This window comes from Caretta caretta, chromosome 20 (assembly GCF_965140235.1).
Source record: "Caretta caretta isolate rCarCar2 chromosome 20, rCarCar1.hap1, whole genome shotgun sequence".
In the NCBI taxonomy this organism is placed as follows: Eukaryota; Metazoa; Chordata; order Testudines; family Cheloniidae; genus Caretta; species Caretta caretta.
The window spans coordinates 7796011-7866633 of NC_134225.1; the positions used below are offsets into that span (position 1 = coordinate 7796011).

The following is a 70623-nucleotide window of genomic DNA, read 5'->3' on the forward strand; positions in this document are numbered from 1 at the left end:
AAGACCCCCTAAATATCCATTTGGGGCACCTACAGGAAGTGCTGGCACTTACCACCGCAAAAGGCTTGTCTCATCCTGCTGTCCTTGACTAACGCCAACATGGAGATCATGTCCTTCAGGATCATTCCCACAAAAGGGATACACTTAAGTGCTGCAGAGAAAGGCCAGAAGAGAAGGAAGACAGACAATCAGCTGCTCTCTGCCTTCTTACAACACACGTAGAAACACTGTGGGGCAGGATGCTATGGGTTCCGAGGCCATTGGCGCTGCGTAAGCAGAGCAGAATGGCTTTAAAGCAGCCATTGAAAGCCAGTGGGGGATTCACCCTGAAGAGGGGAATCCTCCACAGGTGTACAGCTGTGCCCAATGCCCAACTCACTCCCAGAGCAAGGGGAGAGAGCACTGGGGCGGGATGGCAAGTGGGGTGGAGAAGAGCTCCACTAGACCTGATCTTCCACTCATTCCCATCCTTAAGGTACTTCACTCAGGGGCATAGGTTAGAGCTTGCACCTCCAGCTGGATCGCTCATGATCTGGAGGCCAGAACTAGCAACAGCAGTTAATCTTGTGTTTCTACACACACACACTCAAACAGAGCTCTGTTTAGCGGTAACATTTTTAGGTCGAGAGATAATCCCCTGTCCTTAAATGAAAAACAATCACTTTGAAAGAAAAGAGGGAAGTGACCATACCATAGGCGGATGACAGGTTGCCCAATGTCATGAAAATAAACTCTTCAGGCAGCTCCAGATGATACACCAGCTCTAACATGACATCACTGAAATAGCAGCGTGCCAGAGTCACTAAGGTGTTGCTAGCTGCCACTTTTACTTCATTTCTTGCTTCCTAAAACCAAAAACCAAAAGAGAGAGACTGAGGTGACTGAAGCCGGTTGCACTAGCCAGAGCTGTTATTTCTGTCCTTATTTCTGTGCATGAGTTGTGAATGAACCAACCCAACTTTCTGAGGGTAGAGTCATTCGTCATAAATATTCCTTGAGTCACTTGAGTCACTTGGCTAAACAGTTTTCAGCCTTTGAGTTGCTTGCAAGCTGCTTCGTCAGCACATGTGTAACTTTCAGCATGTGAGTTGTCCCATCTTATGCATGTGCACAAGTGCTGTCTAGGACCTGGGCTTTGGTCTGGAGGAAGGTGTGGACCTCTAACAGAAGAATACATTTTCATTTCAGTATATAGTTTATCCCCCCAAAAGAGAGTTTGAATGAGTTAAAGCTTTGGATCCTTTGATTGGTATCTCGGGAGAACTAACTTACCTGAGTCTCTGTCATGTGGTTTGAGGCTAGGGTTATTATTTTCTTCAGAAGCCGTCTCTCTAGGCCCTGGGTGTCCTGCTGTAAGAGTTTCTCCAGGACATAGTAAATGTCTATTCTGTTTTGCTGGGGACAAAACATAAAGGAGAAGAATTGGGAAAAGTTTTTCTTGCTGACCAGACAGTACTGTAGCTAATAAGCCCCTGCCCTAATTGGTGGCTTAATTGGCGTAAAACATGCCCTGCCCTCCACAAGCACCGCATTCAGCAGCGCTTCAGAAGCAGCCGAGCAACTGACATTGTTTAATCTTCCTGGAGAGAAAAGAGCCAGAGGAAGCGCCCTTCACTGCCCCCTTCTCTAGTTTCATTTATTCAGAACAAACAATAAAAATGAGCACCTTGCCCTTGCTCTAGCCACTCCAGGCAGAATTTGTAAATGTGGAATATAAAATACCCAACTCCTGCAGTGAGTCCTCAACTGCTCCCGGGGGCAATGAGCTCAGCCCTTAGATCTACACGGACAGTAGCACGCGTGAAGGTGTCTTTTATGTGGCCCATCAGTGTAGAACTTCACAGATGAGACTAACTATGGAGGAGTTGTAGGATCAGTTGGGACCGAGAAAAAATAAAGCGGGACACTGAGAAATTAAAAGCCTGAGGAGAGACCAAGATTCATTTCAGAAAACTGCAAACTAGCACCCCTGGAAAGGAGGTAGAAGTAACTGACAGAATGGGAGGGAGAAAAGTGGGAAGCAACAAGTGCCCTGGGGGTGACAGTGGAAAACAAAGTCAAGAGGTATATGCAAGGTGTGATGGCTACCACAAAGAGCCATGTGGGTCGGGTCTTTTACACACAGGGATCATGGCACAAAGCAGGAAGATAACAGTTCCTCTCTGTTCAGCTGAGCTGTGACTGCATCTGGATGAGTGCCTTTTCTAGCACCACATTCCCAGAGAGATCAACAAATGGAAGTCATTCCTGGGAGAGCAAAAAAGAATGCAGGGGCCTGGCAGAAGTGACTTCTGGATAGAGCCCTGCAACCTGACCCAAATCCTAGGGGACCTGACCACAGGCGTCCGGGTCAGGTTGGGTGAGAAAACAACTGGACCCTCTTGGGGTGGGGTCAGGTCGGCTCTCCTCCTTTAGCCCCTGGGATCGGCACAACCGGGACTGCGTGTTCCTGCCAGCCACCACCTCCTTCCTGCGCTGCACGCGCTGTGGAGCAAGGATGCCGAGGAGTCACAGCATCTCCCTCTCTCTGCAGCACAGACCCAGCGCAGCAGGGGCCGTGTCAGAGGATGGAGCCATTGCTGCACACAGTGGCCGCTGCACCAGCCCCATGAGCAGGATGCAGCGGCAGGATCCGGTTTGGGGGGAAAGGTTGGGACCAGGATGGAAAATGATTCAGCCCTCTCAGGGTGAGGTGAGTGGGCCGGGGGCCAGTTCAGGTCGGGCTTAAAAATTGGGCCCGAGCAGACCCCTGCTTCTGCAGACAGACGGAAAGAGCTGTCTGTGTCTGATGCGGCCAAGGGATGACTCTGAAGGAGAGAGGATAATACCATACAACTACCTGGAGGGTGTGAACACCAAGGAGGGAGAGGAATTTTTTAGGATAATACATTTTGGTAAAAGTAGGAGTAATGGGATTAAGCTAAAAAAGGACATTCAATTTAGACTTTGATAACAGGAAAAATGCCCCAACTGTAAGACAGGGCTATTAGGTTATGACATAGTCTTCCTAGGAAAGAGGCGGAAGTTCGGTCCTTAGGGGCTTTTCAAATTAGTTTGGCCAAAACAGTGGAAAATGGCTGCTGGGAATGCTCCTGCATTAGCAGGGAAATGGACTGGATGATCCAATAGGTCTTTTCCGTCTCGGTCTCCTGTGAGTCTAGACATCTGTGTGACCTGCATGCCAAGGTCATAACCCACTTTGGAAGGTTCAAAGCCAATCAGATCTCTGAATGGGAGAGCTTAGGGGTCAGACAGGGTCTGCATCAGATCTCTTGATTGGCTATACGTTCCAGTGGTTCTGCTTTAAAAGGCATGCTTCTGCAAACTGCAATCATAACAGACAGCTCCACTGGGGAGAAGCCCCTTCCATTCATTTTTAAATGTAAGGAGGATTTTTTTAATTGAAAATTGTCACTGACAACTTATCAATACATAAGCACTACATAATTCAAGTAATTCAAGTAATTAATCACATGAATTAACATAATTAATCACTCTCCTTACAGTGAGTATGATAACACCCATTTTTTCATGTTCTGTGTGTATCTAAATCTCCTCACTGTATTTTCCACTGAATGAATCCGATGAAGTGAGCTGTAGCTCATGAAAGCTTACGCTCAAATAAATCGGTTAGTCTCTAAGGTGCCACAAGTACTCCTTTTCTTTTTATAATTAATCAAGTAATTCAAATAATTAAAGGAGTCGGAGGCCAAGACAAGCGGTTCAGTTGGCCTCCTAGTACTTTAATGGAAACTAAAATGCCTTCTGTGTTGGCCCTTAATAGGGAAATGGACTTTGTTGGATGCAAGTATTAATCAATGGAAAAAAAGGGGTCTGAATATTCCTCCTGGGGCAATTCTGCACTACTGCAGACACGTGCATAATTAATGAGCCCCGCATAGTTTTATTTTTTTGCACAGTAAAAAGCTTCTGCTGAAATGCTGCTGCCGTTCCATCTCTTGCCCACCAAAGGGTGCTGTGGCAATAGAACAAAGCAGCAACTCCCTATCAGCGAAGGAAGAGAGAGAGCCTGTCTTCTTCACAGCAGGCCAGGTCAGGAGACAGGGGCTATGGGGAGACAGACAGTGTGGGATGCTGGGGTGGGGTCAATCAGGGGCTCATAAGGGCTAGTGGGGGAGGACAGACTGGGGCAGGGGCTGAATGGGAGTGGAGGCACAGAGTTAGAGGAGGAGGGAGGTTCAGGGCTCCATAGTGATGGGGGAGGAGGTGCAGAGCTACATAAGGACAGGGGCCGGTTGGCTGGGGGCACAGAGACACATGGGGACAGGGGGAGGGGGGACAGGGACACATTGTTAGGATATAGATGTTCAGGCCTGTCTGTAAAGGCCTATCATCTAAGAATTTAGGTGTATTCTTATCACTTGGCTAGTTCTAGAGGTATAAAAGAAAGAATGAAAATCACTGTCTGCCAGTGTAAGGTCCTTCTCTTACTGTGACAGTCTGAGGCCCTGTTCTTAGGCTAAGGCCTCTGGCTAAGCAGCAGAGGCAGCCATAAGCTGGGAAGCGACCAGTCACCTCTTCACATTCCCAACTAGTCACATTGAAATAAGGTGCTATTGGGCTGTTCGGAACACAATCCTGTCCTGATAATGCCTATTGCCTCCAGAGAAAGGGAAGGGCCTAGAAGATGTAAAAGGAAACTTAGTTTGATAGCATCCTGTCTGGCAAGAACTCACTTATCACTAGCAGGGATGTGAAATCCTCATTTCTGGGTTTGTTCTATCACTGTAGTCCCCATTTCCCCATTGTTTGTCTGTATAATCTCTGTCTGGTTCTGTGATTGTTTCTCTCTGCTGTATAATTAATTTTGCTGGCTGTAAACTAATTAAGGTGGTGGGATATAATTGGTTACATAATCATGTTACAATATGTTAGGATTGGTTAGTTAAATTTCAGGAAAAGGATTGGTTAAGGTACAGCTAAGCAGAAGTCAAGTTTTACTATAGAGTCTGCAGTCAATCAGGAAGTGAGGGGGTGGGTGTGTGGGTGGGGGAAATGGGAACAGGGAATGGGGGTGGGGAAATTGGAATCATGTTTTGCTAAAGGGGGAAATGGGAACAGGGAATGGGGCTGGGGAAATTGGAATCATGTTTGGCTAAGGGCAGGAATGGGAACAGGGACACAGCTGTAAGGCTCTGTGGTGTCAGAGCTGGGAAGGGGGACACTAAGGAAGGAAACTGAAATCATGCTTGCTGGAAGTTCACCCAATAAACATGGAATTGTTTGCACCTTTGGACTTCGGGTATTGTTGCTCTCTGTTCATCTGAGAAGGACCAGGGAAGTGAGTGGGTGAATGAATAAGCCCCCTAACACACATGGGGATGGGGGGAGTGGGTTTCTGAGTGGGGGTGGAGGGACACATGTGGACGGGGGTGCAAGGACCCATGGGTGTGCAGGAACACATGGAGACAGGGGCAGATGTGCCTTACTGAATGGGAGAGGTCAGGGGTCAGACAGGGTCTGCATGGGGGGAGCTGCCTAACAATTCCTCCCTGCCCCTCCCAAAAAAACTGTTCCATACTTTTCCCACCCATACCCAGCAACGCTCCAAGTTCACACCCAGGCTCCTTCCCAGCAATTTACTTCCCTCCATTACCCTTGACTCTACCAAGCCTTTGCACTGCGCCTAAGGGGTGCAAGAAATATGGTTCTGTATTGAGTTTAAATGAATTATTACTCTGAGTTCTGTATTAACATGCAGAGTAAGGAATTGGTTTGTCAAAAAACATTTCCTGAATCCTTTTTGTTGTCTGTATTCATACAGACATACTTGCTGACAGGTATTTTGAAATAAATAACCAAAAATCATTTTAACGGGTGTAATTATATTGTATTATTTTGACAAACAAAATATGCAGAATTTTGCAGAACCTCTAAAATATTGTACGCATCATTTTTATTTTTTTCTTGCAGAATTCCCCCAGTAGAAAATATATAGATAAGGGTCCCTTCAATGCTATAATCTCAATAATATGTCATCATAACAAAGGAGTGTTGGCTAGGCTTTAGAGCAGGGAGTCAGTTCACTTGGGTTTTATTCACATTCTTTGACTAACTTGCTAAGTGGTGTTGAGCAAGTTACTTAATTCCCTGTGACACAAGTCATCCGTAAATGGGGATAATGCTTCCCATTCTCACAAGGGTGCTGTGAGTCTTAATTCATTAGTATTAGGGAAGTGCTTTGAGATTTTTGGACGAAGATGCTAAAGAAGGGCAAAGTATTATTAGAAGAGATTACTGCTAGTCCGATGGTGTACTTTTACTGTCTACAGCCCATGTACTCCACTGTGTGTAAAAGGGCAATGCTCTCTTTATAGAGCATTGTATCATCCTGATCTGTAAGAACAGCATTTTGCATGATGAGTTTACGCCTGAGGACAGAAGGGCGAATACTGATTCTCCTGATGGTGCACCAGGCCAAGTTCTACACTGAATTACCCCCGTGCAGTCCCTTGTACCCCCATGAAGTCAGGCAGAATTTGGTGTGGACACCTGGAAAGCGGATGCAATTTCATGAAACTGCCCTACCTCATCCTTTTGCAGTTTCTCGAGCAGAACTGTCAGAACGATAGCCAGCTTGGTCTCGGCTATAAAGGCAATCCTGAGGGCAATTTTGCCCTTATCTTGGTCATCCATATGTGCCAGGAGGGAAACAACCTCATTATAAACACCTGAAATTAAATAAAAGGATTCGGCTGGTTACCACTGACAGCAGAAATTGGTGCTGGCCTCTTTAATTCACTATCCAGTCAAGATTCTGCAGGAGCCCAAACACTGTGAGATGTAGACCTGGGAATCCTGGAAATCCTCTTCCTTCCTCCTCATGACCAGGTTTGTTTGCTGAACTCCCCAGTGTGCTTGGGGGGAAATCATAATGAAGCAAATTTGCTCCTTTCAAGTAGGTCCCCACGTAAAATAATCTTCCTTTCCCTCTTTACTGTCAATTGATGAGTTTTGATAGCATACAGAATAATAATTTAACTCTAAGCCAAGAAATAGAGCTAAAGTTAAGCACATGCTGAGGAGTTTTGCTTAGTCAGGGCCTCATTTTCAAAAATCTTGAGCACCCAGATGTACCTATTAGCTATGCTGGGAACTTTTGGGGCTCGGTATCTCTTGAAAATCAGGCCACTGTTGGAGACCTCAGTATGAATTTAGAAGCTTAACTTTAGGCCCCTTGTTTTGAAGAAAGCCTTTAATCTTCTTTTATGGTCGTTTAAATACTTGCAGAGAAGACTCATGGAACGGAGTTCATCCAGTTCATAGAATATCAGGGTTGGAAGGGACCTCAGGAGGTCATCTAGTCCGACCCCCTGCTGAAAGCAGGACCAATCCCCAACTTTTGCCCCAGATCCCTAAATGGCCCCCTCAAGGATTGAACTCACAGCTCAAACCACTGAGCTATCCCTCCCCCCTGTACAGTTGCCTGTAGAGGTCATAAAGGAATTCCCCCACCCCCCACCCCCACGCACAATTGGCGAGGTGTACGCTGTGAGTGGGGTGGGGTGGGGTGGGTCCCTCCAACCTTCATCTGAAGCATCAGGGATTGACCATAGCAGGAGATGGGACACCTGGTAGGGTGGACTAGTGCTCTAAAATGGTTCAGAGAATCTGTTTCCTTAGCTGTCCTGCTCACATGCTCAGGGTCCAACTGATCTCCAGAGTTGTGGGTGGGAAGGAATTTCCCCCTGGTCGGATTGGCAGGGACCTTTGAGTGGCAGGATGGGGCACTGATCACCTGCTAGGATAATCTGAGTATATCTGACCCAATCAATTCTCGACCATTGCAAGGGCCTCAGGCATTGGTGGAACCTCAGTCTCTCCTGTCCTCTGCCGACGGCACACAACAGTTTTGTCTCCTACAGACTGAAATGTTTTTGTCCAAGACAAGTTTTGGGGTTCAGTGTAGGGTTGCTAGGTGAAATTTAGTGGCCTGTGAAATACAGGAAGTCAGACTAGATGATCTAATGGTCCCTTCTGGCCTTAAACTCTAGGAAACAATGAAATAGCTGGTGTATGAAAAAAACCAGGATTTGATCTCCCATGTATCTCTTCCCTCAGGGCAGAAATTCTCCAGGAGACTTAATATTTCACAAGAAATCTGAAATGCCGTATTTATCTGTCTCCATTGTAACAGCATTCCAAGCATGAAGGAGGAACTAACAAGATTTCCCCTTCCCAGGAAAGACTACTTGAGGTTAGGTGATTGCCCATCCGTTATGCAAATTGCATCCTTCAGTTGTAACACCCAGATGCAAACGGAATCATGACTGTAACCTACTCTGCCCATCTGTGTGGGATGAGGAGCACTAGTGTTGCTAAGAAATGTGACCCCATGCTTTGTTCTCTTGCATTTAAGATAGTAGCAGAGCTTCATTTAGACAGCTAGAGGAGAAGTCCTTCTGCCTTTTTTGTTCTAATTTCCCCTATCGCTGATGGAGTTGGCTCTATGGATGCAGAAGACACAAAATGAGGACCCATAACAAACATAAAACAACTGGGAGAAAAGAAGGAAGACCTCCCCCATAACATTCCCTAGAAACTCAGATTCTCAGGAAAGTTTCCAGGTCCAGAGGCTGTAGGCCAACTCCTCAACTGGTGTAAATCAACACAGCTACAAGGAAGTCAAAGGAGGGACACTGGTTTACAGCAGCTGAGGTTCTGCTCACACAAATGGAGAACATTACAGCTCATCTGTATGCCTATGCTTTCTAAATGTGTGTGTGAATATAGAATGGATATAGAGAATACAATGCTGACCCTTACCTCTGTCGGTTACCTCCTGATCACTCACAAATTTATTCATGTTTTAATCTTTCCTCAACACTTCCTCCAGTCCTTTCTCCAAAGAGCTCCAGTACTGATAGGCAGCTGGCCTCTCAGGCTGTCCTGTCCGGAATAGCCAGTTAAGATTATGCAAGCACTATTATGACATCACTGTGACTGTGACATAGCACATAAACTGCTGCTGACCAGGTAGGTTCTGTGATGACATGGACAAGAGTCTCAAAGGTATTTAGGCTCCTAACTCGCACTGAAATCAATAGATGTGAGGAACCTAAATACATTTCAATATCTGGGCCCATCCATGTACGCAGTCCAATAGGTGGCTAAATTTGCTCCAGTGTAGAATTTCTCATTCGCTCGAAATCGTTTTGAATTTTGGTTCCGTCCCTCTCTCAGTTTGCCACACTTTCCAATATTGGTTTTACTGGAAAATCTGCTCCTGGTTGAATGGATAGAAAATAAAAGCACCGAACAAAGAAAGAGAAGAAACTGCCTTGGAGAATGCACAGTGACACTTGAGTGTGGGTGGTTGGTTGGAATGCACAGTGACACTTGAGTGTGGGTGGTTGGTTTCTTTTGCTTTTTAATTTGGTTGATTAAAAAGCTTGATGAAATCTTATTGGACTGTATTACAAATCTTGATTTTTATATTGTTTTAAAATGAATTGAAATTTATTCTTCATTTCCATGTCCTGCCAAACAAATCAACTAAATTATTTTTTGTTGTGTTTAATACAGTGTGGTGTCATCTGTATGGCCATATGTAGAGCCCACACTTGATTTTGGAGATGATGTTGCCTTTAAAGCATTCAGAGTGGTGACACTCTTTGCAGTAAACCATATGGAAAAAGAATTACAATGACATGTGTCCTTTGCTATGTATAACTGATTTGGTGCCTTACCCTTTCTGATTTTGCCCTTACACGGACACACTATTCTTTTGTACTCCTCCTTAGTAATTCGTCCATGTTTCCCCATTTTGTAGGATTTCTTTTTGATTTTCAGGTCATTACAAAACTTCTGATGGAGCCATTGGCCTCTTACTATTCTTCCTCTCTTTCCTTTGCATTGGCAGTTGTGCCTTTAATATTGTCTCCTGGAGAAACTGCCAGCTTTCCTGAACTCCTTTATGCCTTAGACGTTTTCCCCATGGGTCGCTACCTACCAATTCTCTGAGGATGTTAAAGTCTGCTTTTGGCAGTCCTTCTCCTGTCATTCTCATTCCTTCCTTTCCTTAGAATCATGAAATCTATCCTTCATGATCCCTTTCACCCAAATCACCTTCCACCTTCACATTCACAACCAGCTCCTCCCTGCTGGTCAGAATCAAGTCTACAGTGGCTGTCCCCCCGGTTTCTTCCTCCATTTTCTGAAACAAAGCATTGTCCCCAGTACATTCCAGAAACTTATTGGGTAATTTGGGGTTTTACCATATTCCTTTTTCAGCGGATGTCTGGGTAGGTGAAGTCCCCCAATACAATCAGGATTTGTGTTTTGCATATTTCTGTTGTTTGTTCTAGAAATGCCTCCTCTCCCTCCTCTTCCTGATTTGGTGGTCTGTAATAGACCCCTACCAGGACCTCACCCCTGTTTATTCCCTCTTTTATCTTTACTCAGAGACTTTCAACTGGTCTGCTTCTCACCTCCTTCTGGACCTCAGAACAGGTTTACAATGCAATATGTCCTCTCTTTTTTTTTCTGCCTGTCCTTCCTCAACAAGCTATAGCCCTCTATACCAATAGTCCAGTCATGAGATTTATCCCATCAAGTATCTGTGATGCAGTTAAGCTCAGTTAAGATTTATGTTCTAAAACTCCCAGTTCTTACTGTTTATTCCCCATTAGTATTCCTCCTTGCTTGTGTGTACAGACATCTAAGATGTTAAGCAGATGCCCCCATGGATTTCCCTCTTGTTTCTCCTATAATTCTACTGCAATTTTCCACATCTACTTCTCCCCACACAGCTAGTCCTCTATTAAGGCCACCTTTTTTTACCTGGTGGCTTTTTTCACCTGCCCCCTCTGAACTTAGTTTTAAGCTCTTCTCCTAAGGTTGGTGAGTCAGTGCATGAAGATGTTCTTCTCCTTCTTGGTCAGACGGACCCCATCTCTTCCCAGCAAACCTCCTTCCTGCAATAGCATCCCATGGTAGAGGAAATCAAAGCCTCCCAGAGACCCATCTTCATAACCCTATTCTGTGGGCATGCCTACCATTGAGTGTGTATTGAGCAGAAAGAACACTCAGTGCAGGAGACAAGGGGACTGAGTTAAACTGCAGATGTCAGGTTCACAAACTTCCATTTTCCGTGACTAATCTCTTAAGCTAGTGGGGATGGCCACGGTATAAAAATATTTCTGGAGATCAGCATGTGATTATTTGTATTGCAGTACTGCCTCACAGTCCCAGTCACAGAGTAGGATCCCATTGCGCTCGGACCTGTAGAAACAGAGAACAAGATGGTCCTTAACTGTCATTAATTAATTAACACATCTTAACAGCACAACAAACAGACAAGAGGATAATAAAGCAAGCAAAAAAGCCCCCTTTGACCAGGTACCAGCAGATAACTAATATAGAGCTACCTATTTCGGGAACTTTCTTCCTGATTCAGGGTTTGATGTGACTCAGCCCCTGTTCCATGCCATTGTGTAAACTGGGGACTCGTACATTTGCACAAGATGGAAAGTATCCAGTGGCACACCGTTGAGGCCTACTCCAGTTTTAGTACATAAACAGCAGGCCACTCTGCAAGAAGCTAAGGGCATGGTCAGCACAGAGAGTTTGCCTGTCTCTGTGCTGGTGTTCTGCACCCCTCACTGTCTACACCTGGCTCCATAAAGTTGGGCCTTTCAAAAATGCAGCATCAGGTAGGAGCACAGGCAATTGTAAGAATGCTTGCTCATTGCAGCTGTTACCATCCGGGCAAGGCATCCACATATAAGTCCACTACGGATGGACCAGTGATGGGAAGAGTGTTCATGCATGTGACAAGTAACACCATGAACTATGTAATGCCACAGAATAAATTAAGATCAAGAACAGAACAAGAGTATGTGTGGCAAAGCCATGACAAACACTGTGCAGGCATCAAGGAGCTCATAAATTAGCACATCATCACCCCAACACTGCCTCAGCTTGACTTAGAGCTTGGGCAACAGTAGACCCTCAAAAGGAGGAGGCCACAGCTTTACACCCGTGGTCACTGTGATGTTAACTGGCTGCATTTGACAAGAGCTGGATCAGAGGTTGACTTTGAGTGTATTTACAGGGGGCAAGGTTTTCACAACACAAGCCTTGTGCACACACACAAATAGTGTTCTGCAGCAGTGCAAGTTGAGCTGCAGCAATGAGCAGCGGGATCCTGCTTGGGCTCGTAATTCATACACTTCTCTCACTAATGAGGATCAACAGATCAACCCATACTGAATGCAGCTTGACAATATACCATCACTTAAAACACATTACAGTCAGAGAGGATGATAAATATTCCATGTATACACATTATGTACAAGGCCCAAAATGACTGAGGGTGCAAGAAAACAAAGCTGGTCAATACAGAAAATGCATTTGTCATAAATATAAAGGGAAGGGTAAACCCCTTTAAAATCCCTCCTGGCCAGAGGAAAAATCCTCTCACCCGCAAAGGGTTAAGAAGCTAAAGGTAACCTCGTTGGCACCTGACCAAAATGACCAATGAGGAGACAAGATCCTTTCAAAAGCTGGGAGGAGGGAGAAAAAACAAAGGGTCTCTCTGTCTGCCTGCCTGTGTGCTGCTGGGGACAGAACAGGACTGGAGTCTGAGAACTTTTAGTAAGTAATCTAGCTAGGTATGTGTTAGATAATGATTTCTTTAAATGGCTGAGAAGAGTTGTACTGAATAGAATGACTATTCTTGTCTGTGTGTCTTTTTTGTAACTTAAGGTTTTGCCTGGAGGGATTCTCTATGTTTTGAATCTAATTACCCTGTAAGGTATCTACCATCCTGATTTTACAGAGGTATTCCTTTACTTCTATTAAAAGTCTTCTTGTAAGAAAACTGAAAGCTTTTTCATTGTTCTAAGATCCAAGGGTGTGGGTCTGTGGTCACCTATGCAAATTGGTGAGGATTTTTACCAAACCTTCCCCAGGAAGTGGGGTGCAAGAGTTGGGAGGATTTGGGGGGGAAAGACGTATCCAAACTACGTTTCCCAGTAAACCCAGTTAAAGTTTGGTGGTGGCAGTGGAAATTCCAAGGGCAAAGGGTCAAATTAATTTGTACCTTGGGGAAGTTTTAACCTAAGCTGGTAAAAGTAAGCTTAGGAGGTTTTCATGCAGGTCCCCACATCTGTACCCTAGAGTTCAGAGTGGGGAAGGAACCTTGACAGCATTACTGAAAAAACAGCTGCAGATTGACTCCTGCTAGCAAGAAGCTTCTGTACAATGTACAGTAAGATATTGGGCTTAACCCAACGCAGGGCTAGGCTGAATTAAAGTCAGTCAAAGTTTTGTCTGAGTAGGGTATGAGGCCCAGCTCCTCAAAGGTCTTTAGACTCCTAACTTCCACTGAAATCAGTGGAAGCTAGGAGCCTAAATACCTACTGTAGAATTTGACCCAATAACAACAATAATAATAACAATTTGCATTTCTAGAGAGATTTTCTTCTTCAAAGCATTTTACACACATGTTTTCTCACTCTCTGCTTCAAATAAAAGCCATTATTGACAGACAATTATCTTTTTCCGTCACAGCACAGACAAATAGGAGAGTGAAGAGAACACAGTTCATTAATGGGATTTTAAGCAGGTTCTCGTATGGAAAAAAAATTAAAGATCCAGCACTCAGAAGATGACTCTGCTTAGCTGTGAGCCTTGTGGCTTAAAGCAGAATTCCAAGAACATGACTTCGCTTTTTGAAATGGTTTCTCAATTAATGACAACTCAAAATATCTGCTTCCACCTAGTGGTGCGAGTTTGCATAACATGTGTTGTTTGTATTCCCTGTTTTCGATATCTTTGCCTAAAAGATAAAATACATCCGAATCTACTGAGACAATTCACACTTCTGCACAAAGCCACAACAGCACTAAGAATGTATATCTTTGTTAGCAAATTAGGGAGAAGGAAAAGGATAATCTCAGAAAGAGGCTCTCTCTTTCTCCTTCACTTTATTCTATCTAGGTTTTTCTACTGTTCTCATCAATGAAGTATCTGAGCAGCTTCCTCTAGTACATTAATAATATGACTCACATCTGTCATGGTAATATCTTTTATTGGACTAACTCCTGTTGGTGAAAGGACTGCACAGAGTTCTTCCAGAGTGAAGTCCCGGATGACTGGAAAAAGGCTAATGTAGTGCCAATCTTTAAAAAAGGGAAGAAGGAGGATCCTGGGAACTAAAGGCCAGTCAGCCTCACCTCAGTCCTTGGAAAAATCATGGAGCAGGTCCTCAAAGAATCAATCCTGAAGCACTTGCATGAGAGGAAAGTGATCAGGAACAGCCAGCATGGATTCACCAAGGGAAGGTCACGCCTGACTAATCTAATCGCCTTTTATGATGAGATGACTGGTTCTGTGGATGAAGGGAAAGCAGTGTCATGTTGAGGGAGCATTGAGGGAGCTGGGATTGTTTAGCCTGCAGAAGAGAAGAATGAGGGGGGATTTGATAGCTGCTTTCAACTACCTGAAAGGGGGTTCCAAAGAGGATGGCTCTAGACTGTTCTCAATGGTAGCAGATGACAGAACGAGGAGTAATGGTCTCAAGTTGCAGTGGGGGAGGTTTAGATTGGATATTAGGAAAAACTTTTTCACTAAGAGGGTGGTGAAACACTGGAATGCGTTACCTAGGGAGGTGGTAGAATCTCCTTCCTTAGAGGTTTTTAAGGTCAGGCTTGACAAAGCCCTGGCTGGGATGATTTAACTGGGAATTGGTCCTGCTTCGAGTAGGGGGTTGGACTAGATGACCTTCTGGGGTCCCTTCCAACCCTGATATTCTATGATTCTATTATTCCTTCAGGTCCTTGAAAGGTTATTTCTTTCACCAACAGACGTTGGTCCAACAGAAGATATTACCTCAGCTAGGGTGACCAGATGTCCTAAGTTTATAGGGACAGTCCAGATATTCGGGGTTTAGGCGCCTATCAATCCCACCCCACCCCCATCATGATTTTTCATACTTACTATCTGGTCACCCTCTCCCTCACCCACCTTGTCTCTCTAATAGCCTCGGAATGACATGGGAGTTTGTTCTCCTGTCACAGACTGTCCCCTGAGAAAGCTCTATCTACTGCACAGACAAGCCTCCTCCTTCGAGTAGAAAACTTCATGGTGCCTGAGAAATAGGCCCTGTCAGCCACAACCCTAATCCCAGGGATTTACCTGATATTTTAGATATACTGGGCCCTGGCCACTGAGCCCCTGGAAGAGAAGGACTGCGACCTGGAACCTGACTTGATGTGTTCACGTTGCAGAAGTATGTACACAGCATCTGAAGGCAAGCAACAAACAACACTTCAATGGTCACTGAATGAGGGGCCTGTGGAAAAAAAAATAGTACAATTGTGCAATTAAAGACTGTGTCAAAATGCACGTGCACAGGACTCAGACTCCCTGAATCCTGGCATTTCCAAACTTTCCATTGCTCAGTTTTGCAAACTTACTAATTGTTATTTTAATGCAGATTTTTGTATATTTGTTGGGCGTCTAAAGATATAAAAATACAGACATGGATTCATATCATTGTCGTGCAAACATCCCCATTTCATTGTTTGTTTTTAAAGAAAAAAGTACAGGACTAGGTTCTGGCAATTTCTGTATTGAGCTGTAAAGAAAGGTATTTTTAAGGGGTTTGAACTATCGAAACAGAGGCACAGAGATTGTCTCACATAGGGAGGAGTGGGTGATGCAGTGCACACTTTCCCAAGCCAGCAGAGTTGCTGGACCCCAAGAGATTCCCCCTCTATTCCTGAGCCAACCTTGGCCAGAAGCAAGCAGACAGAAGGACAAAAGTAGCTCTCCATTTTAATAAAGGCTCTTGTAACTTCCTGGGTCAACTGGTCCCTTCCATTCTTTAGCTGACTATTACTCAGGCTCTTTTCTTACTGGCGAACTTGAATTTTGATTTTTCTACGTCATGGCCAGTCTTTATCATCTCTCTTGTAAACTTGAATATGCCAATCCCTGAGAGGACGTACTTTCTTGTTTTTTTCCTGATTCAGCAATCCTAGCTCTGGGGATTGAGCTCCCATTTAAGGTACTTTTAATGATGACCCCCAGTCCTTTATTTCATCTATCAGGATGTTCAAAGAGAGCAGCTACCCTTCACTGAATGCCACTGCTCTGACTTTGGATTCCCTTGTAGAATGTGTGGGGCTGGGGTAGTTGTCTCAGCTGGATTCTTAATCCAGAGGAAAGACGCTCTCCCCTGTTCAATCAAGATCAGGAATGGCACATAGATTTGGGAGAAAAAGTACATTTTACTTTTACTCTATTTTCTTATTTCTCAAAAGGAACAATCAATATAGGTATTGATGTATCTTGTCTGAAATGGGACAGCTGCTCTTCTACTCTCGGGATGGATGCTATATCAATAGATAAGATAAAAAGACAGGCCTAACTGAGAGACTGAACCCATAGGAGGGCCAAATTCTGCTGCTCGGTTACATGAGTACGTCGCTCCCCGACTAGGGCCCAAATCTGTGTAAAGAAGAGTAAATCTGGTCCCGAGAGTGTATCGAACAACTTCCAAACTGTATAAGGAGGGTGGTTGAGTCTACACTATAAAGACAGTTCCAAATATGGACCGCAGTTCAGGAAAGCAGCCTTATTCATCCAAGCATATGAATGATGTAAGAAAATTCTGAAAATGTGGATCTTAGATCATGGTCATAATTTAAAAAAATTAATGGACACAGCGGACACCATTCACATTTGAAACATAAAGTAGCTTAAAACTGTCCTAGCTTGAAGTGGTTTGAAACTGCTTCAGGAAATGTGGTCCTCTTAGAAGTGTAGATGTGAGGTTGCACATATGGTAAAGCCATGTATACAGAATACATGCTGATTTTAATCCTACAAATGTCCTAAACACTATACAGAATATCTAATTGCTTATTTTTGAATCCTAATCAGAGAAAAATTAAAATGATTTGTGCAAATAATTGAATTCTAAGGATTGTATAACAACAAACACTCTTATTTTCTAGATCTACTGAGAGCTAGCTCTGAGAGAACAAAACAGTATTTTCAGTGTTTATGGTTCTTTACTGAAGCAGGTCTATTCTTTATCTAAGAACAGGAAAACAAAAGAATTCACAATATTGTTATCCCTTTTGACCTGAGCAATTAGTGAATATTTTGGGTCTTGTGAGTTGTTTCCATTAGGGGGAGAAATGGATGATGGAGTCAGGCATTTTTTTGACACAATCCTGCTTATTTACAAAGAATGTACACGAAGTTCTATTTCCCTAACGACAGCAGGAATAGTTTCTTGGCTCACAATTCCAAGCCTCTTTCTATCTAGCAGTCTCCCATAAAGCGCGCACACTCTCTCTCTCTCTCTCTCTCTCAACTTTTTCTGAGATCACACTACAAATACTTCCCTGGGGCTCCTTTGTGCTTCTGCGGTGTCACACTCCCTCTCTTCCTCCCCCCTCTGCCCCGAACTCCATACACCTGCATTTGCATTCAGACCCCAGTGAAAGCCCCTTCCACTGTACTGCTCAACTCCTATTCCAGCTTTACTTGATGGTGACTTCTATTAAGTCAGCCATCTATTCCACAAAAGAGCTTGATTGTTTTTACATTGATCCTGAATAAAGGACAACTGGTATGCCCACCAGCTTCAATAAGGCTTCCCCTTTCCCCAGCGTAACTACCTGTTTTCATGTTGTTTTTATAAATCTGTATCTTGTACATGTCCACAAAACCCACAGCATTCTTTTATTTTTACTAACCTGAAACAGGATATTGAATGCATAATTTCAGTTACACCAATGTAAATCTGTGGTAATTCATTAGAATTATTTATCCTGGTGACAAAATATGTTAGCACGTCACTAGAGAAAACATGACACTTTTTGCCGGCATTGTTGCATTGTTGCCGGCACCGAGTGCCGAGAGGTTGGTTCGTTACCCGGTGTGCTACACCCAATAATCACAAAGGGGTGAAGAAGCAGAAAAGTTTATTTGCAGCTGCAAAAAGGTACAGGGAGAATAAAATCTCCAATCCTGCACCCAGAGCAGGAAGTTACACAGGCTTTTATACATCCTTTTTCCCAGCATACCTATCCAACAGCAAGCTGCCCTAAGTATCCATATAGCCAGCCAATCCAGTTCCCAGCTAGTTCCCTTGTTCTCTGTATCATTTGTTAAACCATACATAAAGCTGCTTTATTCAGCATTGGTCTTCCATATCTGCCCTGTTTGGCCTTGTTTAGTTTCAGGCAGTCTGACTCTGCAACATATTGTTGCAGATCCTCAGCATAACTGCTGCGAGTGCCTCCAGGCGGGGGGCCAAGGACACTTGGGCCTAGTACACAGAGCTGCTGCAAGTGCCTCCAGGCCGGAGTCGGGGGGGCAAGGACACCTGGGCGTAGTGCGAGGGGGCTTCATCGACACTCGTGGTCTTCCATCCCCTCGAGATACCTAGTGGCCGTGCCCCAGTGTCCCCACTGACCTCCCACATCTGAACTCCCAGCCAGAGCCCGTACGTGCTCCACCATTAGAGGCCCTGATGCAGCAAGCCACCCCATACAGCAAAACAAAACCACTTCCCACATGGCATTAGGATGGCAAACGCTAATAGAGAAAGATGAGAACTTGCTATAACAGGGGTTCTCAAACTTCATTGAACCACGACCCCCTTCTGACAACAAAAATTACTACGCGACCCCAGGAGGGAGAACCAAACCCTGAGCCCGCCCAAGCCCTAGCTCCCCCGGGCCAGAAGGGGCCAAAGTCAAAACCCAAGGGCTTCAGGCCCAGGCAGGGGGTGGGGGGAGCTGTAACCTGATTCCAGGGCTGAAGCCCAAGTCTCAGCCCTGCTGCCCAGGGCTCAGGCTTGGGCTTCAGCCCTGGGCCCAGCCAAGCCTAACTCCAGCCCTGGTGACCCTATTAAAAAGGGATCCCGACCCACAGTTTGAGAATCGCTGTGCAGTAACATGCACTGATTATTGGTGATACTTGGTTTCCTCACAAAGACATGCACAAGGTTACATGGAACTCATCAGATGGTTAAACCACAAACCAGACTGAGCACATGTCAGGAGACCGGGTTGTAGGTGGTCAGGCATAGTGGTCAGACTGGGAGTCATGCCTAGTGGTGAGTGTCCAAATGCCAAAAGCAGGGATTGAGACAGGGCCAAAACCAAGAAGCAGGTCCAAAGATTAGAACTAGAGTCAGAATCCAAATGCCAGAGCCAAGAATCAAGTAGGGTGACCAGACAGCAAATGTGAACAATTGGGATGGGGGTGGGGTAATAGGAACCTATATAAGAAAAAGACCCCCAGATCAGGACTGTTCCTATCAAATAGGGATACCTGGTCACTCTAGAATCAAGAGAGAGTCGGAGTCAGGAATCAGAGCCAAGAATCAGAACCGGATCACCGGGGGCAGGGAAGAAGGGAGCAGGGCTGGTTCTGAGGCAGGAGCAAGGCTGGGTGTAGGACAGGATCTGGGCTGAAGCTGTGGAAGAACAGAGCAGAAGCAGGGCTTGGCCAGAGCTGAGCCCAGGGAGGCAGAGAATCACTGAGCACCCAGCGAGCGACTGCTGCTGCTGAGTTTAAGAACCAGACAGCTAACTTCTTCAGCCAATCTGGCAGGGTGGCCCAAGCAGGACAGTGTCGGAGGATGGTGCCGTGGGGAAGGCAAGCAGAGCTTCATCATCATGGGCTTGCTTCTGGACGGCGCCGTGCCTTGTGGTGCCGGAGGTCTATCTTGCCTGGTGGGAAACTGCGGTGCCATCATGGCAATCAAGTCCCTGGCCACCTCAAATGTGTCCAGGATGGAAGGGAGCTCCTGCTCCTCCACCTGGCACTCTCTAGCAGGAGGGTCCAGTGGCACCAGACTTGACGGATCCCTCTGCAGGCCCAAAGTCGACAGTGCTGATCCCTGCGTAGGACGCATACCGCTTATGCTGTCAGACTCAGTGCTCTGACCATGGGTGAGTGCCCTCTAGTCGTCTTCTTGTGCTGCTTAGGTGGCATCGGTGAGTGCGAGCCGTAGTTTCTCTAACAGAGGCCAGAGCGCTGCACACAGAGGTGCTTAATGCCAAGTCCTGCTCACCCAGAGCTGGCAGGGGACGGAGGGCTGCCTCCATAAGGAGTTCTTTGAGCCTGAAGTCCCTTTCTTTCTTTGTTCTCGGGCGGAGAACTTTGCAGCTCTTGAAGCGAGCTGTTTGATGTGCCTCCCCCAGACACTTTAGGCAGGAGTCCTGGGGGTCACCCATTGACATGAGCTTGTAGCAGGTCCTGCACGGCTTAAACTCTTGGGATGGAGGCATGTGCCAAACCCCAAGAGGGGAGGGAATTGGGCTTGGGGGAACCCCCCACTTCTATCAAACTAATTACTGAAAACTAACCCTAACTAATTAACTATTTACAGGTTAACAGAAAGTCCAATCACTGGGGAAACTGCTTGCGGAGGCAAGAGAGACACACAGCTCCAACGACCGTCACAGGCAGTAAGAACGAATTGAAGAGGTGGCGGTAGAAGAGGTAGAAGCTGCCGTTACACAATCATGCTGAATTTACTCCATTTGCTTGTCCATGACCATAGTGTGATGCCACAAACGCAGGATAATGACACCATAGCAGGCTCAAGTTCAAGGAGAGGAAGAACTGGGTTACAGTCTATGCAGATATTTTATTCTCATGCAGAGACCCAATAACAACAATTGTATCTAACTCACTGATCCCCACTCCTTCAGCATCTGACCTCTTCCTTGCCTGCCCACCCCCAGACACCCTCGTGCAGTGGAGGAAATAGACCGCAGGAGCTGGAGGAGGGCACCTGCATGGCGCAGCAGGTAAGAGCTCTGACTATGTGCCACGAACAGACCTCTGGTATGGAACTCGAGATGGGGGTGCCCCTCCACCCTCCCTAAATGGCAGTCCTGGCCAAGGCTCCCATGGCTTCCCCACAGCTGCTTGTGTCATTCCCACATTTTTGCAGTGCGGGTGCAGCAACAGGGGCAAGAGTCGCGCACTGGCTGTATGGAGGTGGGAGATCACTCTGAAGCCCCCCGCCTCCCCTGAGACATGGACTCAGAGGTGAGGCTGCACCCGACCCTGACACAGTGCCAGGGCTGAGCCTCTCCAGAAACACGCAGGGACTCTGCCCATCTGCACTAAGCTGTAATGTATCTATAGCCTGAAAAAGAAAACTCAGAGAGAAGGGAAGAAGCAGCTGATAGGGATGGGAGAGAATGGGGATGGACGGATGGAGACAATGGTATTGGTTCCCTCTAACTAGACAGCAGGGATGGGTTTGTGTCTTGGAGAGAAGACGGTTTCCATTCTTCTCAGCAGACTGGGAAACCATCAAATTAAAGAGGCACTTTGTAGCCAAGTCTAACAGAAAAATGCATGAGTCTCAAATAACATTCAGGGACAATACCTGAGCAGGAAGCCCTTCTCCTCCATAAGTAGTGAAGTAAAGGGGGTGGGATTTGGCGTTCCCACCATAACACAGCCCTTGGACTCCACTGAGTAGGAAAGGAATTATTTGAAGCAAACTCTGGTTAGTAGGTTTAGTCCTCTGGTTATTAGATGTGTGGTTGTGACTATTGATAACACTTTATGATCCTCTGGTGCCTTTTATCCAGAAGGATTTCAGTGCTTTACACATGGTATTATTTTATCCTTTGCTGAATTGCAGCCAGCCCTTGGATGGAACATGTCCGTCAACCTTCACTACATGTGGGATGAAGCGCAGAGTAATCTATCTATTTGAGACTGCTGTGTGGGCATGAGTGTATGCTTTCCTCGATTAGGCTTGTTTCACTCTTGTGAGCAAAACCCATAATTGGTGGTGTATTCTTGTATTGGGTTTTGTCACGTTTGCGATGGAGCACACTATGAGACTGAGTACAGCAGTGATAAACTTTCTGTTATTACTAGGACCCTACCAAATTCACAGTCCATTCTGGTCAATTTCACAGCTCTAGGATTTGAAAATAAGACAATTTCACATTTTCGGAAGTTTACCCCTGAAATTTCAGGCTGTTGTAATAGTGGGGGCCCCAACCCAAAAGGGGATGGGGGAGTGTTCCAAGGCTGCTCTAGGGGCATTGCAGGATTGACACCCTCACTTCTGTGCTGCCTTCAGCAGGGATGGAGACTCCCTGCATCCAGACCTACCCCCACAGAGCCCCCCCTGCGTCTGGATCTGTGCTGAGCTCCTCCTCCCTGCATCCAGACCCGTGCCCTGACTAGCCCCCTGCACCTGGACTATCCCAAATGAGCCCCCCATCCCACTGAACCCCCCAGCACCTGGACCCCCATGCTGAGTCCTCAGCACCCAGCCTCCCCTGCTGACCCCCAACCACCTTCATCTGGACCCCCTGCACAGTCCCATTCCCCCTGCACCCGGAACCCTCACTTCTGAGTCCCGGCCTGCGACCAACACGCGCAAACTAGGGCCCGCGGGACCGGCCTGTCCGGCCCGCCTGAGCTCCCGGCCAAGGAGGCGAGCCCCGGCCCCTCCCCCGACCGCCCTCTCCCCCGTCTCCGCCCCATCCAACGCCCCCGGCTCCCTGACTCTCTCCGCAAACCCCTGCCCCTCATCCAATCCTGCCCCCCGCTCGCCGGAGCCGGTCCCGCCGCTGCAACGCTCCGCGGCAGGAGCAGCGGGCAGAGGGCGAGCGGCTGCGGGGGAGGGGCCGGGGTTCGCTCCCCGGCCGGGAGCTCAGGCGGCCGGACAGGACGTGGGCAAACGACGTCTGGCCCGCAGGACCGTCCTGTCCAATCCCCAGCCCCTCCCCCGCTGCCTCCCCTCCCCTGGGGTGTGGATAAGGGACAGGGAGTGGGGGGGGTTGGGGTCCTGGGGGCAGTTAGGGTGCGGAGGTCTCCGGAGGGGGTGGTCAGGGGACAGGGAGCAGGGGGTTGGATGGGTCGGGGATTCTGAGGGGAGAAGTTGGGGGGCGGGAAGTGGGAGGGGGTGGATGGGGTGGGAGCCATGCTATTTGGGGAGGCCCAGTCTTCCCTACCCGGCCCTCCATACCGTTTTCCAACCCCATGTGGCCCTCGGGCCAAAAAGTTTGCCCACCCTGCCTTAGTGACACAGTGGGCCTGGCTCATGGCTCTGAGAGTGAAGGCGCAGCCTGGCCAGTTGGAAACTGGTCCATGAGATCGCTGTGCTTCTCTGAGCCATGTGGCTCCTGATCATCGTCAGCTCTCAGACACGCCAGCATGACCCCCGGTCTGAGTCCTGTAGGCCGAGGAGAGCGCTAAGCCCCTGCTGTGCCCCGTGATTCTGCTGCAGAGAACGGCAACCTCTGGCCTTCTCAGTGCGGCTCTCCCCTCTCCTGCCTGGGACCTGACCCATAAAGCACACTTCCCCGGATTTGTATTAGGCGTGTTTTGCAGACTGTGAAACTGAGGCACAGAGAGGCCAAATGACTCTCCCAAAGTCAGACTTGATGGTCCAATGTCCCATTAAACTCTGCGAAATTATGTAACTGGAAAATGGCCTTTCCTGAGACCCTGCACTGGCCTCAGCCGGCATCTCGCGAAGCCCAGACCGGCTGTATGTTCGCAGGCACGTTTCTTCCAAACCAGAAGTGGGAAACGTGATAGGCTGTGAGGCCAAGGCCAAGGGAACCATCGAGAGCTCAGCAGGGCTGAGAAGAGAGGAAGGAGCAAACCCCTCCCTTATTAGGGAAAATAAGGGCCAGTGAAACATGCCCAAGGCTAGGGAATATAAACGCCAGCTCAGGAAAGGTAAGGACACCGTGAGGCGGGGTCTGATCCTGTGCAGGGAAGAGCCCTGCTCCAAGAACACAGCCTGTCTCGGGTGAGTAGAGCAGTGCCATCAGCCTGTCCCGCAGTCAGGAAGTGCCCAGCCTCCAGATATGAGCTACAGACAACTCAGAGTCCTGGCAGCAAAGTTGAGAGAGAGCATCTCTCTCAACCCCTGTCCTGCGCTGCTCTCCAGATCCCCTCACACACTGACGTTCCTCCTCTCCCATCTCAGCCAAATCCCAGGGGAATCTGTGCTCGGGGCCAGGCTGGGACAGAATCTGTCCTGCAGCTTTTGAGTCATGGGCACAAATCCACTTTCTGCTTAAAAAAGAATTCCAACTTTTCAGGGGCTGGGGCTGAGTCCCAAAGAGCTGAGCAGAAGGGCTGTGAGTTGCAGGCAGGTGGAGATGCTGAAGGGCTGCGAGGCCCAGACCCGGCGCAGACGCTGAAGGGCTGCGAGCCCTGGGCCCAGCCTAGAGGGTGAAGGGTTGCGAGCCCTAGGCCCAGCCTAGAGGGTGAAGGGCTGCGAGCCCTAGGCCCAGCCTAGAGGGTGAAGGGCTGCGTGTCCCGGGCCCAGCCTAGAGGCTGAAGGGCTGCGAGCCCTAGGCCCAGCCTAGAGGGTGAAGGGCTGCGAGCCCCGGACCTGGTGCAGCTGTTGAAGGGCTGTGATCCTCGGGCCTGTTGCAGCCAGACATCCTGGGTCCTTTCCAGTGTATCAGCTGGGGGAGAGAAGATGGGGTGCCACCTCAGTTTGGAAGGGAATTTGTTATTCAAAAGTATCTGCTCAAGATGAAGCAGTCATTGGATTAGGGTTGTTGGCTTGAGCTGCACAGCCTCAATTCTCCCTTCCTTTCTCCATCATCCCCAGGGCTACTGGCTCCGGCGTTGTCTCAAAATTAGGCAAATCATAGATTCATAGATTCCAGTGACAGAAGGGATCATCTAGTCTGGTCTTCTGGATAGCACAGGCCAGAGAGGTTCCCAAAAATAATCCCTAGAGCAGATCTTGTCGGAAAACACCCAATCTGGATTTTAAAATGGTCAGTGATGGAGAATCCTTGGTAAATTTACAATCCTTGGTAAATTATTCCAATGGTTAATTACCCTCACTGTCAATCATTTACACCTTTTTTCCAGTCTGAATTTGTTTAGCTTCAACTTCCATGTTATACCAATCGCCGGTAGATTGAAGAGCCCATTATTAAATATTTGTTCCCCATGTAGGTACTTGGAGACTGTAATCAAATCACCCCTTAACCTTCTCTTTGTTAAGATAAATAGATTGAGCTCCTTGCCTGTATCGCTATAAGTCATGTTTTCCAGTCCTTTAATCATGCTTGTGGCTCTTTTCTGAACCCTCCAATTTATAAACATCCTTTTTGAATTGTGGATACCACAACTGGACACAGTAGGGATCACACTGGTGCCACTACTGAGGTACAGTAACCTCTTTACTCCTACTCGAGATTCCCCTATTTAGGCATCCCAGGGTCACTCTAGCTATTTTGGTCACTGTATCACACTGGGAGCTCATGTTCAGCTACTTATTCACTTCTACCCCCAAATCTTTTTCAGAGTCACTGCTTCCCAGGATAGAGTCCCCCATCCTCTAACTAAGGCCTACAGGTTTTGTTCCTGGATGTATATGTTTACATTAGCCATATTAAAATTAGGGCTGTCAAGCAATTAAAACAATTAATTGCGATTAACTGCGCGATTCAAAAAATTAACCGCGCGATTCAAAAAAGAATTACGCGATTAATTGTGCTGTTAAACAACAATAGAATACCATTTCTTTTAAATATTTTTGGATGTTTACTACATTTTCAAATCTATTAATTTCAATTACAACTCAGAATAAAGAGTGTACAGTGCTCACTGTATATTTATTTTTGATTACAAATAATTGCACTGTAAAAAACAAAAAAACCCCTATTTTTCAATTCACCTCATACAAGTACTGTAGTGCAGTCTCTTTACCATGAAAGTTGAGCTTACAAATGTAGAATTATATATATATAAAAAAAAACTGCGTTCAAAAATAAAACAATGTAAAACTTTAGAGCTTACAAGTCCACTCAGTCCTACCTCTTGGTCAGCCAATCGCTCAGACAAACAAGGTTGGTTACAATTTGCAGAAAATAATGCTGCCTGCTTCTTGTTTACAATGACACCCGAAAGTGAGAACAGGTGTTCGCATGGCACTGTTGTCGCTGGCGTTGAAAGATATTTTCGTGCCAGATACGCTAAAGATTCATATGTCCCTTCATGTTGCAATCACCATTCCAGAGGACATGCTTCCATGCTGATGATGGGCTCTGCTTTTGATAACAATCCAAAGCAGCGTGGACTGATACATGTTCATTTTCATCATCTGAGTCAGATGCCACCAGGAGGTTGATTTTCTTTTTTGGTGGTTTGGGTTCTGTAGTTTCTGTATCAGAGTGTTGCTCTTTTAAGGCTTCTAAAAGCATGCTCCATACCTTGTCCCTCTCAGATTTTGGAAGGCACTTCAGAATGTTAAACCTTGGGTCGAGTGCTGTAGCTATTTTTAGAAATCTCACATCGGTACCTTCTTTGCGTTTTGTCAAATCTGCAGTGAAATCTTAAAACGAACATGTGCTGGGTCATCATCCGAGACTGCTATAACATGAAATATGTGCAGAATGTGGGTAAAACAGAGTAGGAAACATACAATTCTCCCCCCAAGGAGTCCAGTCACAAATGTAATTGATGCATTATTTTTTTAATGAGCATCATCAGCATGGAAGCATGTCCTCTGGAATGGTGGCTGAAGCATGAAGGGGAATATGAATGTTTAGCATATTTAGCATGTAAATACCTTGCAACGCTGGCTACAAAAGTTCCATGCCTTCTCACTTTCAGGTGACATTGTAAATAAGAAGCAGGCAGCAGTATCTCCTCTCAATGTAAACAAACTTGTGGGTATGAGTAAACAAACTTGTGGGTATGAGTGGGGGGGCTGGGGGTGGGAGTCAGCACTCCTGGGTTCTATTCCTGGATCTGTGAGGGAGGGTTGTCTACTGTTTAGATCAGGAGATGGAGAGTCAGGACTCCTCCTGGCTTTTCAGCTGACTCCTTGTGTGACTGAGGGCAATTCCCCGCACCCCCCCGTGCCTCAGTCATACGGGGATAATGACACCGACCCAGCTCCTGGGGGTTGGGGCTGGATTCATTCCAGTCTATACAGCACCTCTGAGGGAGGTGCTAGGAAAGGGCAGGACATAAGTAACCAACAGACACTAATGGGATGCACCATGTGATTCTCTTTCTGTCCCTAGCACGTGTGACTGTGGACCCCAACACAGCCAATGCCTACCTGCTCTTGTCCCGGGATCAGCGGAGCGTGAGGGTGGGCAACAAGAGGCGGGACGTCCCCAGTAACCCCAAGCGGTTTGACACGTGCACCTGCATCCTGGGCCGGCAGCGGTTCACAGCCGGGATGCACTACTGGGAGGTGGAAGTGGGGGACAAACCATGTTGGACACTGGGGGTCTGTGAGGAGTGTGTGAGCAGGCAGGGAATATTCACGCCCTCACCAGCGACTGGTTTCGGGACGGTGTGGCTGCACAATGGGGATGAGTATGCAGCGCTCACTTCCCCCCTGCCCGAGCTTATGCTGAGAGCGAAGCCTCGGCAGATTGGCATCCTCCTGGACTTTGAGGCCGGAGAGGTGTCCTTCTACAACGTGACTGGCAGCTGTCACATCTACACCTTCAGTGGCATCTTCTTGGAGCCCCTGCGGCCATACTTCTACCCGAGGGTGCGGGCAGGCAGCCTGAATGATGCCCCTCTGACCCTCCCACAGGGAACACAGCAGCCATGAGCCAGTCACAGCCGCCTTGGCACCTTGGGCTTTCAGGACTTACCAATGAAAGGCTTTCTTAACAACACATAATTCACCAGCGGACCTTACTGCCACAGGATATTGAGGGGGTCAAATGTCTAGTGGGATTCAAAAAAGGATGAGACATATATATGGATGATCCAAATATCACCAGCTAGAGAGGGCAGGAGACACCAGGACTATAAAACCATCTCCACAGGGCAGGAGCCAGCCACTGACTACAGGGGGGCACATTCCCCAAAGAGAAGGTTATTCCATAATTACACACTGCAGGGTCTCTGGTACCTTCCTCGAAGCCTCTGACTATGGAGACAGGATACTGGCTTTCGGGCGCTGCAGGGAGCTAGCACAGCAAATCCTGTGCTCTCTGGGTGCTGTTAGAGCAAGAAATTGGTCACTGAAGCTGATAATCAGGCACAGAGCAGGAGCACTGACCCACGATATATGCCCCCACACTGCTAGACCTTCCTGCACAGCCCCAGTAGGGGAGTCTCCATCCAGCATTGCCATTCCCCAGCACTGGAATGCAGAGTCAGCAGCATCTGCAGGGAGGCCCAGGGAGCAGGAGGGGATGGGTGAGAGGACCTGAGGGCCTTGCTCAGTTTGCAAAGAATCCAGCTGCATCATCTTTCGTAGGTGGTGTGGCTGGTGGAGACCTTGGGTCTCCGGCATGTCATGCTCCTGGCCTAGCCGCTTGGTTCAAGGTAGAGCATTGCTGCCTGTGTCCTGTAACCTCCAGCAGCCAAGCTCGTTGGGGCAGCCATGGAAACATTGCCTTTGGCTACCCTTGTTTTAAAGGGCTTGGGGAGCATGGACACGAGGATGGAGTCGCGTGTCTGTAAAGGGCGGGGCCTGCCAACACGAGCGAGCCAGCTCCAATCGGCAATTCGCCTCTGACCTATTCCCCCTTCTAGTGAAATACCGAAGCCTTCCTTCCGCTGGATGCTTCTTAGCCCAGTCCAGCCCATGGGCCAGAGCTGTCCACAGCCCTGTGCGTGTGCTGTCCCTGGTCTCACTGACGGTGTGCGTCAGCACGCAAACCCAGTGCAGACTGCAAAGCCTGTTGGCCCATAAACCTCAGCTCTCTAGGTCATTTTCTCCCACCAATAAACCATGCATTCCAATAGCCTTGTATAAGCTGGCAAAGCATCCCTTGTGATCTGAGAGCTGCGCACCCCCACCTTCTGGGGGAAGGGGGAGAGCTAGGAGATCCAGTCCAGCTGGAGCCATGGTGCTCTCAGGACTCAGCACTCTCATGGGCCCTTCGTGTTGCATGTGTGATTCAGGGACTACTATGACTGTCTGAGGGAGCTGCCCATTCCCTAGCCCTGTGTGCACCTCTCTGTGATGGGACTTCACCCCAAGAAGCCAATGTGCTGCATGCAGCTAAATAGTCCAGCCCCCCTCCAGCCCCGGTAATGAAGGCAGAGTGAGAGGAATTTCACACACAGAGAACCCCCTAGACTGTTCCGAAGCTAGGCAGAGAGGGTGGGACAAGGGGGTCTCTGAGGCCCTCAGGCTGGGCCTAGCTCACTGCCATGCCCCTCTCAAGGAGTGGTTTTGTCTTCTTGACATATATTCACCCTAACCCAAATCATGACAGGTTTCAGAGTAGCAGCCGTGTTAGTCTGTATTCGCAAAAAGAAAAGGCGTACTTATGGCACCGTAGAGACTAACCAATTTATTTGAGCATAAGCATCCGATGAAGTGAGCTTTAGCTTATGCTCAAATAAATTGGTTAGTCTCTAAGGTGCCACAAGTCCTCCTTTTCTTTTTCCTAACCCAAATGTATCCCATTGGCTACAGGGAGTTCCAAGCTAGGACAAGTTCACCTTGATGTCTTTCTCCAGCGGGCGGATGGTTGCAGAATCTCTCCTGGGTTGCAGAATTGCTCCTAGCCAGGGCTGGCTTTGATGCAGCAGCCTGGGGATGGTGCCCCATCCTAGCTGGGCAGGGCTCACGCCCTCCTTGCCTGGCCAATCCCATCGGGCTCCCCTTGAATATGTCCAGGACGTGATGGCTGCAGCCCTGCAGCCGCTGTACAGCCATGGGCACAGTAGGCCTGTGTGTGGGTGTTCGTCTGGCTCCAGGGCTAGGGAGGGAGGAGGAGACCCGGGAAAGAGCAGCAGCAAGCTGTTCGCTGAGTAGACAGGACTGGGCTGGCAGCTCCAGGTGCATTCCCAGCTCTGCGGAGAGGGACGTCAAGGCTGGCTGGACTGATCCCTAGATCTAGATCCCTAGAGGGCAGGTGCGTGCAGGGGTCTGGACACAGAGAATGGCCGACACCCTGTTTCCTGGCAACTGATGGCCTGGGCCCTTCCCCCCTGCAAGGTGAGACCTAAGGGTTGGAGAACAAGGGAATCAGGTGCCCTCCTGGCCGGGGAAAGGGACAAAGCCCAGAGGAGGAGGGGCTGGAGGGAGTTTCAGTTTGGGGCTGGCTGGGACATGGAGTGAAGGGCAGACGTGGTTGTCTGGCTCACTGCCCCCCAAAATGGACCCAGCTGAAGGGTCCGGTTCTCGACACCTACAAGCTCTGTATTAGACCATGTTCCTGTCGTCTAATAAACCTTCTGTTTTACTGCGGGAAGCAGCGCGGGGTGAGGGATGTGCTGGCCACGGCTTCCTGCAGCCCCCGTTGGCCTGCAGTGGGGAACTGCGGCCAGTGGGATCTGCGATCGGCCAAAGCTGTGGACGCGACAGGTAAACAAACTGTCATGCCAAACGTTGCCGACCCCGGTGCTACAGCAATCTCCCGCACAGCAATGGCTGTTACAAGACAGCATAAGTTAGAACATCCCAGAGTCTAAAGCTCAGGTGTATTTGAGGATCTGGGCCAGTACTTGGCTGTTTCTATAGTAATGACCCCTGAGCAAGCAGTGTAATGTACATGCTTATCACTGAGCTTGTCCAGAGGCTGCATGTCCATCAGAATGACTAGATGTCCTGATGTGTAATAAAAACACTTGGAGTCATAAAAAATCAACCCAGCCTACTTTACAGGGCCTGAGCCTTCTCTCCCTTACAGCATCTGAGCAGTAGGAGAATGGCTAATACGGGCCACTGTTCTGGTTGTTGTATTCTATTTATAAAAGCATAATACTGGCCAGTATTATAGTTGCTGTATTCTGTTATAAAACAAGAACAAAACATAGAAAAATAAAAAATACAAATTAATGTTTTGAATTAATTTGGGGAAAAGAATTTACAGCACAATACAAGAATTTAAAACATTTCAAACATTCCTTTCTTTCTCTCCAGTATTTTCGTGTCTTTTGTTCCAATTTTGGGTAGCGGGAGCGAGTAGTATAAGAGCCCTACCATCAATCAAACATTAACCCCACCCCTTGACCCCGTAAGCCCTGCACACAGGTCACTGGAAGTCCCACCTCTTGGGAGTATTACTTCCAGGGTCAAGGTGGACACATGTCCGGAAGCAAGGTGTGTCATGTGACCCCTGTAAGAACTCCTCCCACTGTCCTCTGCTGATCAGGATGGATTCTGCCCCCACAGGAACGCTTCGAGAGAAGATTTGACCAATCAGGGGGAGTTCCGGGGTTTGTGTGACCCCTCTAAGAACTCCTCCCACTGCCCTCTACCAATCAGCAGGGGTTTCAGCCGCTGGGGACCACCCCGAGAGGAGATTTGCCCAATTGGGGGGAATTCTGGGGCAGGGTGACCCGTCAGGAGGTGGCTCATGTGACCCCTCTAAGAACTCCTCCCACCACCCTCTACCAATCGCGATGGGTTTTGGCCACAGAGGACAGCCCCAAAAGGAGATTCGACCAAAATAGGGTGGGTTCTGGGACGGGCTCAACCACCCAGAAGAGGGTCATGTGACCCCTCGAAGGACTCCTTCCAATGTCCTCTGCCAATCAGAGTGCAGAACCATCACCTCATAAGTCCCAGCGCTGGGAAGAGGAGGCCATCTCTTACCAAGAAGACGTGTTTTAGAAATTGTGGAAAGGCTGAGAGGAAACGTGGACTCCTTTACCACCCCTGTGAGAACTTCAGACTTTGTTTTAGCCCCGAGGACCTTTGGAGTTGTGTGGAGAAAGCGCTACAGCAGCGACAGTTCTGAAGAGGATGAGAGAGAAGCCAAGGGGATTCCTTTGGCCCAGCCATTGATGGATATGCCAGAATCTGAACCTGAAGCCCAACTGCTCATGAGACACCCCGATGAGCATGGTGGCCTCTCATCATCCGCCACCCTGGAGGAGGAAGGCGATCATGGCTTGGGGGAGGCACTGGCAGACAAGGTGAATGGAAAAGACATAGCTCAGGTACATGAATGATTAAGAAGCGACGGTCGATGATTGGGTGTAATGAGGTTAGGAACCAGGGGTTGTGTAAATCTAAAAACAAGGAGTGGGAACTTACGCTTGTTTCTTCTCTGAAAATCTCTCGACAGCTTGACGATGCCTTTCCAGAGGACCCGGAGGCCCTGGACGGCGTTGCATCAAGCAGCGAAGGTGAACCAGGCCCGCCTTGTTTTTGCTCAACGCCGCTAGAAATTGTTGAAGATGACTCCGAGGAGGACGGCTACGAGGAGTTTAGGAGGAGGCTTGGCATGGACCTCGCTGAGCCAGTGCCACATCACGAGCGTAAAAATGTTATGCGGACTATTGTACACGTTGCTGTTTATGCTGTTCTTCATCACTGTCTTAGGGAAAAGCTTTTTGAAAATGGTGAGGGCTGTGTCATAGATGCCCCAGCCCAATGGCACCATGACTGTGTGACTTGGACTTCAATGGATAGAAACTGCAAGCTCTGGGACCTGTGTGCTGAGCTATGTTTGGAAAGCTTATTGAACACTATTATTGCCATAGGTTATGTTATGCAACGTCTGTGCCTAACCCAAGAACATTTAGCGCAAGGGGTGACCTTGAGAAATGCCGTGCAATTCAGTGGAGACCCTGACTGTGTTTTAAAGAAAATGTCCAAACTGGAAGATGCCTGCTTACAGCGTTACATTGACCGTCTGGTCCACACAAAAAGTGACAGAACCCTGCTTAAGAAAAAGTCTATTTGTAAGAAATCTAAAAGGATTAATTGAGAGAATGATGAAGGGACAAACATGCAATATAAAACTTGGTCGCTGTACATTTTAAAAAATCGAATGAAAAGGGCTTTGTGATTATCTGTGTTTCTGTTAGAAGGTCTCTGGCCCTTAAGTGAGCTAAAAGTTTGAATGGAGCATCTGGGTTTGTTTTCAAGAAGCTGTATGACTTTTAAATGAAAAAAAATGGTTTGTGAGAACCTAGGTCTTGTGTCTTTGTGTAAAAGAGACCCATTTACAGCAAAAAGCTGTGAAGTGGGAGGGGAACAAATCCTAAAAATGTGTTTACAGTGTAACCCTTCTGCCCATCAGAGTTGGCCACAACAGGGGCTGGATTCAGTATCTAGGAGTTCCCTCCCAGTAACACAATGCAAAACCGGGTCAAGCCCCCACCAGCGGGGCACTGAAGCTTCCCTATGACAAGTTGAAATCACTGAATACTGTGTTAAGTAGCAGTGGGGCCTCAGAGCTGGGACACCATGAACCCAAAGTGACGTCAGCTCTGCAGTCTGTAACCAAACTCCTAATAGAATCAAAATTACCTCTGACATTACACCATGGAGAGAAAGTGCAATTGGTGTTTGGGACCCTCAGAAGGGGGCTCACATCACCAGGCACAAACCTCCAAACTCTCTTAATTCACTGGGTTTTGGAATCCTTGTCCCTTGCCTAGCGAGTGCTACTTAGTTGATGGCGAGTCCCTCCGTCATAAAAGGCCAAGGACAGTTCCACTGTCCTTGATTCACATAATCAGGATAACAGCACTTTATTCTTCCTGCCCCAATAACAGAGAAACTGGGGATCCCACAGCCGCCAAAGTGACCATTTGGGCTCCTGTGGGCTCATGCTAGGTGGGGTGAGTGTCCTGTGCAAAGGAGATCAGCTCCTGAAGTCCTTTTCCACAACTCACCACCAGATGTCAGGGTAGAGCTCATCCTGCCTCTGCTTACAACACGAAAACAAAACAGGGATGGTTCAGACATGTGTTTGAGTACAATAGAGTTGACTCATCCTGTTGAACTGAATGGTTTTAACCACACCCCCACTGAATAGCGAAGGTAACTGTGATTACTTACCCTTGTTGCTAGAGGGATAAATTTGATGGGTGTGCACCCATAGTAAGGGAGGTGGGTGGGTGAGTTCGGATTAATATGAAATGAAATAAAACCTCAGGAATTCGCAGATGCGATTGGGCAGTTTAAATATAATCCCTGGAGTTGGTAGAGCACTATTGGACAGTGAAAATGACCCAGGAACTGGCAGAACTCTACTGGACAGTTTAAATATGACCCAGGAGTTGTTTGAATGCTATGGGTCACTCTTTCTAGCAATTCAAAGCCATTAAAAGTTTAAAATACTCTATTTACCCAAAAAACCAAAACAACCAACCAAAAAATCCCACCACACACACACACACACACACGGGTCTAACCCAAAACTGAAATGTTTGAAGGGTTCACAAATCTTCACCATGCTTTAGAACAATCATTTGCTCGAAAGACAAATTTTTAAAAGCTGTGGGTGCTTATTATGGTTGTGATACAACCATTTTATTTCAACCCCTCACCCCAAACTTTAAGCATGAAAGAAACATGTTTAAAAAACAAGCCCCAAAGACATTTACTGAGATCTGCAAAGGGTCCCCACTTGGAAATGGGTACAGTTACATTACGGATTGGTGATTTACTGTTTAATACTTTAAGAAGGCCCTACAGAAAAATGTATTTTAACTAAAAGGAAAAAAAATGTGGCCAAAAGCAGCTCGGTTGTGCAGACAGCTTAATTTGTTGGATCATACTAAAGAAGGTCTGTATTAAAATCACAAATGAGTTTGATTCCCCAAAGTTTAAATTCCAGGGTATTGCTAATTAAGAGGTCTCTTGGGTTTTGGTACTGTTTCTCTCCCTCTCCGTGTGAAAGCTGCAAGCTGCTAATTGTGTTAGTACATCCTAGACAGAGTCTGTTCTCAAAGCAACACTTTGTAACAACAGAAACAGCACACAGAGACTCCCCGCCCTTTTGTTGTATTTATCTGGCTTTGTTAACAATTGTGCTTTAAAATAGAGATAGAGGATGTATGTGGATGGATGCTTGGTGTGGATAATAACTGAATGATCAGGGAGGTGCCAGCCTAAGAATCCAGTGTCCATCGGTCAGAGGACGTCAACCAGAGGACGTCAATGTCGGCATCAACCAGAGGACCCCCGGAGGGCAGAGTGGAATCCACCCAACAGCCTCAAGGATGGGAGAACCGAAGAACAAGACGGAGCCGTCAGGAATGTGCCATCTGCTGATTGATTCAGCAACAGCATGATGAAGCAATTCCCATAGGCTGGCATAGGAATAAATTCCTATAAAAATGGACTCTAGAAATGGAAAACTTTAGGGTCTAATTCTGCAAACCAACTTCCAGGCATGTCAGATGTGCATCTGACAAGGCTCTGCTCCCTCCTCGTGTCCAGGCCACCTGGCCAGTGGCTTGGCATGAGCAACTCTAACGCTGGTAACTATGATAACAACCTTGCAGAACCTCTCTCTGTGTGTGTGTATGAATGAATGTGTGAATAAATATGAAATTGAATGGAATGTTATAGCTATAACTAACTGCTTACTATGATTCTTTCTGTATTCACAATAAATGTGGCATTTTGCCTTTTCCCTTTTAATAAGATCCTTCTGGTTTTTATTTTATTGGTATAACAAATTCCCCCACCCCAGATCACAAAAGGGAATGTTAGGGAGGGGTGCCTAATAGATAAAAGATAAAACTGTGTATAGATCCATTCTGGTACATAACACTGGCATCTGCCTGCATGGCTATGTACAGGTTTATGTTTTTGGAGCCTAACACGGTAGCTCTTCTCCCTCCAGACAATGATCACAGGCAGAAAAAGATATTCGACCCCATCTATTCAGTGGCTGTTGTATACCTCTCACCAAGAAACTATACAAATAGGGCATGCTTTACACGGTGGGGAACTACAGGTAGGCTCCTACTCTTTAGAGGGTTATGCCAGTGTTGACAGGGTACACACAGCCTTAGAGTTTAATGGGTGTTCTTTTCCACAGTTGTGCTACCTGTCATTGTGAAAAAGCACAAAACCCTATGATGGGGACAACTTTTGGATTTCCTTATTACAAGACGCAGCTCAAGACCGACTATCTGAAATAACTTGGTTTTGTAGTGAGGACTCTTTGGGAGCAAGAGTGGGAAGTGATGAAAGAAACAGACAGGGAGCTTGCAGGTATTTAAAATGAGCCCAGTTGCCCTAGCCTCTCGTGCCTAGGGATGCTCTTTTTGGGGGGAGGACAAACGCGATCTGTCTATATTACAAACTTAACTCCGGGGAAGAAATCCACTATTATGATTTTACCAGCTTCTACCCTTTTGTAAAGAAAACCAAAGAATACCCTATCGGACACCCCGATATAGTTTATGACAAATTTGGACCCCTTGCAAATTATTTTGGAATTGCAAAACTTAAAGTGTACCCCACACAAGGCTTCTTTTTCCCATTCTTACCTGTCAGAGTGGGTGGCAAGCTTATGTTCCCGCTATGCTGAACCTGTGCGGAAACCGAGCAGCGGGAGATGTGCATCCATACTGACAAGGAGAGGGCAATCCTGGGGACTTGGTGCACGGTGGAATTGAACGCGGCCATAACGAAGGGGTACGCGGTGGCAAAAATATATGAAATCTGGCTTTTTAATGAAAAATCTGATGAACTCTTTTCAGAGTACATCAAATGACACCTCCGCCAGAAACAAGAGGCTTCAGGGTATCCCAGCTGGTGCACAGACAAAGAAAAACAAAATAAGTACATGAACGATTTCCACCAGAAAGAAGGCATGCGTTTGTGCCAACATGAGATCAGGTTTAACCCCGCTAAACGCCAAATCGCTAAACTCTTTCTAAATTCCCTCACGAGCGAGATCCCGCCAGATCAACACATCACCGAGTTTGTGTCGGCAGGCCCGAAAACATACGGGTATAAGCTGTCGGGAGGAAAGGCCTGTATGAAAGTCAAAGGTATTACCCTGAACTTGGCAAACTGTCAAAAGATCAACTTTGACAGTTTGAAAGATCTCGTCCTGGACTATTGCACGGGCCTGCGAGAAAACAGCTCAAAAGAGAGAGAGGTGCAGCAGCCCTCTATCGTAAGGAGCAAAAATCAGTGGTAAATAGAGACCAAAACCCTTAAGAAAACACAGAAAGTCATTTACAACAAGAGGGTCCTAGGAGAAGGGTTTAAAACCCTGCCCCACGGATTTTAAAATGGATACGAGGTGGAAACACCCCTTTTCTGCAATTCTCGCGGGGCCTAGCAACTGTGGGAAAAGTTACTTTATAAAAAATGTGTTGGATAATGCCAAACAAAACATTGTCTGTTATGCCTGAGAATATTGGATAACATGGCTATAAAAAGCATTGCAAGATACACATGTCTGGGCTTGTTGAAACACATTTTGAGCAAGGCTAGGCAGGGAATAGTCATCGGTGCATTCCTGGTCGGGAGACAGGTCAAAGGCAAACAAGGTGTAACCCTGTGGAAACTCCTCACGGTCCATTAACAGAGAACGAACTGTCATGTGTTTACCAGTGTCTGTACCAGATTCATGTATTCTCTCACGCAGCATCCTGCCTCGAAGTCTGGTTGCAGAGGCTTGGTTGGTATCTGTTCACCATCCACATACAAGGCCACAAAATTAATATCATAATGTTTAAAATGAAAGGGATTTTTAGTGTAACTTCCACTCAAGTCATAAGACAAACCCTAGGACAAGCATTTTGGGTAACTGTCCCAAAAAACAGGTTCTCCTGGTTATTGACCCTGCTGCCCACGGGGATGCTAAACACTTTCATTCCCACACGGTCCACGGGATATTTACCATTTGTGGCAAGCAGGGACTCCGCGTGCCCCAGACGAACGCTCAGGGCCACTCTTTCTATGTACTTTCTTCATAAAATGGGATGCTGATACAATGCGCAATTTAAAGCCTTCGGCTGCACTGCCCATTAAACAGAAAGCATCTTATCTGCGCGTCAGTTTAAATTTTCACATCCACTCCGTTCAACAAATGAGATGTATCTGTTCTGATCTGTCTTTATTTCAATGGTAATGGTATCGATGTGGTGTTTTCTGACAGGAAGGTGATGAGGTTTATCGTAGGTGATGGTGACAAACTCATTGTTCCTTCCTCAGACAGGGACACAGTGTAACAGGGGAACAGAAAAGTCCCTCACAAACTACAATATCTGTGTGCAGATACAGGGAATTAACTCCCCCTGTGATGTCTGCCCAGAAGGGGAATTTTTGGACGCTGCGCTTGGGGCCCAAACCTAGAATGTTAGCTAGCTCCCTGCTGGTAGAAAACATAAAAGTAAAATCAGCGGATTTAAGGCTAACTTTTCTACCCACAGGGTCATCGTTCATGACCACCTCAGGCGGTGGGGGATGACGAGCCACGGTATTGTCCATATGATCCAATCATTTGGGTATGGACAAGTAATAACCTCGTCGTAGGATAAAACTCTATGCCGTATCTTCAAAGGTGATTTCAAAAGGGGTGTCCTCGTTGATAGCGTTCCAGCTGTGCGGGTGTTGTATTTCCACTAACCCCACCTCCCAGGCACCCGGGAGATCCAAGGGCTTAATTAGCTGTATTGTAAAGTTCGAGCTGGTGTTTTGAGGAAAAACTGCAGAGCTGGCATTGCTGGGCAAAGTCATGTAAAACCCGCTGTCGCTCATTTTTCGCTCCCTCAGTCTTTGCAGGAGGAATCTTTTTGTTTGTTTGTGTCTAAACGTCAGAATTGAGAAGCTTCCACCCAGCTGGTAAATTTATCGCCCCCCCACAAACCATTTCACCAGTAGCTGCTTTTTTCTCCCTTTTCCTTTCTCTGCTAGAACTTTTTCGATCCTGCAAATCTTGTCTTGTTTGGGGTTTACTTTTTGTAAATCTTCAGGGTAAAAATATCCAGTAACTGTCTCACTCTCGTAATCTTTTAATCGGTATACAGGTCTCGGGCTCCTGGTTCAGGCTTCATCCACTATAAATATCTCATTGGTAAACGTCTGTTCACAACCTTTTTCAAAAGCTCCTTTGGTTTTAGATAGTCTCACGTGGTCGCCTTTTCTAAAAGGGGCAACAACCGGTTTTATTTTAAAACCGTCTCTATCAACCGGTTTCCATATCTTCAGAGAATTGGAAGGGTTAACATCAGCAGGTCTGGTACGTAGAGTTCTGTAAAAGCTCTGGTTGTAACTCTTCATAAAGTCAGGTAACAGGTCAATGTGGCGAAAGGCGTTATGGGCTGTAAAATATCGCCACATCCTCCACATCTTTTTCAAGTTCTGTTAAAATCGCTCCACAACCCCTGCTTTGACTTCATTATCAGTAACAAAAAGCGTTAACACTGTGCTGTTTCAACAATCTGCTAAAAGGTTTGTTTCAAAATTCTTTCCACCGATTAGTTTGTCATTTTTGAGGCACGTGACCTTGGCTAAAAATAGCTTTCAAGGCCTTGGATTCCTCACCGCTCATCTTGTCTTTTAGGCCTAAGGCCCAGGCATATTTGGATAGAATGTCTATCACTGTTAAGATGTATTTAAAACCGCTGTTGTGTTTGGAGAAGCGGTGCATACGGACCAAATCTGCCTGCCATTGCACGCCCACATCTGAAACAACGGTCCTGGTTCTTTTAAAACGTATTTGAGCTGGTTTGTGTAAAGCGTAAGCATCCTGGTGTGAAAGCCAAGCTCTGACCTGTCTTCTATTTAAAGTTTTATGATGCTTTTTGGCCACTTGAAAAAGAAGATTGACCCCGTCAAAGCCCCCAACTTTCCTGGGGGTTTAACAGATTTTCTTTAACAGAGCCGTCTGTGGAGACATGGCTGTTCCTGGGACCGTCTTTTACGAACACAAGTATGGAGGGGGACACGTTCATTCTGGCACATTTAAATAAGTTTTATTAATCGCCTGGTTTAACACAATCTTTTACAGCCGCCTGAAACAAAGGAGGCCATGATCCCTACCATGAGGGAGTCTGAGCTGGTTCATTCTTCCATTTTTGTCCTTTTCTGGATTTTCCTCTTGAGATCTGGGTCTCAGACAGGAGCAAAAACAGCTGATGCGCGATGGATTTACTCCCACAGGGCTACCGATGTGTAACTTCTCAAAGGCCTCTAGAAAGGCATCGTCGAGCTGTTGAGAGATTTTCAGACAAAAAACAGTGTAAGCACCCCACTGCCTGTTTTTAGATTTATGTAATGCCAGGTCGATTCCTAACCCCATTACACCCCCATGATCGACCGTCGCTTCTTAATCATTCATTTACCTGAGCGCCGTCTTTCCCGTTCACCTTGTGACTCCCCCAAGCCACAATCGCCTTCCAACTTTAGGGCCTGGACAATGAGAGGCTGTCACACTCATCGGGGTGCCTCACAAAGGTTTGGATTTGGGGGTCGGGTTCCGACGTATCCATCAACGGTTGAGTCAAAGTGCCCTCCTCGAACTGTCACTGCCGTAGCGCTTTCTCCACACAACTCCAAAGGTCCTCGGAGCTAAAACAAAATCTGAAGGTCTCACGGGGGTGGTAAAGGAGTCCATGTTTCCTCTCAGCCTTTCCACAATTTCTAAAACATGTCTTCTTGGTGAGAGATGGCTTCCTCTGCCCAGCGCTGGGACTTATGGGGTGATGGTGCTGCACTCTGATTGGCAGAGGGCGTTGGGAGGAGTTCTTAGAGGGGTCACAGGACCCTCTTCTGGACGGTTCACCCAATCCGAGAACCTGCCCCATTTTGGTCAAATCTCTTCTCAGGGCGGTCCTCTGCAGCCGAAACCCATCGCGATTGGTAGAAGGTGGTGGGAGGAGTTCTTAGAGGGGTCACACGAAGCACTTCCGGACGGGTCACCCCACCCTGGAACTCCCCCCAGTTGGTCAAATCTCCTCTCGGGGTGGTCCCCAGTGGCTGAAACCCCTCCTGATTGGTAGAGGGCGGTGGGAGGAATTCTTAGAGGGGTCACACAAACCACTTCCAGACAGATCACCCCACCCCGGAACTCCCCATGATTGGTCAAACCTCCTCTCGGGGTGGTCCCCAGTGGCTCAAACCCCTACTGATTGGTAGACGGTGGTGGGAGGTATTCTTAGAGGGGTCACACGAACCACTTCCAGACAGATCACCCCACCCCGGAACTCCCCATGATTGGTCAAACCTCCTCTCGGGGTGGTCCCCAGTGGCTCAAACCACTACTGATTGGTAGACGGTGGTGGGGGGTATTCTTAGAGGGGTCACACGAACCACTTCCAGACAGTTCCTGCCCCGGAACTTCCCCTGATTGGTCAAATCTTCTCTTGGGGCGTTCCTATCAGGGCGAAACCCATCCCGATTGGTAGAGGACAATGGGAGAAGTTCTTAGAGGGGTCACATGACACACATTGCTTCCGGTCATTTGTCTGCCTTGACCCTGGAAGTAATACCTCATGGCTTGGGACTTCCAGTGACGGTGGGTAAGGCTTACGAGGGCCAAGGGTGGGGTTAACATTTGATTGATGGTAGGGCCCTTATACTACTGTAGCACCTTCTTCTGTTTCTCTCCCGCTTCATTCCCCAAGCACTCAGCCAGGACAGATGTCATTTAGGACCTCAGTTGCCACCAGCTGGACAGAGGGACTTGGGTCTTTCTTGAGGAACTGGAGAGCTGAAATGACAGAGGACAACATGCTAGTGTACAGACTGTCAAATCACAGCTAAGCGTGATCACAGAATCTTGAACTACCAGAGCTGAATGATCACATTGTAAAATGTGAAACTGGGCTCAGTCCTTCTATTGGGATGGAAAATACATGAGAGATGAATCTGCCTCACTTTTCATATTGTCACCTGTGCCTGAACTAGCTGGAGACTGACTATCTCTGAATAGCACGCTACAGAAGCTCTCCAATACAAAGAAAGCTTTAGGTTCCTCCATTGGCTCCCTTCCATGCTCCCAACAAGTGGGGAGGCCCTGACTCGACCAGAAAGTCATCCACTCTGCTGTAAATGGAAGAAGGTCCATTGTTTCAATAGCTTCCACTTTTAAGTTTATTTTCCATCTCTATTCAGGAGCCACGGTCTGAGCTCCAATAACCCTGGAATTGAACAGAGACCAGATCCAAGCTGGTTTGTGCAGGATGCAGGGCACCTACTGGAAGAAAAATTGCTGGTGGGAAATTTGGGGGAGCAGAAAGTGGCTACAATTTCTCCTCACCTGGGCAGTCCACAGAGAGCCAATAAAGCCCAAAGAGTGGATAGCACTGGCTGCGGAGGGGGCCTTGCCAGGACAACCAGGAGATGCACGGACTCATATCACACCCCCTGCAGCTGCCTCCTTCAGGGGAAATTAAAGCTGACTTTCTACTGGGCAAGACTGAATTTCTCCTTGGATGTGTGGCTGATGCACTTTGCACCAGTGGTATCGGTTACTGCTGCTTGTCAGCTAAATTCCTTTAGAACTCACGGATGAGCAGAACTTCAGCTGTATTTATTACTTACACATCAGCAGATGGTCCAGGTTCAGCCATTTCATACGCTGCCTGTCTGTGTGTTCCAGGATGATGCCTAAATACACAATGGAAAACAAACAACAACAATAAAACCTTCCCTTGTTGAGTGCAAAGTGATATTAGCAGCCCCTAGACAGGTCTTTGGCCTCTCCTACTGTGGACCTAAGGGTGAGCTGTGGGCAAGAGGATGCTAGTGCAGTTTAGAGTCCACACTGAAGAGAATGAGAAAGACTTTTTTTTTAAGAATGTTTACACAAAACCCATTTGCTTTAAAGAGTCTGGGTTCCTCTTGCCACTGCTGTCAGTTATTGGAGACATACTACGCTAGTGTCTTGGTCTAGTGGTCTGAGCAAAGGCCTGGGGCCAGGAATAAGCGAGTTCTAAGCAGGGATCCCACAAGGTGACTGACAGGTGGGACTTAGGCCACAATGCCTGCCTGTCTCACCTGGGTATGCTTGGGAGAAGAGGGCACAGGGCCAAAGCGGAGGAACCTTTTGCCTCCTTGACAAGGTGGTGTGGCCAGGAACCTGAAACAGCAGGTGCTGAGGGCAGGTGGGCTGCATGCCTCCCAATGATGAAGTAGTAGTGAAGAGCACTGAGCAACACTGTGGGTGGGTCTGCACTTTGAGCGAGGGGGATCACTCCCAGTTCAATGGGACAGGCCCACTCTAGCTCGGACAGCGCTCGCATGCTAAAATTAGAATGTAGCTAAAGCAGCACGAGCAGTGGGAGGAGCTAGCCACCTTGAGAATCGACTTTGGGGTTTGGATGGGATCATACTTGGGGTGGTTAAACTTCCTCCTGCTCCTGCCATCGCAGCTACTCTCTATTTTTAGCACTCAGGGCTAGTGCGGGTATGTTTCATCAAGCTGGGAATTAGCCCCCCAGCTCCAAGTGTAAACATGCCCTATGAGACAGTGTCCCAGCCTCTACTACTAAATGACTGCACCGTGCTTTCCCTGCAACAATCCCAAAGCACTTTATAGCAAGTCATGATTTCCTCCGACCACCACACTGGAGAGGTAGGGATATTAACATCCCCATTTATGTATGGGAAGCTGAGGCATAGAGAGATTAATGGCAGCTCAGTGCTGCACAGTGGGATTTTTTCTCTCTCCCTCAATGGGAATACCAAAAGGGACACTGGGCATCATCTCTCACCAGCTAACTTGGCTGCAACTGCCCGGATCTCTTCCCATCTGCTAAAGAAGTACATGATGGTGCTTTTGTACAAGTTCTCCAGCAGCTCGGCATTCTCTTTGGCCTAGAGGAAATCAGGGACACATGAGCTCTCTCTGGCTAGAAGTGCCCTTTGACTGCCAGCACATGCTTTTACGAGCCACAGGTAAATCAGAGAAAGAACAGGTGACTGGGTGGACGTGGGAAAAATGGGGATCTGTGGCAGATTTACATTTCCCATCACCCTCAGTCATATATCCCACTCTGACCGCTATTTCCATTACCCATCACACATCCCCCCCACACCTCTACACCACCACATACCACTCCAGTCAAGAATCTCAGACACTTCAACAGCTCACTCACAAGGTGTCTGCAAATGTCCACCTGGAGCTCTTCAGGCTTCAGCTCGGCTGTGCCATCAAGGTGTTCATTCACGGCAGTTTGGAGCCTCTTCAGTCCCAAAAACGGGACACAGAGGTGAAACGTAGTTCTGCATTCCTGAAAAAAGGAAGCGTGTCACACCATTTAATTGTTCCCTACTGAGTGCTTTGGTCATTCAAAGGGAACTCATCTGCTTGACTGCTCATCTATTCCAATATAAAAAGGGATTCATCTGGATGTAATTGGCAGAAAACATGCAGGAATGACTAATAGAGGGGAGAGCTTCCACTGCAACCTGGAGGTAGCATCAATGTCTTTTTGGAACAGATCTACCTACGAAAGCTGCTTCACCAGGTCTCTCTTCTGTTCTGGGGAGGCAGGGGCCTGGGGTGCAGAGACACACAGGAATAGAGAGCTGTCGGGCTCAGACCCATGACCTATCCTGGATTCTGGTGAGGCAGCCATGGACCAACCTGGCGGGAACTGACTCAGCAGGAGGGCAATGAACTGAGGGGGGAATTTGGGCCTCCAGAGCAGGCAGGAATAGCAGAGCTCCCCTGTCATTGGGAGGAAGATTCCTTTGGCTTAGTAAATAAGTCACTCTCGGTCTTACCACTGAAACCCTGGGGTTCGGGTCTTGCAGGTGCAGCAGAAGTGTGACCCAGCTCTGTCGAACCTGCTCAGCGAAATAGCCCTTCCATTTTCTTTTGGTCAGGCGGGCCAGGATGCCAAATAGGACAAAGGACCATAAACGAAGAGCATCATCCTCCTACAGCCAAGAAAGCCCCACAAGTTAGTAACTAAGGGACAATCACATCACGAACCTCGCACAGCCATCTCTTCTACGCTAAAGTCGAGGGATTCCAACTACAGCTAGTCGGGAACACTTTCATGAACTAATTTTTGTTTCGAATTTGCTGATTCATTAAACTATTTGAGCGACAGTTCCATTTTGATGAAATTCCTCCAGAAGCCAGGCAGGGGTCCTTAGAAACCTGCCTGCTGTCTTGCCAGTGCACCCATTCAGCTCCCTGGAAGCTGATCTAGCAGGCTGACTGGGATCGTGGGCTTCCAAACCCCCAGCGTCTGGGACCCTGGCTCTCAAATTTGCAACTCCCTGGCACTTCTAGCTCCCACAGTTTCCTGGGTTCCCAGCACCGGGATAGTCTGAGAGCAGACTGCCCGGACCCAAGGCTTTCAATAGAGCTCGGCTAAGAAGAGGAATTCTGTTTCACAAAGAGTTTTGAAGTTTGGGGAGAGGAATTGCCACAAATAGGAACAAAACCAAAATTTGACATCTCAAAATTCTCTGCAAAACGGAATCATTCCAACCCTCTCACGTAAAAATGGTAGAGAGCAGGCCCAACGCTCTCTATTGTACCTTGGAACCCCCTTTTCATGGTTATCTAGCTACCTAATCTAGTATTCAGACTTTCTTTGAGGTTCTCAGTGGCAAGAAAGAAGAACAGAAGGGGGAGACTGTGGGAGCAGGGATGTCATCCCCATCCTCCTTATGTTCTCCTCCTCCGTAAAACACTTCTCTTCCCTGGGGCCGAAACATCTCTTCACTCTGACATGAGCAATGCCCAGGGAGTAAATGGAGTCTAATCAAGATCGCTTGAACTGGGGCTGGAGAGTTCTGGTCACATACGTTGTCAAAGTAGGTCCGGATCTCTTGGGTGAGGTCTCTGAAGGAAGAACCTATGTCCTTCTCTTTCAGCTCCTTCAGGACTTTGGCCACTGCTTTCATGCTCTCGCCAATGACTTCAGAACTGAAAGGGTCACTTAAGGCCCTGATCAGGATGACCATAAGAAACTTCTTGTGCTTTTTCAGCTGGACAAACATACGACATTAAAGAACACTGATCACTGATCACACTTCTAATACATTTTCTTAAGCAGTTATGAAGCTGTGGGAATTTCATCTCCCCCTCCCACCCCCCGATCCCCCTCCCCGGAGACCTATAGCTATATTTCAGACCAGGTTCGAGCTACAATGAGCCAAACTTGGTGCCATAATACACCTGTGTCATCCTATTATTAGATTCCTAGTTACTTAGATTCCAAGGCCAAAAGAAACCCTTGTGATTATCCAGTCTGACCTCCTGCATAACATTGAACTTCCCCGAAATAGTCTCTGTTGGAACTAGAGTGTATCTTTTAGAAAAACGTTCAATCTTGATTTTAAAATTGCTAGTGACAGAGAATCCACTACAACCCTTGATAAATTGTTCCAATGGTTAATTAAAATTACCATTAAAAATCAATGGCTTATTACCAGTCTGAATTAGTCTAGCTTCATTTTCCCCCATTGAATCTTCTTATACCTTTGTTTGCTAATGGGAAGAACCCATTCTCAAAATGTGTTCCCCATGTGAGTAGTTCTCGACTGTCCTCAAGTCACTCCTTAACCTTCTTTTTGTACAGCTAAATAGATTGAGCTCCTTGAGTCTATCACTAGCGGTATCTTTGCCAATCCTTTGAGAATTCTTGGGACTCTTCTCTGAATCCTCTCTAATTTATCAGCATCCTTCTTGAATTGTGGACACCTGATCTGGACACAGCATTCCAGCAGTGCTCACATGAGTGTCATATTCAGAGGGAAAAGAACTTCTTTACTCTTAGTCAAGTTTCCTCTCTTTATGCCTCTAAGGATCATTTCAGCCCTTTTGGCCACAACTTCGCATTGGGACACCTTATGTTCAACTGATTCTCTGCCATGACTCAAGTGGTTTTCAGCATCATTGCTTTTTGGGATAGAGTCTCTCATCCTGTAAGTATGGCCTGCATTTTTTTTTGTTCCTAGATGGAGACATTTACACATGGTCATATTAAAGTGCACAGATTGTTTGCTTATGCCCAGTTTAGCAAAGGATCTAGCTTGCTCTGTATTGACTGCAAAGAGGTTACTCGGGTATGTGAGAGAGCAGAATTTGGCCTAGTGCATTGTGTGCAGCCTCTGTAAACTCCGAACAACTATTTTCCTTGGTTTCTCTAGTTATGCTGCATTCTAGTCAGTATTCTCTCTTACCTTCTCAGGCGCCCCATAGACTAAATTTCCCAGGCCTCTTACAGCCATCTGCCGGACAATGCTGTTCCTATCATGTGACTTTTCTTCTAAGATGTGTAAGACTGGCTTAAGGAACTTCTTCTCCCTGAGCATGGGATCACTCATTAGCTGAAAGAAAATCAACCTGTCCATTAGCCCCAATATGATCATTAAGATTGGGAATAGAATCTGAGCAGACATGTCATACACTAAAAACAACAAGGAGTCCTCCTACAGCCCCAGTCTTGAGGATACAGACAAATATGGCTACCCCTCTGATACTTGGCACATAATACACTGTAACACAAATGAGAAATTCCACACAAATGAGAAAGGTCTACAAAACATGGAGCTTTCCTTTTGGGCACTAGAATAGGGATCCACTCACCTCTTGAGAGCCTCTTAGTGGCTGGGTATGGTATCACAGTCCTTTTCTCACCCCTGGTGCACCCTGCCAGTCGTCCTCAGTGAGTCTTCTGTGGCTCAGGCCTCTGGCTGAGTCCCAAAGTCCAAATGAACCCCTTCTGGGGTAGTCAAGAACAGTCCCATTGCCCTCACTAGGGGCTCCAGCCCCAACTCTGGGTCCTTTACATTCTGCCCTTTGTTCAAGCTCTCCATTAGCATTGTCCCCTCCATGGGGCTTATGCCACTGTTGGTGGTAGGGGAACCTGGGCCTGCCCCTAACTCTGGGTTCCAAACCATGGATCCTATAAACAGGAGCTAGGCACTGCTTGATTTCAGGTCATTGTCGCTTCTTCCTACCGGCCACTTTTAGCTTCACCCTAACCTCAGGCTCCTTTTAGCCGAGCCTGATGAGCTCGGATCGGCTGCTTTCATGAGGCCTCTCTAGACAGACCCAGACTGGGGGCTCTTTTCCTGGGGCAGGATGTAGTAGGACCATGGGGCCTCTTGTAAGGAGCCTTAAAACCCAGGTACAGCCCATCACAGGCACAGAGAGGTTGTTTTTCTTAGAACCAGATAAGCCCCGAAGATAGTTGCTTAGCATAAGTGGGAAATATGATGCAGATGTTGGAGGAAGACTGTGGAAAGGGAGGATGCTCCAGCAGGTATCCCCACACTAGCCTAGGACTTAGGAGACCCAGGTTCCATTTCCTGCTCCCTCAAAGACTTCCTGTGTGACCTTGGGCAAGTCACTTAGCCCTTCTGTGCATCAGTTCCCTGCCTGTAAAATAGGAAACATAGTGCTTCCCTACCTCGCAGGAGTGTGGTGGGGATACAGACATTAAAGAGTTTAGAGGTACTCCGATACTAGAGTAATGAGAACCTAAGATAGACATTAATGTAGTTGTAGGTTGTTTGGTGGGTAGTATTAGGACACTCGGTTCATTCAGAAGATGTGCTGAGCTAAACCAAAATCAGGAGCTGTTGGTTAGGATCAGCACTAGGACTTGGCAGAAGAGGTCCAGTCATCCAAACTCTGTCCGTATCTCTCTCAGCCAGCACCTGTGGTTGTGTAGCTAGTATAGGCAATGACGGCAATAAAAAACACAGAGAGAGAGAGAAGGACTCAGAAAGGTATCGTGAAGTTCCTGGTGAGGTTTCCATATAAAGGAGGACCTATTCTACTGTCTAAAATGACAATTACTCCTATGAACTGAACTGTACAACTCCCGAAAGAAAGGCAGACAAGAGTCTAATGGTGAAACTGCTCTTCAGAGCCCTGTGTCTTACCTGGGCAAGGAAAGCTGTGCTTGTGACTCGGTGGTTTTCTGAGGGGGAATTCACCCAGGGGAAGAGGCTTTGTATGATCTCAGGTGTTATGAGTCCAGATCTTAGCAGAGGCCTGGAAGACAAAAGAAACCGCTCATGGGCTAGATTGCACACTTCAAAAACTCAGCTGCTCTGAGCATACAGCTCTGATATCTAGGAGTGGGAGCTGTGTGTTTCCACCCAGGACACCCCCGCACCCCCCGCCCACAAAGCTATAAACGGGAGGTTCTCTCTCAGCCACTCTATTGGCTACTCATTCCCAAGGATAAAATGATGCCTCCTAGATCTCTTACCTCACCAGCAGACACACTCCCTCATGGTGTGTCTTGGGGTTTTCCACAAGAGTCCAAGTCCTCTGCTTCCTGAGCGCTCTCACCAGTCTCTCATTCCCACCCTTGAAAAGCACAGATTCTAATGCTTTGATAGAAAGCCTGGGGAAAGAGAGGCACAGAACTGCACCAATCAGGAGGAAGGTGCAGCTTGAACAGAGAGTCAGGAAGCCCCGGTTACTTCTCAGGTCTGCTGTTCAGTCGGCAGTTCACCCATTGGCAATGTCCTGGACACCAGTGTCCCTGGAAGGACTTGATGCTGGGAGGTAAGTTTCAGTCTCATACATCTCATAGGACTAGTTTTGCTAGGGACAAAATTTTGCAGTTCTTTTTCATAGAATCATAGAATCATAGAATATCAGGGTTGGAAGGGAGCTCAGGAGGTCATCTAGTCCAACCCCCTGCTCAAAAGCAGGACCCATCCCCAATTAAATCATCCCAGCCAGGGCTTTTTCTCTTTCTGCAAGGAGTATGGGCACTAGCAGAGTACAGTGATATGGAAAAGATACATGATCAGGACCCAGAAACAGGGGGCATAGAGTGTGGTGATCACTAATGGACATTTTGGGGTCATATCTCCAGATATGAGGTGACAGAGTGCTGAGGGTTTGCACTTGAGTCAGCACTCTGGTCACTATTCGTACTAATTCGGTTCCTCACAGAAGGCCTAATTGGATAGAGGTGTACCTGATTACGAGGTCAGATTGGGGCTAGTGAGTCAAGGAAGCAATCATTCCATTAACAGGGAAACTGTATAAAAGGACATGGGCAGGAGCCCTTTGAGGGGAACAGACAGAGAAAGAAACTTGGGTGACCAGATGTCCCAATATTTGGGGCTTTATCTTATACAGGTGCCTATCCCCCCTCCCCCGCCCCCGTCCTGATTTTTCACACTTGCTGTCTGGTCACCCTAAGAGAAACAGAAAGACAAAAAGCTAGGAGAGCCTGACAAAGTGAGGTCTCTGAGTGGAAACACCTTACCCCCCACCTGACTTTTGGAGAAGAGCTTAGAAAGTTGAGATACAATATAAAGGTGCTATGTATTGGTAGGGGGATTAAATAGACTATACGTTGGTGTTTACAAGCAAAAAAGTCTCAACGCGGTCTGTGTTTGTGGAAGATGTGGGGGTGCAACACCCCTCTCTGTCACAGCCGGGAGCTCATCAGGGATTTCCCTGTTATCTATGCAAATGGAGAGCCTGTTGCAGAAGCCGGTGTAGAGGTTTGGCAGTCCAGGCGATGGAGGGAACACTGAAATGGGTGATGAAGCAGCAAAGAGAAGTGTAGAACAGGGGTTCTCAACCTTTCTGTTTCTGAGCCTCCCCCCACCCTCAACATGCTAGAAATACTCCATGGCCCAGTTCCAGGCCTCTGCCCTGCCAGGCATCAGAGTTTGGGGCTCCTGGCTCCAGATTTTAACCCCACAGGGTGCAGGGGCTTGGGGCTTTAGTGCAGGTGCTGGGCTCAAGGCTTCAGCTTTCTGCCCTGAGCCCCAGCTAGTCTAAAGCCAACCCTGCTTGGCAGACCCCCTAAAACCGGCCCGGTTGAGAATGGCTGGTGTAGAACAGTGGTCTCCAAACATTTTGGCTCACGCACCCCCAGGGTGACCTGCCACAGACGTGCCACCGACCTGCCGCAGGCGGGCCGCCAGAGGGGAGCACCAGCCGTGGACGTGCAGAGCTGCCGCCGAAGGAAAAAAACGGCGCAGTGCCGTCCGGTGGCGCTTCTCCTGCCACGCCCTCGCAGGGATCATTCCGTGCACCCCAGTTTGGAGACCGCTGGTGTAGAAGACCCGACAGACCTTCCAACAATCCCAGCAGGCAGAAAAACAGCCTTTCCTTGCCCGGTACGTTTAACAGCAAAAGAGTCGGCAGGAATTTATATGGGAACAAGCCCAGGTCTAGCAACAACTCCCCCAAAGTTTGGTGAGTCCCGTGACAGGAAATGGAAACCAGGCACAGGAGATCAGACTGTAAAATGGGACCCGTGAACAACCCCGATGTGTTTTTGGTTACTCTTCAAGGAGCAGCAGTGAGACCTCCTAGGGACAGAACAATGTGGGCCCTTCAACTGACACCCTATTTAACCGGGGAAGCACATCTAGGGCTTTTAGTGATGAGCAGGCAAGAGATTATGACATGATTAAGGCAGCCATGCTGGACGAGGTGGGGCCTGTCCACAGAAAAGTACTGCCAGAAATGTAGAGTTGAAAGATGGATTGAGGGATTATGCCTCTGTGCATTTGGACAGAAATTAAAAGATTGGGCCACTCATTGGTAAGGCCAGATACTCAGACCATGGGGGAGGTCATGGACTGCATGGTTCTGGAAGTTTCTTCAGAGTCTCCCTGAGCATACCCGAGTATGGGTTCTGTGGCGCCAGCCAGTTCATCTGGACCCCACAGTTAAAGTGAGAGGAATTTGCAGAGGCGGACATTCCCAGAGTGAGTCAGTGGTTTAAGGGACTAGATTTGAGAAGGACCAGAGTGCCTACAGCTGGGAAGGGCAGCAAGAAGAAGAGGGAGGAGCCTCAAGGAACTGTAGTGGGAGCTTGGCCTACGGCGTGCTTCCGACATGGACCTGAAGGACATCTAAAAAGAGACTGTCCGAAAATGGACTGTGGGTTTGCCCAGTTTTGTGGTTGGGACAAGACTCCCAGGCAGGGAAGAAAAAAGAAAGTACCTACCGTATCGGTCTGGGTAGGGAGGAGCCACCAAAGGGACTAATGGACACAGCTTCATCCTGTTTGCTAATCTGGCAGGAGTTAGGGAAACCCCACTGGATACTTCCCAGAGGTAGGATCAAAACTGAATACCAGGTCCATGGGGACAATAAATTCTGCCCAATGGCAGAGGTGACTCTGAAAATTAAGGGGAAGTTTAGGCAGAAACATGTAGGGGTAGTGGATGGATTGCCCCACTGCCTTCTACTGGGCATGGACTGGAATCCCTTTCTAACAGGGACACCAAGGCAGGTATGGAGGCCCAGGAGGGTGGAAATAAAACCTGAAGGGCCAGGTAAAGAGGAAATATATGTAAAGGGGCTGGAGGAACCTAGACACGAAAGTAGAGACAAGAGGGAGGAGAAAGAAAACAAAGGTCAAGTGTAAAGGTGACTTAAGATCATGCAGTGGGGTCAAACAGTCATCAGAGCCCTTACCACCAGGATCTCAGGAGCAGGCATCCCTAGAACACTTTGGAGGGACTCAGAGCAGTCTGTGTCCATGGAAGAGGCCGGGGCACAGCCTACCACCCCGTCACATAGGTACCTAAAATGGGCCTGCACATGGGCCAACAGCATGAGCAGAATATATACTCGTGTCTGCAGCGCCAGCAATCACATAACTAGGTACCCATCCATCTGAACAAATTCAAGTTTTGTGGACAGAACTGAGGCACCCATCTTGAAAACCTGACCCACTGTGGCCACTACATAAGATCAGCCTTACTGGGTCAGTCCAATGGTCCATCTAGTCCAGTACAGTGTCTTCCAACAGTGGTCAATGCCAGCTTCTTCAGCAGGAATGAACAGAACAGGGCAATCATGAAATGATCCAATCCCTGTTGTCCAGTCTCAGTTTCTGGCGGTCAGAGGCCTAGGGACACCCAGAGCTTGGGGTTGCATCCCTGACCATCTTGCCTAATAGCCATTGATGGACCTGTTCTCCATGAAGTTATCTAATTCTCTTTTTTTTTAAACCCAGTTATACTTTTGGCCTTCACAACACCCCTTGGCAATGAGTTCCACAGGCTGACCGTGTGTTGTGTGAAGTAGTACTTCCTTATGTTTATTTGATACCTGCTGCCCATCCGTGAACAGAGCTGAGATCCTGGTTTCCTAGGAAAATTCAGAGACACTATAAAACCATGAAGTCTGTAATTTGAGCACCTTGTTGGCATGGAATAAAGAAACACAAGAAGAAGAGAAACTAATAATGTTGCGAGATTGGTGGGAAATGTACATTAATGTGCTACCAGAGCTGAAGTCAACTGAGGACTCAGGAATCTTAGTGTTAACTGGCGAGGGGAACAGAGTGGGTGCCGAGGGGCCTGGTACATACATTCTAGCTCACTAAAAGATTGCCCCATGAGTCTCAAATAAAAGCCCATGTCGCCAATATCATTGTGAAACGCATGTCCAGATGCTGTGTCAAGAGTCATGGATATGCATTGAAAATTACATTCTTCGGATCTGTGACTCGGGACTAGTCACCAGGAAAGGTGACAAAATGGTTTTCTTTCAGGCAAGAAATGTTTATCCATCTGTTTGTTTACATGTACATTAAGCATGTAGGGTTCACATTCAGTTGAGGAGGACTGTGAGAACATCAAAGAAAGAAAAGTAGCAGGAAGTAGACAGGGGGTGGGGACCCAATTTTGGGGTACACATCAAAGGTTTGCTCTAGTCTATTTGGGGGACATCTTTCACTTAGGAAGTAGATGGACCGCGAGTTTGCTTCATGAAAGAGGGGTCGCGATCAGGCTTGGTTGAGAACTTTGGGTGAGAAACATCTTGAGACAGGAGGTTAACCTGTTGGTTAAGTTTAGTTTCTAGGAGCAGGTTATGATTTCATTTGAAATGTAACCATTTTTTGCTTGCATTCTTACTCATGGTCACTGGAATCTCTGTTCTTTGATAATCTCGGTTCTTCTTTTCACTAGAAATATATCTAAGTGCTGTGTGTTTGGCAGTACAGAGTATAAGTATCGAGTACAGAGTCTAAAGAAGAAGTAATAAACTGGTGTGTACTGTTCCATTGGGAACAGCAGGCCTGACAATTCTGTGGGAGTTCAGTGGATAAAGGGCTGGACACTATACGGAATGGTCAGAAGACTCAGAGGTGGGTGGGTGCCTGTCATTAAGCTGTACAAAGAGACTGAGGTCTGAGGAGGCCTGGGTGGCAGGGTTTGTTTTGCCAGAGCCTGGTAGTTTCAGGGAACTGACCCACAGCAGGCACAGACAAGACTTCCTCACTCGAAGGGCATGTGATGGTAAGGTGCCTCGTAACCCTGGGAACTCCTGGGGAGCGTCACACAACTCTCCTGGAATTCTCTTTGTTTCTCTCCCTTCCTTCTAATTACCGGCAAGGGTTGCCCTCAGGAAGTTGTAGCCCTTTTCGGATTTCGCTCGGGCTGCTTCTCGTTGGCAAAGGCAGCTTTTGTCCGAGGGTTTGGCTGACCTGCTGCAGGAGAACAGGAAACAACTCTGGGAGCAGTTCCCGCACAGCTTTGCTCGACTGCAGGGCTGACACCACCTCAAAGATGGCACATGTTGCCTGAAAGGAGAGCATGGTAAAAAAGGAGATCTCTTCCCAACACCATCACTCCCTCTCTCCCCTGCTGATATCTGCTGTACTAAATTCTCCCTTCGGCCAGTAACTTGAATGACAGCGAGCAACTTGCTTAACTCGTGGCTCACTTTCCCACATCCGTATAAATGTGTATGACCTCCCAAGGCATGCTGCGAGTCCAAAGGAAGATTTGCAAAGCACTGTGAGAAACCTGCTCCAAAGACTTTCTAATGGCCAGACAGTATTAAGAAAATCAGTAACGTAGCTAAAACTGCCGTATTTGTTCCACAGACAGCAGAGCCGGACTCAGGGAAACAGTCCATCAGAGGAGAAGTGCCCACACAGCAATATTATACCACACTTCCCGCTTTCCATCAGCAGGATTGTCACAGGGCACAGGAAAGCCTGAAAGATGTGTCTGTCATCTAACTTACTGAGAGAGGTTCAGCAGCTGCCAAATGCCTGTCAATTTCTGTCTCTGAGGTGATGTTGCCTTCTGTTCTTGCTGGAGTCTTTATCTTCTCTATTAGGGCTCGTAGGACTTGAGTGGCAAGCAAGGGGTCTCCCCCCAGAGATCTCCACAGCTCAGCGGTGTCACTGCAGTTTAACAGAAGTTACAGGTGAGCCCTGGACACTTTTGTGGCTCACCCTGAATGCGTCATATTTTAGTAAAGACCAAATGTTCTCCTTGCCTATGATGAGAGAGTTAGGAGTCCTGTCCTCCTTTAACTCTCCTTGTGTTTAAATATGGAGTTTCCAGGTACAGAACTAAGTTAAGTGACCTAGTCTTCCTGCAGCCTAACCATTAATACTAGACTTCAGAAGGACAGGACACAGAGCGCCAACCTCACTTCCTGTTTTCGCCACTTCCCAGTCAATTTGGAATCATGAGCATGTGGCTCCCAAAGATCTAGGGTTTGGAAGGCAAGTGGATGAAAGAACAGCCAGATTCCTACTCGATGGACATACAACTATGAGAATGAATATTCATGGCCATCCTATGTCCCCTTCACAAATGGTGTCCCTACCCTCTGTTTGCCAAAAGCTGGGACTGGGCAACAGGGGATGGATCACTTGACAACGACCTGTTGTGTTCATTTCCTCTGGGGCATGTGGCACTGGTCACGGTCGCAAGACAGACTACTGGGCTAGATGGCCTTTTGGTCTGACCCAGTATGGCTGTTCTTATGGTCTTAGATTCCAGCACTGATCACTGATAACTCAGTTAGGGATCTTTAAATGAAATGGTGGATCTGCTTCCAGTCCACTTTTAAGTACCAAGGATGGCAACACTGCTCTAGCAGCCCCACCCTCACTGATACCAAGCAGAGGTCTGATGATAATATTGGCCCTAGTCTTTGCAATCAGCCAGGGATTTGCACCTGAAGCTGTCATGCTACCAGGAAACCAACAGCCACTGCTCATTTCCAGAGTGAGCTCAATTCAGGCGTCTAGAGAGGTAGATGTTTCCAACAGTACACTCCAGTTATACCAGTAAAGATAGGTCTTTAGGATGTCAAAGCAGCTATTCATGAATGGAAACAGAATGACACTTAATTTCTCTCCGCACCCCACCTTAACGTGTTCTTGGACCTTCCTGCAGAAAGAGCCAGGCTCTTAACCCTTAGGAATGATCCCAAACTGTCTGTGGCTTAAATGAAGCCCTACATCTCCTAGTAAAGCTGTGGGATCCATGTTTTACCAAGATGAATGCAACAGGTAGCGGTATATACCTGTCCATCGGCAGACGTTTGCTGAGGAGGCTGGAGATCACTGCCTCTTGGTGATGGTGAGCTAGAATGGACACTGCCTCCACAAGGAACTGCCTCAAGCTGCCCTCCTGGATCGTAGGCATGTGGCGATATAGTATAGCCAGGATATCTGGCACCTGGAAGGAACAAAACCAGAAAGAAATGTCCCTTTTTCTTTCTCTCCATTCACTCTACAGAATCAAAACCTTTATTTAACCATCTGCTGCTTTTTTAGAAATGCCTCACTTCAAGAAGCAAATGTTCAAATACGTCTGCGTAACTTGAACCCACACAAATTGCCCACACACGGCTGTAAAAATTAACACTGACACACACACAGACACACCAGGTAATTTAATGTGGTGGTGCCCAGCTATGCATTACATAAACAGTTCACATGCACAAAAGGCGGCTTTGCTTGCCCAGATTTTGCAGGTGTGATTTAAGCAGCCAAATCTGACCATTTGCCTCGAAGAATGCAAAGCTCATCAACAACCACAAGCACAAAATATGCAAGTGCTTTAAAGACAGTGTGCAAATGCCTGGGACTATGAACAGGGGACTACCTCTCATATTCATTCCTAGCCCTTCACATCTTCAAAACACTGTGCAAACATGGCAGTTCTGCTGCGAGGGTTCCCTGTTCCCGAGGCCTTTCACCAGCCTTGTTAGAAGATTTGTGGAGTGCTCCTTTCATCTAGCCCTAATGCACTGGGCGCCAGAATAAGGCATATAAATAGTGGATCCCAAAGACACTAGCGTTTTCTCCCTCCCTCCTTCTCTTCTTAAAGGGTAGGTCTACACAGCAAAAAAATCCCACAGCACTGAGTTTCAGAGCTCAGGTCAACCTGGGCCTGTGGGGCTTGCACCATGGGGCTAAAAGTGGAGCTGTTCCTGCTCGGGCTGGAGCCCAGGCTCAGAAACCTGGCAAGAGGCTGGCAATAGCCCAGTGCTCTTTTTAATCCATGTAGCCCTTAACCATAGGCCTCCTAATACCTGGAGGCCTCCAAGTGCCAGTCATTCTGTCTTCTTGTCTTTTCCCCAGAGTCTGTTTTCTCAAGCCTTTCTTGGCTGAATACTTTGGCAACAAGCTAGACCAATAAACAACCAACCATCTTCCTTTTCCCTTGGATTATCTCGGTCTACTGCTATTGATTCTGCCATTGCCTATCTTAGGGTAGAAACAGAGATGGAATCGACTCTATGTCCGAGGGGGAGAAACAGCAAGATTTTTCTTCCTTACACATGAGGGCAAAGATCAAAAAGTCTAGAGTTCAGGCAGAAAAGCTCTCCAGTTCCCAGTTTTACCTCGTCCAGCATGGCACCTCCACACTCCTTCAGGATGATCTTCATCCACAGTCCAGCTGCCGTGGCACAGGTGGAGCTAGCAGACAGCAGACCACCCAATGTGGCCTCAATAAAGTCTGTGGCCTGTTCCGAAGGAAAGTACTCACTAACAACCTGGGAACAAATCAAAAACAGGAGAGACCGCCATGATGTTTGGCTCCAGCACTTTTAAAAATGGAAAAAAAGATACATGCATCAGCAAATGGTGAATTAGCCTCCTGTCTAGCTCGCCATTTGGGATTACAATTCTCTCTCTAGTCTCTAGACTACATTTTTGTCTTCTACACTAATGATATCAGGTTAGAGGCAAAGACTCTGTTGCACAGTTAGCACAACATTGTACTGGATATGCAGGAGGTAAGTTTCCCGTTTGTAGTCTCTGACATACACTGCATCTTTTTACAGCACACAGAAGTCAGTCAAGAGAGGCGTGCACACAAATATCGGCGAAGGCAAACCCACAAGGTGACAGAATGAATCCTGGGTGGTTTCTCAGCTTGATGTTCCACTAACATAGTTTTTCTCCTGGATGGCTGGATGGCAGGGCCGGCTCCAGGCACCCGCCGAGGAAGCTCATGCTTGGGGCGGCAGATTGCAAGGGGCGGTGTTCCAGCCAAGCTTGGGGCGGCATGGGGGTCTTATATTTCATTATTTTTTGTGCTTCACCGCTCCGGATCAGTGAAAAAGCAAGAGCCGGCCCTGCTGGATAGGTACATGCGTGTGCATCCGCATGCGCATTTTCATGGGCGTGCAACATTCTGTGGAATCTGGTTTTTACGTGGCATTCAGAGCACACATCTATGAAAAGCATCTTGCTGGTTACTAGCAACCAACACCCCACTCCCACAGCTCCCTCCGAGTACGGAAAGGCATCATGAAAGAGCAAATGTCAAATGAACGGTGCCCGGTCACTCGCACATCCGCACAAGCTTTTTGAGTCAGTTACCCTGGCCATTTTGGAAGATGCCTGAAACAGAGCCTCGGGGTCTGGAGCTCTTAGTGCTTCACGGAGACATCTCAGCTCCTCCTCTGCTGAGCCCAGGTTTATGGACTGGCCTGGAGTGGAGAAAAGGAGAAAAAGTACTGTAACGATTAAGGAAACTGAACCCCTACTGCATGGATCTTCATATGGGAGGATCCATGTGCTATCATAGAATCATAGAATCTCAGGGTTGGAAGGGACCTCAGGAGGTCATCTAGTCCAACCCCCTGCTCAAAGCAGGACCAATCCCCAACTAAATCATCCCAGCCAGGGCTTTGTCAAGCCTGACCTTAAAAACTTCTACGGAAGGAGATTCTACCACCTCCCTAGGTAACACATTCCAGTGTTTCACCACCCTCCTAGTGAAAAAGTTTTTCCTAATATCCAACCTAAACCTCCCCCACTGCAACTTGAGACCATTACTCCTTGTCCTGTCCTCTTCCACCACTGAGAATAGTCTAGAACCATCCTCTCTGGAACTACCTCTCAGGTAGTTGAAAGCAGCTATCAAATCCCCCCTCATTCTTCTCTTCTGCAGGCTAAACAATCCCAGTTCCCTCAGCCTCTCCTCATAACTCATGTGTTCCAGACCCTTAATCATTTTTGTTGCCCTTCGCTGGACTCTCTCCAATTTACCCACATCTTTCTTGTAGTGTGGGGCCCAAAACTGGACACAGTATTCCAGATGAGGCCTCACCAATGTCGAATAGAGGGGGACGATCACGTCCCTCGATCTGCTCGCTATGCCCCTACTTATACATCCCAAAATGCCATTGGCCTTCTTGGCAACAAGGGCACACTGCTGGGTCATATCCAGCTTCTCGTCCACTGTCACCCCTAGGTCCTTTTCCGCAGAACTGCTGCCTAGCCATTCGGTCCCTAGTCTTTCTGTGTGTGTCCGGTTTCAGTAGTCTCTCTGCTCTCACTATTTACATCTAAGCTCCTATTCAAGTACAACTCATGCAGGTAGATCAGAGGTTTCAGTTTAGAGGTGAATCCCTCCACCAAACTCTCCTTGTAAAAGAGACGGGGATAGACAAAAAACTTCGGCAAGAAACCCAGGCTCATCAGTCACTTCTAAACAATGCTAGGATTACTATGTCGTACATTCAAAGGCTGGAGTCCCTTATTCTGTTTCTGAATCACCCACACTGTTTTTAGGACTGATTAATAATAATTGGAAATAGGGTGACCAGGGGTCCCAATTTTATAGGGACAGTCCCCATTTGGGGGTCTTTTTGTTATATAGACTCCTATTCCCCCCCACCCCCTGTCCCGAGGTTTCACATTTGCTGTCTGGTCACCCTCATTGGAAATGGCCTTAAATGATAACCAAGCTCTATCCCTTATCATCTAACCCTTAGGTGAAAAGAATATCCTACTCTTTCACAAAGGGGAAAAATGGCCTCTACTTACTCCACTAGCTCTGAAGGCTCATGACAGAGGGCTGCTGGAAGAACTTTTTGTTTACAGAATTATTCCAGGAAACCCCTCCAATACAGCCAGTGGCAGGGTAAAGAGAATGAAAATGTTTAGTACCAAGGGCTTGTCTCCATGGAGATATTCAAGAAAGCTAATCCCCATTCATTTTCAAAAAGCATGAGTTAAACTTCATTAAACACCTATGGGGACACACTTATTTAGAATTAAAGTGGCCTTCATTCAGGTTAGTTTCATCCACGGAATTCACTACAATTAATAAGGCCCATTTTAATTCAGAATCCGAGCATCCACACATGTGTTTAATGCCATTTACCTCATGCACTTTAAATGTACACCTTTAGTTCATTTGGATTAACTTTCCTTAGTGTCCCTGTGTAGAAAAGCCCTAAGGAATTTAGTGCTTATCTACCTGTATGCAGGTATCCATTTATTAGTTGTACAGTTCCCAAAAGTGTGCTAGGCTCTTTACACGTCAGAATCTTCTCTTCTAATGAGGTATTTACAAGATGCCCACCATTCTGTTATCTAAGCGACAACAGACAGGACAGAAAGAACTAGATAGGCAGACAAATGGACATTACAACAGTGAAAGAAGGTGAAGAATTCCTTATGCCTGCTAATGGTCTCCTCACCTTGTATACAGAGAAGGCAGCTGATACAGTCAACCACCCACTGACGGGACGTGGCCAGCGAATCACAGCTGTATGGTGCTATTCGTCCAATCAGAGATCCAAACCGATCAAAAGTTCCCTGAGTCCAATGAAAAAAGAAGAAAGAACGAAGAATGAATGGTTTCCAGTTGGACTAGACTTCACTTGCCATCCTTATTGTTGAGACCAGTCAGCTCTGTGTTTTTGGGGAACCAGGGCGCAGTATCTAGCCTGTCTGACTCATGAAAGACACCCCCCGCCCCCACCAATCTCTGTTTGAACCAAAACCCATCAGAGAAAAGGCTTGCAGAGAACAATGAAGGGTGTTGGGAGTCACACCTAGACCCCTCCTGAGAAGGGTGACAAGATTAAGACATCTCCATTTGCATACAAAATGAAGAACAGAGACAACTCCCCTAGCGTCATCTGCATGAAAGATGGGATAGGAATTAGCATGAAGAATGAGGAACAGAGAACCGCACTGAACTCTGGGACCAGAAAAGCAGGCACACACTGCATCATGGGAATCCCTGCTCCAGATGCTAATGAACCTACACCTGCACACACCTAGCTCAGCAATTATCACACCAATTCTAGTAATAAATCTTTATTATCCTAAAATACTGAAGCAGCCTAGTTGCCTTGTGAGCTGCCTGGAAAAAACCACCACCCATAGCCAAGAGTGATCAGCTCCTATTGTCTAGCCTAAAGAAAACCCTTGAAAACCCATCAGTTTACCCATAAACAAATCTAGTGTTCTCCCTTGAACCATTGTATTTTCTCTACAAAACCCCCTACCTATGCCCAAGTAAGGGTTCTGATGTATAGACCCAACCTCTGCTTCAGTTCCACTGGGATTCCATCTCCTGACTGACCGTGCGGGGGGCTCTGCCTGTCTCCAGCACTCAGGACCCTGAGCTACCACCACCACCTGGGAACCCCAACCAGTTCAAGCCTCATGGAGTGGGTGAGATTCCCCCCCACCCCCGCCCCTCCATTTTCTTTTCTTCCTCAGGTATTAGCCTTTCAAATGTAACCATTATGTTTGTTTAGCCCTCCTTGTGTAGTTATCACTATTATTCAACAAATAACTTTTATGGTTCAGCTGGTTGCTTCTCTCTCTCTCTCTCTCCCTCTCCCTCCAAATTATACTCTGTATTTTCCGCTTCCCCCATTTACTCTGCAGCAACCCTTCTTTTACCTAAGCTAAAGATCCCGGTAGTGCCCAAAAATACTGTGGGGTTTGCTCATGAAGTGGGTTACTACCAGTACAATTGTAACGTGAAAGTGGGACAGGGATGTGTTAAACTTGGGGCACGTCAGAGGGGAGCAGCTGAAAGTGCTGCTTAACCCAGCCCATTGAGTACAGGGCCATATGAGAGGATCAGCTGGAGAGGGCTGATGGACCTGGTCCGCTCAGACTCGCTCTGCTAGTGCGTGCGTGCGTGCGTGTTCATCTCGTTCTAGGCTGGAGGGACCCAGCCCTGGGGAACCGAGGTCCTGCAGGGTAGCTCCACTGGGAGGGGACTTGCAGAAGGAAGGAGGAGAGCTCCACACAAGTGACATAAGCAGCCCATTAATAGAATGACAGACCCTCCCCCCCTCCCCCAAGAAGAGTAACCCTAATCAATGAGCCTACCCCAAAGTAACAGGCACATCTGGTAACATTGTGCCCCTGATTCCTGTACTGTACTGGGTAATGCACTTTGGAAAAGATAATCCCAATTGTACATACAAATGGATGGGGTCTAAATTAGCTGTTATCACTCAAGAAAGAGACCTCAGAGTCATTGTGTACAGTTCTCTGAAAGCATCCGCTCAACATGCAGTCAAAAAAGTTAACAACATGTTAGGAACCCTTAGGAAAAGGATCGATAAGAAGACAGCAACTATCATTATGCCACGATATGAATCTACAGGACCCCCACACCTTGAATACTGCATGCAGTTTTGGTCATCTCATCTCAAAAAAGATGTGTTAGAATGGGAAGAAATACGGAGAAGAGCAACACAAATTAGGCCTATGGGATAACTTCTCACCCAAGGGAGATTAAAAAAAGAGCGACGTTTCAGCTTGGAAAAGAGACGACGAAGAGGGAATATGCTAGAGGTCTATAAAATCATGACTGGTGTAGAGAAAGTCAATAAGGAAGTGTTATTTAGCCCTTCACCTAACACAAGACCAAGGGGTCCCCCAATGAAATGAATAGGCAGCAGGTTTAAAACAAACCAAAGGAAGCATTTCTTCACACAATGCAGTCAGAAGCCAGGATACTGGACCAGATGAACCATTCTTTTGCGGGAGGCAGGTTAGCCAGTCTTATGTTTTATGTTCTTAGCTGGTTAAATAGAAATTTTCCTTTACCACCCTGGGAGCATAAGAACCAAGAATGCATTTGTGACACTGGCAGACCAGGCAACCTGTGTATGACCCATAATAACTTAACGAGAGGCACTTCCACTGTATCAAGACAAAAAGAAAAGGAGTACTTGTGGCACCTTAGAGACTAACCAATTTATTTGAGCGTAAGCTTTCGTGAGCTACAGCTCACTTCATCAGATGCATACTGTGGAAACTGCAGAAGACATTATATACACAGAGACCATGAAACAATACCTCCTCCCATCCCACTCTCCTGCTGGTAATAGCTTATCTAAAGTGATCACTCTCCTTACAATGTGTATGATAGTCAAGTTGGGCCATTATGCTTTTGATTTTGTCTCCTTGGATTAGAAACATGGATACATTTAACACCGGCAGGAGAATGACATGCCTTCTCTATTCTGCAGTCTCCCATCTGGATCTGAATGAAAGCTCCACCCAGATATCCATTCATCCCATAACACTGAAAAAATTGAAATAGTTCACTGTTGCACACACAATCTTACCGTAGCATTCTGATCACTGAGAGTGGATTTCACAATCAGAAGCTTTTTAACTCTTGTCTCAGGCACTGAAAGATAAGGAGAGGTGTACAGTACTTCTTTGTTCCACACACACTCACTTTCCACACTGGAATTAATCCTGGATTTCAAAGGGCCCTAGTTAAGAATAGTACCAAGCTTCTCTCCTCTACAGAATCAGTGGGGAAAACATAGGACCAGATTCTGGTCTCAGTTGCACCAGTGTAAATCTAAAGTAATTCCATTTCTCTAAATAGTGCCATCCTACTACCATGATGGAAATATTATAAAGCAGTTTGATAGACTGAGGTGACTGAAGTTAATCTGCAAAAAGAAAAGGAGTACTTGTGGCACCTTAGAGACTAACCAATTTATTTGAGCATGAGCTTTCGTGCTCCTTTTCTTTTTGCGAATACAGACTAACACGGCTGTTACTCTGAAACCTGAAGTTAATCTGTGTTTACACCGGCATAACAGGACTCAGAATCTAGTCTAGAGTGTATAATACTTAGGATTCTCGAGTCAGGAGTATTATTCTATTTTTATCTGATTATTGTTAACGTGCATTAGCCCCAAGTTAACTTCTGTATTTGAAGTTGAAAAAGACCTTGACAAATATCTTGGGCTACATTCAGCACTTAGTTGAACCTGTTGATTTCCATATGGGGCCATATGGGGGTAACTTAGGGCAGCATTTGGTCCCTTAGTGGATCTCCAAACCACTGGTGACTGTGTGTTCTAGAGCCTCTGTGCCCCAGTTGCAGAGGTGATGAGTCTGCTGCAGCCCTGCCGGGCCTACACAGCCTTGGTTCTTTAGCTCAATCTCTAGTAGCTCAAGCTTTTAGCTCTGGATGTCCTCAACTCAACCCTCAGCATGTCGGCCAAGAGGGCAGCTGGCACAGTTGCTCCTGTGTTACTTACAGTCAGCCCCAACAATAGCCCTCAGGAGCTCTAAAGACACCACACGAACGGCCTCATGCTCAATCTCCTGCTGCTTGTGTAGAAATGCTAGCATGTCATCAGGAGAAGAACGGGCTGCAAGGGAAGAAATCACGTCCTCACTGCCTGCAGAACTCTTCTTCTTACCGTACCTCACAAAGGTAAGGAAGTTACAAAGAAACCACAGTGTCACTCAGAGTGTCTTCCCCTTACCTAGCAGAAGTACACAATGGAACAGCTCTTTGTGGTTTTCAATGCTGAGCTGCTTAGCTGGAGAACAGATCTGTGGGAAGAAGGGAAATGGTCAAAGAAAAGCTAATCAGAAGCAATGGAAAAGAAAAATGTTCAATTAATTTCTAAGCTTCCGCTTCCTGCTTGTCCAACTAGAGGTCTGAACCCTAGGGAGATGGTCCTGCATGCACAGCAAGACTCAAAGACAATGACCAATACATTAGATAAGAGAAGCTAAAGTGTTTTGAGCAGCAGAGCTGACCTAATCAAGACACAGCCACAGTTTTTACTTTACAACTCTGACTCCCCCTGGTAATCGGCTTATGGTGAAATTGCTTTACAAACTGAGCTGGATAGTAGCTAAGAAAATGAGAGCGCTCCCTGCTTACTCTTGAGCCTGCAGAAATCAGTAAGGCATGAGGAGGTCCCCAGGCTCTCCACGATCATTCCATCGATTTTTCAGTGTTAATATGCTTCAGATCTGCTGTGCCTAAGCTCAAGGGATCCAAGCAAAACCACCCCTCACCTGGTTGTGCAGAGCTCTGCAGATGGCTTGAAACTTCGCTTTAGGTAGAGGGATCTTATATTCACCAGAGACCTCCAAGAGCTGGCTCAGACTCTGCAACAGAGGGCGAAAGTCAGATGGTGGGCACACAAAGGAGCCATATGTAGTGACTGAAGCAGATTCAGGGGATTCCTAGATTCCAAGGCCGGACCGGATTCTTGCCATCATCTAGTCTGACCTCCGGTCGGTATGACACAGGCCATAGACCTTGCCCAGAATCATTCCCAGAGCAGAGCTTTTAGAAAAACATACCAATCCTGATTGAAAAATCGTCAGAATCCGCCTCGGCCCTTGATAAATGGCTCTAATGGTTAATTATCTCACCATTAAAAATGTACGCCGTATTTCCAGTCTGAAAGTGTCTAGCTTCAGTTTCTAGCCATTGGATCAAGTGACACCTTTCTCTGCTAGACAGAAGAGCCCATTAGATAATAGGAGTCCCTCATGTAAGATATTATAGACTGTAATTAAGTCACCCTGTCACAGGATAGGTCCACCCCATCAGGGTGGTATCAGGTTGAGGAGGAATTGAAGTAGATCTGGAGTGGCCCAACTGGCCTAGTCTCCCTAGCCACCACAGCAGTCCAGGCTCCTAGGGCAGCATCGCCTAATGGTCGGGATCAGTGCAGCAGCCCTTGGGTGAGGGACCGCGGCCCAACAGCCTGAGTCACTTGGGCTGCCCTTCTAGGGATGGCAGTGCGGCCTAGTGGCCAAAGTCAGTAGACCCACCCTTGGCTGCAGGGCAATGCGGCCTAGTGGCCAGAGTCGATAGAACCACCTTTTGTGGCAGGGAAGTGTTACCTAGTGGTGAGCCCTTCTCCACTGGGTCCTACCTATTCCACAGGGTCCCAGCCCAGGGCGCAGGGGTATCTGCCAGCAACTCAGCGGGGATCCTTCCAAAGCATGCTGAGTCAAGCCCGCTACCTCAACTGGATCAATGCTTCGTCCACCTAGGCTGCTTCCCACCCGTTCTTCCGCAGCTGGGACTCTCAGGGATTCTGGGGTCTCTCCTCCATCTCTGGCATTGGGTGGCTGGGGGTCAGCTGCAGCCACAGTCCAGCTGGCCTCTGAATCCTGGAGCACTGGCAGTCTCTCTGCAGGAGCCTGCAATGCGCCTCTGCTCCCTTCGGCAGCCATCCCAGCCTGAGCTGAGCGGCTCTCTTTTGTATCCTGGGTCCAGCTGAAGCATGCCGAGCAGAGATGAGGGGGCATGGCCTCCTCGGCCCACAAAGCAGGATTAACCCCTGCTGAACCAATGCGGGGTAGGTAAACCCCATCACACAGCCTTTTACTTTCTGTGTATTAAACTAAAGAGATTGACTTCCTTGATTCTCCCTCTGTAAGGCACATTTTCTAATCCTTTCGTCACTGTGGCTCTTCTGTCAATTTATCAACACCCTTTTTGAATTGTGGCCACTAGAACTGGACACAGGATTCCAACAGTCGTCAGACAAGTGCCAGATTTAGAGGTAAAATAACCACTGTGCTCCTCCTTGAGATTCCCCTTTTGATGCACCCCAGCTTTAGCTTTTTTGGCCACAGCATGAGTTCATGTTCAGCTGATTATGCCCCATGACCCCCAAAATCTTTTTCAGAGTCACTGCTTCCCAGGACAGCATCCCCCATCAGGTATGTGTGGCCTAAATCCCTTGTGCCTAGACACATACATTTACATTCAGCCGTATTTAAAGGCATATTGTTTCTTTGCGCCCAGTTTGCTAAGTGATCTAGATCACTCTGAATCCATGAGCTCTCCTCTCCATTATTTACCACTCCCCCATTTTTATCTCATCTGCCAACTTTATCAGTGATGATTTTATGTCCTCTGCCAGGTTATTGATTAAAAAAAAGATGAAAATCGAATTCCTTCCTGCATCTAACACACTTTTCTCCTTTGCTGCTTGAAGCTTCCAGAATGTCTCGGATGCCATCTACATATTTTACTATGTTTACACAGTTGTGTAGTGCCCTGATGCTATCAAAGAAGTCCATGATGCATTGGTTCCCTCCAAATCATGGGTATTTCAACCCCCAAAGTGACCACATACTTCGTACTAGAAAGCTTCAACCAACATAGACGGTGAGTAAATATCACTACCAAGAAGTTAGAGCTGTCTCATGACTTCATTTACAACTGTGTAGCCCCACTGAAGACAGAATATGGCCCCTTACTTCTTGCTCATGTGGTACTGAGGGGGGATGAAATAGAGAGACAAGGTGAGTGAGACAATATCTTCAATTAGATTATCACACCCACCTTGTCGCTCCAATATCTTGGACCAACATGGCTACAACAGCACTGCATAGAATGGTAGATGAAACAGACAGGCAATGATTTTATATCTATTGAGTTATGCAATGCAAAGCAATGACCCTCAAGCCTCCTTATTATTAATTTTCAACCGTTGACAGTTGGCTTGGTATCGACCAGAGACAACATATGGTAGCCCCTGCTCTGAGGAGCTTATGATCTAAAAGAGAGACACAGAGTTGACAGGATGTTTTGGGAAATCACAAGGAGGGAGTATCTTGTTGTGCAGGTGTTTTGTTTTTTATCTCCTTCTCCTCCTCCCCAGGAAACAGAGGATGCTTTTCAGAAGAGGCAGTTACCTACAAATCTTGTTGCCTGGGTCACCATGTGTATAAACCCAGAACTTGTGTGCATATTTATTATCTAACAAGTCACTATCTAGACCAGGAAACCCCACTGGCAGCAAATTCCTCCTGCAGGTCATACAGGCACACACAGAGACAGTTACCTTCATGAGTGGTACCTCACCTTGGTGACGTGAAAAACATCAATTTCCTCCTTATATTGCTCAAGGAGCCATGAGATCTCTTTAAATATTGGATTTTGCGGCTCCTTTTTGTGTAGCAGGATGCCCATCATGGGACCAAGGGCTTTGATGACGGCCTTCTTGAGCTGCATAGATGAGACACAGAATTTATGTTCCTATGAATTCATTCAATATCTTCCAATAGGCACACCTTTCCTACTTCTAATGAGTGCAGTTTCCCTTGTTCCACTGTCGGAACGGTCCTATCCCAATATTTCCTGGTAAAGAACCAGGACTCGTAGGGTTGGTGTCAGGATTATATTCTAATGCACCTCACAACTAGACCAGGTAAAATATTTCCCCAGATTAGTATGCATTCTAGGCCAACTCATCCCTGCTGTAACTCCACTGGGGCTGAATGGACTTAGACCAGGAATTAATTTAGCCCACTATCCCGGGTTCATCTGCACATTAGGTGCACAAAACTAGACTCCATGTACACTGGGTACAGACCGAATTTCCATGATGTGGTGACATTATAAACGTATGGGTTTTCGATGTTTTACATGACAATCTGTTCCATCCAAAAGGACCTACCATTAAATGCCATCATCACAAAGAGTGCCAGACACACAGAATGTAACATCACAATTTCCGCTAAAGGTTTAGAAAGCCAGCAATTCTCACCTCCAGCTCCTCACAGGTCAGCCAGTTGCTGGTCACATGGCAATATAAGGGAAGAATGTTCTTCCAGAATTGTGATTCACCCATTCTGGGGAATGGGCACTTTTCCCAGTTCATAAAATATACATTCACTGCCCTTGAGCATTTTTCCAGAACTGCACAGAAGGAGAGAAGACAGGCCATGTGAAAAGGACATAGTAATAATGAGGAGAAGTTGCTTTCTCAGAGAAGACACCCAGGCCTATCGTTTACTCCAGTACCATGGCAGCTACTATCAGGACTAGATGCTGAAATCCCATCTCAATTGGGAGCTATTTCTCTTTTCCCCATTCCATTTCTTGTTTCTTAAAAGGCTTTTTTCTTTGTACATCTCTCCATCTTTTTTCAATTACCATCATTTGAAGACTCTCGTCCCCTGCAGTTATTGTTTATTGAACCCGAACACTGTATGATTTCATCCTGAGTTACAGTTTGTCTGAAAGATGTTCAGTGCTCCTCACTGCCATTGGCTTTAGTGGGATTTGAAGGTAGTGGGGAGCACTTTGCCCTAAAAGTAGGTGCATCTAGTGTCCTTGCTAAGACGAATTAGGGCCCAATCCTGTTCTCTATGAAGTGGATGGCAAAATTCCCATTTCCCTCAAGGGCGCAGGATTAACCCCTTACTGAGCATCACCTGAAAAGCAAAGGAAGAGAGAAGTGGAGTAGACAGAGAAAGAGGGTGAAAGGAGATGATGATGATGATGATGAAGAAGAAACTGAGGAGAGAGAATGGGTGGAGGAGTGGGAAACAGGGGATTTTTAAATGTACAGTAATGAAATCTGCTCCCTTCACCTCCTCCCCCAGGAGCCTCCTGGCAGAGGGGCAGCTTCAGCCTTTGTGTCTGTTTATTTTAAACGATATGCGTGAGTCATAAAGGGCCTGAACTTACAAATGCTCAGCACCTCCTGCAAAGGAAGGAGCACTCTCAACTTCACTGAGTGCTACGGGAGCCAAGGAATGCAGCACCTGGTGCAATCCAGGGAAGGGAGCACAGTTCAGGGCCTGTTTGCAAACTTGGTCAGTCACTTAAATCTGTACCAAGACCCCCTAAATATCCATTTGGGGCACCTACAGGAAGTGCTGGCACTTACCACCGCAAAAGGCTTGTCTCATCCTGCTGTCCTTGACTAACGCCAACATGGAGATCATGTCCTTCAGGATCATTCCCACAAAAGGGATACACTTAAGTGCTGCAGAGAAAGGCCAGAAGAGAAGGAAGACAGACAATCAGCTGCTCTCTGCCTTCTTACAACACACGTAGAAACACTGTGGGGCAGGATGCTATGGGTTCCGAGGCCATTGGCGCTGCGTAAGCAGAGCAGAATGGCTTTAAAGCAGCCATTGAAAGCCAGTGGGGGATTCACCCTGAAGAGGGGAATCCTCCACAGGTGTACAGCTGTGCCCAATGCCCAACTCACTCCCAGAGCAAGGGGAGAGAGCACTGGGGCGGGATGGCAAGTGGGGTGGAGAAGAGCTCCACTAGACCTGATCTTCCACTCATTCCCATCCTTAAGGTACTTCACTCAGGGGCATAGGTTAGAGCTTGCACCTCCAGCTGGATCGCTCATGATCTGGAGGCCAGAACTAGCAACAGCAGTTAATCTTGTGTTTCTACACACACACACTCAAACAGAGCTCTGTTTAGCGGTAACATTTTTAGGTCGAGAGATAATCCCCTGTCCTTAAATGAAAAACAATCACTTTGAAAGAAAAGAGGGAAGTGACCATACCATAGGCGGATGACAGGTTGCCCAATGTCATGAAAATAAACTCTTCAGGCAGCTCCAGATGATACACCAGCTCTAACATGACATCACTGAAATAGCAGCGTGCCAGAGTCACTAAGGTGTTGCTAGCTGCCACTTTTACTTCATTTCTTGCTTCCTAAAACCAAAAACCAAAAGAGAGAGACTGAGGTGACTGAAGCCGGTTGCACTAGCCAGAGTTGTTATTTCTGTCCTTATTTCTGTGCATGAGTTGTGAATGAACCAACCCAACTTTCTGAGGGTAGAGTCATTCGTCATAAATATTCCTTGAGTCACTTGAGTCACTTGGCTAAACAGTTTTCAGCCTTTGAGTTGCTTGCAAGCTGCTTCGTCAGCACATGTGTAACTTTCAGCATGTGAGTCGTCC

At 47.2% G+C, this 70623-nt stretch overlaps 2 protein-coding genes and 3 long non-coding RNA genes across 6 annotated transcripts; 1 reads left to right on the forward strand and 4 right to left on the reverse strand.

Annotated features, from left to right (window-relative positions):
- Positions 1-12480: 12480 nt before the first annotated feature.
- Positions 12481-35338, forward strand: LOC125629690 (uncharacterized). 2 transcript variants are annotated; one of them, XR_012665580.1, is made up of 5 exons: positions 12481-12618; positions 15175-15256; positions 20387-20810; positions 27048-31893; positions 32022-35338. It is a non-coding gene; the product is annotated as an uncharacterized LOC125629690 (long non-coding RNA). The 2 variants fall into 2 exon arrangements; XR_012665579.1 differs by having other exon boundaries at positions 27048-35338.
- Positions 35339-41292: 5954 nt separating this feature from the next.
- On the reverse strand, positions 41293-43881 carry LOC142069624 (uncharacterized). The gene is made up of 4 exons (XR_012665557.1): positions 43762-43881; positions 43378-43480; positions 42206-42271; positions 41293-41372 (listed from the first exon to the last, which is right to left on the reverse strand). It is a non-coding gene; the product is annotated as an uncharacterized LOC142069624 (long non-coding RNA).
- Positions 43882-45344: 1463 nt separating this feature from the next.
- On the reverse strand, positions 45345-48560 carry LOC142069728 (uncharacterized). Its single transcript, XR_012665667.1, has 3 exons — positions 48521-48560; positions 46811-46957; positions 45345-45613 (listed from the first exon to the last, which is right to left on the reverse strand). It is a non-coding gene; the product is annotated as an uncharacterized LOC142069728 (long non-coding RNA).
- Positions 48561-48848: 288 nt separating this feature from the next.
- Positions 48849-57516, reverse strand: LOC142069706 (maestro heat-like repeat-containing protein family member 2B). Its single transcript, XM_075121763.1, has 5 exons — positions 57237-57516; positions 55911-56065; positions 54612-54774; positions 53969-54162; positions 48849-48990 (listed from the first exon to the last, which is right to left on the reverse strand). Exons 1-5 carry the CDS (start codon positions 57279-57281, stop codon positions 48849-48851), a joined length of 699 nt encoding a protein of 232 aa, XP_074977864.1. The 5' UTR covers positions 57282-57516.
- Positions 57517-64386: 6870 nt separating this feature from the next.
- On the reverse strand, positions 64387-67918 carry LOC142069707 (maestro heat-like repeat-containing protein family member 2B). Its single transcript, XM_075121764.1, has 3 exons — positions 67769-67918; positions 64951-65043; positions 64387-64476 (listed from the first exon to the last, which is right to left on the reverse strand). Exons 1-3 carry the CDS (start codon positions 67916-67918, stop codon positions 64387-64389), a joined length of 333 nt encoding a protein of 110 aa, XP_074977865.1.
- Positions 67919-70623: the final 2705 nt, after the last annotated feature.

Excerpts from the sequence above, each read along its gene's own strand:
- LOC142069706 (XM_075121763.1), bottom strand. The coding sequence starts at position 57,281 with ATGAAGATCATCCTGAAGGAGTGTGGAGGTGCCATGCTGGACGAG. Across the intron at positions 56,066-57,236 it reads GAGGTGCCATGCTGGACGAG|GTGCCAGATATCCTGGCTAT; the intron begins GTAAAACTGGGA and ends TGTTCCTTCCAG. Across the intron at positions 54,163-54,611 it reads CAGCTGCTGAACCTCTCTCA|GCAACATGTGCCATCTTTGA; the intron begins GTAAGTTAGATG and ends CTCTCCTTTCAG.
- LOC142069707 (XM_075121764.1), bottom strand. The coding sequence starts at position 67,918 with ATGCAGCTCAAGAAGGCCGTCATCAAAGCCCTTGGTCCCATGATGGGC. Across the intron at positions 65,044-67,768 it reads ATGTTTTTCACGTCACCAAG|AGTCTGAGCCAGCTCTTGGA; the intron begins GTGAGGTACCAC and ends CCTCTGTTGCAG. Across the intron at positions 64,477-64,950 it reads GCAGAGCTCTGCACAACCAG|ATCTGTTCTCCAGCTAAGCA; the intron begins GTGAGGGGTGGT and ends TTCTTCCCACAG.